The sequence below is a fragment of the Myotis lucifugus genome, unplaced genomic scaffold (genome assembly GCF_000147115.1).
Source record: "Myotis lucifugus unplaced genomic scaffold, Myoluc2.0 scaffold_38, whole genome shotgun sequence".
NCBI lineage: Eukaryota > Metazoa > Chordata > Mammalia > Chiroptera > Vespertilionidae > Myotis > Myotis lucifugus.
Genome location: NW_005871086.1, coordinates 6933294 through 7005382, shown reverse-complemented (window position 1 = coordinate 7005382; position 72089 = coordinate 6933294). Strand labels below are relative to the sequence as shown.

Sequence of the window (72089 nt, the reverse complement as noted above, 5' to 3'; positions counted from 1 at the left end):
ATTTATGATCTTATAGTTTCTGTGTGAGTTGGGTATCCAGGAGCGGCTTAGATGATGATTCTGGCTCATAATCTCTCATGAGGTTGTCATAAAAATATTGGTTGTGGCAGCAGTCATCTGAAGGATTGACTGGGGTTGGAGCATTTGCTTCCAAGCAGGCTCTCGCATATGGTAGCTGGCTGGATTCTTCAGTTCTCCCTGGCTGTAGGCCAGGGACCTTGTTTTCTCACCACAGGGTCCATAGGGTGGTCCACAACAGGGCAGCTAACTTTGTTCAGGGTAAGTGACCCCCAAGAGAGTTAGAGGCAGAGGATGTAATGATTTTTATGATCTAGTCTCAAAAGTGAGATGTCATCACTTTTACTATATGCTATTGGCCACCCAGACTCATATTGATACAACACAGGGCATACTTCACAAGAATGTTAACACCAGGAGGCTGGGATCATTGCAAATGGTAATGAAATAGAGGCTAGGTAGAGTAGGGAGAGTAGGGTGTTTAGATCATACTAGGGTTTTTAGACTTTTTTTTTAAGAACCATGAGAAGACTTGGAAGAACTTTAAGTAGAATCCAGCCACAGGACTGGAGATTTAAGGGCAAGATTACTATCCTGGAGTGTAAGGGAGTGAGCGGCAGGACCTCATTCCCAGGGCCTGGGTGTGCATTAGTTCACTCAGCCAACGTTTATTGTGGAGCACGGATGTGCCAGCCTATGTATCAGATGTGAGAATGCAGAGATGCCAAGACCTATTCATACCCTGACCTCCTGGGGCTTACAATCCAAGAGAAAACAGATTAGTAAGTGGGCAGTTATACTTCAGCACAGGAATTTCTATAATAGGGTAAAGTACAGGTTTCTATGACAACACTGGGAAGGGAATATAACTCATTTTTGGGGAGTCAGGAAAGGACTTCTGGAGGAGGTACCATCTAAACAGGGACCTGAAGGATGAGTAGGCAAAGGGTAAATGTTCCGTGTGTGAACATAGGCCAGGAAATGAGAAAGAGAATGACTTGTTTGGGGGAACTGAAAGTAGTTGAATATGTCTGGATTCTAGATTGGAGGTGAGTGTGGGTGGAGGGGTGAGCAATACAAAGTCAGTGTGGTAACTGGGGTTTTACCAGGATGAGCTCTTTATTCCTGTTAAGGAGTTTTGACTTTATTTAGGGAGCAAGAGGAAGTTATTGCAGAGCTTTAAGTTGAAAATAGACACTCTAGAATAATCACTCTGGTTGCAACATGGAGAATAATGTGAGAGCAGAAAATTTGGAGGCTTGTAGAGGAATTCAGAGGCCAGGATAATAATAATACAGGTATGAATCGATGGTGGCCCACATTGAGGTTAGTGAAAATTGGAGTTAAGAGCTATTTAGGAGGTAAAGTTGCTAGAATCTGATGATTATTCAGTTGGGAGGTGAGGAAGAGGAAGTCTAGAGTAGTGCCCAGCATCATGGCTTAATCTTCTGAGTTCCAGGCAGTGACTAAGACTAGCACAGAAGAAGGCAGGAAAGGATATGGTCATCGGAACTGAGGTACATGTTAACTGATCAGTTACTAGGGGTAGAAGGAGATCATCAGTAAGTATGGCTTTATTTTAAGTCTCCTGAAAGTTATGCCCTATGCCCTGGGAAGAGGGGAGACTGCAAATGTGAAGTAGCTCCTCTTACCCTGGGGCCCAGAGGAGAAAATAAAGCAGTTTCTAAGAGTTTAAGAATTTCTTCAACTTGAGGGCAAAGCAATAAAGAATGTTTATATACCCCAGAAGACAATGGGGTGAATCCCATGAGACTTTACATGGTGCAAAAGAAAGGTTAATTCTTATCTGAGATATTTTTATCAAAAACATAGTTCTAGCTGGTTTTGCTCCATGGATAGAGTATCGGCCCACAGACTGAAGGGTCCCGGGGCCAATTCCAGTCAAGGGCTCGTACCTCAGTTTCAAGTTTGATCACAGGACCTGGTCAGGGAGGCAACCAATCAATCTCTCTCTCTCTCTCTCTCTTTCTCTCTCTCTCTCTCTCCCTTCCACTCTTTCTAAAAACCAATGGAAAAATATCCCCAGGTGAGGGTTAACAAAAAAATTCTATATCAGCAAATTTGCCTACAATAAGAAACTATAACCTTTTTACTGGGATAAAAACCTCTTGCTCATAAATGTATATCAGTTGTTCATACTTTCTCTTTAAGCTTCTCAGTTCTAAGAGAGTTGAATTAGTGATGAAATCCACTTTACAATACCAATATCCCAAATTCCACTTCTTAGAGTAGTGAAATATTAGCAGCAACTACTGTGTGTGTGTGTGTGTGTGTGTGTGTGTGTGTGTGTGTGTGTAGATACTATATACATAATAGCCCCAACTGAGACATATTTGACATTGGGTGTCAAGAGTTAAAATTATGTCAAACACAGAGAGCCAAATAACTTTCCATTTGGCTTTTTCTTCTCTCCACTTTATCCCAGATCATTACTACTCTGACTGGTCCCTTTATACACCCAAGCTAGTCTGATTCATCTGCTTCTCTTTCCTCCTTCCCTCCTACAGAAACTGCTAAAATTATTTTCTACTGAGTTATAACAGCATTTCTCTAGAATCCCAAGCTCCACGTTTAGGTTCCATTGAGAATAGGCTCAAAGATAAGTCTTCACTTGGGATGATTTTTCTGACTTTCTTGGTTGTGTGGTCCATTTTATGACCTCATGGAAGAAGTGTTTGGGGTCCATTGGGACTCACTATGCTGCACCAAGTAAGCTGGAGACCTTTTCTGGCAGCAAAAGCAGCTTTCTTAAGTTGTTTGCTGTTCTGTCCCTCTCACCTTCTCCCAATGCAGCTCTGTAGACTCTCCCATTGATTGTAATGCTGGAAACCCTTTATGCAACCACAATGAACTTGACTTTTTTATTTTTCAAAAAATGACTCTGCAAGCAGAACTTGTGCTGTATTCACTTCCAAATTATTTGCGTTTGAGACATTTCATAGAGAAATCAATCGGAGCAAAAGTGAGTTTGCACCATAGCTGCATTAGCTGAGAAGTACTGAATGGAATGTCAGCACTGGCTGAGCCAGACACTCAAGTCAGAGGTTTGTCCCATGGGGCAGCTGCCATATAATGAAGCATGAGACAGGCTAAATGAATGTGGAGTTAGCAACTCACTCATGAATTCTTGAATTCATTTCCCAGCCTGTTACCTGTGAGACTGGTCGTTTGAGCTATCTGTAACAAGTGCACAGACAAAAACGATTCTATTAAGCTCCACTTGAACATAATCACCACCAACCTCAAATATCTTTTCAGGTCTCTACATATAATTAAGTGTTATTCCCATTGTACAGATGAAGACAGTAAAGACTAGGGGTTAGGTGACTGTATCTAGTTACTATGTTACAGCGAGTAAGGAACTGAGCTAGACAAAGAAGCCAGTTCTCTTAATTTGTGGCTTAATATTAGATCCTCTTAAAACACTCCAAATTTTAATTTTTCTTTTTCTTCAACAACAAGTGTTTAGAAGAGATGCAAGGCACTGTCATATGTTAATGACAAAAGACACAGATCCGACTGGCATGTACCTTGTAGATATGTAGGTCCTGGAGATAATGGTATACTTAGAAATAAAAAAAATCAGTATACATGAAGATCATTCCAATTCACAAATACAATGAAAAACGATGTCAGGGTGGTTTAGGAAAAGCTAGAAAAGGTGGAAATAAGGCATAAGATCCTTTTCATACTTTCTCTTTAAGCTTCTCAATTGAATTAGTGATGAAATCCACTTTATAATACCGATATCACAAATCCCACTTCTTAGAATAGTGAAATATTAGCAGCAACCACTGTGTGTGTGTGTGTGTGTGTGTGTGTGTGTGTGTGTGTGTGTGTAGATACGATATACTAATATCCCCAATTGAGATCTAATTGACATTGGGGGTCAAGAGTTAAAATTATGTCAAACACAAAGAGCCAAATAGCTTTTCCATTTGGCTTCTTCAGGCTGGTAGGTGGGTTCTGGAGACAAGATGACTACTTTGGTTGAAGAAAGGATTTACATAGGGTAGTGCCTTGTAGGCTTTAGTAGGCCTGACTGCAGAGTCTTCAATAATAAACTGAGTGTGAATTTCCCTATGAAAGTTACTAACAAGCTCCTAAAATTTTGGGCGGCAAAATGATAGCTTTCCATAATATATTTATTGACATTTATATGTCAGATACTATCCTAGTGTAGAGATTCAACATTAAGTAAGACAGTGTCTGCATTATTACCAAATTTGCAGTTTAATGGAGACAGACAAGTAGACAGGCATCTATAAAATACTACTACTGTTTATAATCACTCAAAAAATAAAATACTGAAGATATATCTAACAAAACATGTCCAGCACATGTGTACTAAAACTATAACATGCAGAAATCAAAGAAGATTACCTACATGGAGTGACATACTGTCTTTATTGATTGGAAGACTCAAGAGTGTAAAGATGCATTTCTCCCTAAATTGATATGCAGATTTAATGTACTCCATATCAATATACCAGGAAGATGTTTATGTAGATATAGATTAGACTATTCTAAAATTTATGAGGTAAGGCAAAAGGACTAGATCAATAAAACAATTTTAAAAAAAGCAAAAATAGTTGGAAGAACCAGTCTATCTGATTTCAAGACTTATTGAGTTACAGTACTCAAGATTGTGTGGTATTGGTGGAGGGATAGACACATAATCAATGGAATAGAATTGAGAACCTAAAAATAGATACACACAAATATGCCCAACTTATTCTTTTAAATATGTTTTTACTAGAGGCCCGGCGCACAGGAGAACGGGCCTAAGCCGGCAGTTGGACATCTTTAGAGCTGTCATGGAGGCGGGAGAGACTCCTGCCACCACTGCTGCACTCAACAGCTGTGAGCCTGGCTTCTGGCTAAGTGGCGCGCCCCGTCGGAGCGCACTGACCACTAGGGGGAAGCTCCTGCATTGAGCATCTGCCCTCTGGTGGTCAGTGCACATCTTAGTGACCGGTCTACCAGTTGACTGTCTGCCCCCTGGTGGTCAGTGCATGCCATAGCGAGTGGTTGAGCGGCCTTAGCATATCATTAGCATATTACACTTTAATTGGTTGAAAGGCTGACAGGACGACCAGACACTTAACATATTAAGCTTTTATTATATAGGACTGACTTTAGAGAGAGATGAAAGGAGAAGGAGAGAGAGATAGAGACATCGATGAGAGAGCAATATTGATCAGTTGCTTCCTACATGGTCCCTACCAGGGATTGAGCCAGCAACCCTGGGCATGTGCCTTGACTGTGAATTGAACCAGTGACCACTTGGTGCATAGGATGACACTCAATCTACTGAGCCACACTGGACAGGCATGTCCAATTTATTTTTGACAAAAGTGAAAAATAAATCCAGTGGCAAGCTACAGACTGGGAGACAATATTGGCAAACCACATATCTGACAAAGGACCAATAACTAAAAAACATGAAAATCTCTTAAAACTCAACTACTTAAAAAATCCAATGAGAAAAATCCATGAATAGATATTTCACTAAAGAGGATATACAGGTGGCAAGTAAACACATGAGATGTTCAATATTATTAGCCACTAGGAAAATATAAATTATAACCACAATGGGCTATCACTCCACACCTAAAACAACAACAACCACAAAAATAAAAACACCTAGTGCTGGTGAGGATGCAGAGAAACTGGATTGAATTATTCATACATTGCTTGTAGGAATGTGAAAAATCATAGCCATTCTGGAAAATGTTTTGGCAGCTTCCTAAAACAAAACTAAACATGCAGCAACCATATGATCCAGCCATTATATTTTCTCATATTTATCCCAAAGAATAGAAATGTTATTTTCATTCAAAAATCTTTACATGAATATTTATAGTAGCTTTATTCATAAAAAATACCCCCAAAACCAGATGGTTTTAATAAGTAAGTGATTGAAAAAACCATGGTGCATTCATTCCATGGAATATTATCAGCAATAAAAAATTGAATTGTTGATATATGCAACAACATGGGTGATTTACCAGAGAATTATGCTGAATGAAAAAAAGTCAATTTCCAAAGGTTATAAACTTATTACATAATTTAAATAACAATCTTGAAATAAAATTATAGAAAGGGAGAAAATATTAGTGGTTGCTGGAGGTTAAGAAGGATATTGGGGTAGAAAGGAAGTGAATGACTATTATAGGAAAACTAGAGGCTCAGTGCACAAAAATTTGTGCACTCGGGGGGTCCCTCAGCCTGGCCTGTGCCCTTTCGCAGTCTGGGACCCCTTGGGGGATGACCACCTGTTGGTTTAGGCCCGCTTCCTGGGGAATTGGGCCTAAGCTGGCAGTCAGACATCACTCTGGCAGCCCGGGAGCCTCGGGGATGTCCACTTGCGAGCGGGGAGCAGGCCTAAGCTGCAGTCGGACATCCTTAGCACTGCTGAGGAGGCAGGAGAGGCTCCCACCACCACCGCTGTACTGGCAGCTATCAGCCTGGCTTGTGGCTGAGCAGAGCTCCCCCTGTGGGAGCGCACTGACCACCAGGGGGTAGCTCCTGCATTGAGCGTCTTCTCCCTGGTGGTCAGTGTGTGTCATAGTGACCAGTCATTCCCAGTCTTTCTGCTATTAGGGTCAGTTTGCATATTGCCCTTTTATTATATAGGATAGAGGCCTGGTGCACTGGTGGGGGCCGGCTGGTTTACCCTGAAGGGTGTTCCAGGTCAGGGTGGGGTTCCTGCTGGGGTGCCTGGCCAGCCTGGGTGAGGGGCTGATGGGTGTTTGCAGGCTGGTCACACCCCCTTCAGGGTGGGGGTCCCCACGGGGGTGCCTGGACAGCCTGGGTGAGGGGCTGATGGCTGTTTGCAGCTGGTCACACCTCCTTCATGGTGGGGGTCCCCATTGGGGTGCCTAGCCAGCCTGGGTGAGGGGCTGATGGCTGTTTGCAGGCTGGCCACACCCCCTTTAGGGTCGGGGGCGGGGGGTTTCCCCACTGGGGTGCCTGGCCAGTCTGGGTGAGGAGCTTAGGGCTGTTTTCAGGCTGGCCAAGCCCCCCGGCGACGGAAGCTCCCAGCCTCTCCTTTTTTTCTTTTTTTTTTTTTATTCTGGGATTTATTTACCTTCTATAATTGAAACTTTGTTGCCTTCAGTGGAGCTCAGAGCTGGCTCCTGCTCACTCCAGCTTCGTGGTCACGGCCAGCTGAAAGCAGGTATCTGGAGTTTATTTATCTTCTATAATTGAAACTTTGTTGCTTTGAGTGGAGCTCAGAGCCGGCCAGGAAGCTTGGCTTCCTCCATCACTGGAGCAACCAAACCTCCTGCTCGCTTCAGCTCCATGGCTGCCGGCCGCCATCTTGGTTGGGTTAATTTGCATATAGTCGCTCTGATTGGCTGGTGGGCATGGCTTAAGGCGTAGCAAAGGTATGGTCAATTTGCATGTTTGTCTTTTATTAGATTAGATATGAGGAATCCTTGTGATGGAACTCTTTTATATCTTGACTATATCAATATCAATAGGCTCTGGTATTATACTATGGTTTTCTAAGATGATACCATTAGGGAAACTAGGTAAAGGGTACATGGATTATCTCTTATCTCTTTATTATGTCTTACAACTACACGTGAATATGTAATTATCAAAGGTAAAAATTTAATTTAAAAAATTAAACTGTTTTTAAGATTGAGTTAGCCTAGAGGCAATAGGGAAGAAAGGCATTCCAGGTAGGTGGAAAAATGAACTGAAACTATGTCAGCAAAGCTGGAGTGCAGGGTACTTGTTGAGTGGAGATTAAGGTTGGAGGGGTCAATCAAGGCCAAATTATAAAAGCCATATTTTAAGGAATTTGAAAATTTTAAAACTTAACAAGAGCATTTGAGGAATTTTAAGTAGCAGAGTGATACAATCAGATTTTTGTTTAGTGATAATTGGAGGAGGACTAGAAATCCAGTCAATAGACAGGAGCTGACAGACGGGGAAAGGTGAGATGAAATGTTTGGAGGTGTTGATAAGGTATAAGAATAGGGCTAGTGAGAATAAAGAGTAAGAAAAGGTAGAAAGATGCAATTTGGGGGTAGAATAGTTTTAGAAAATAGCAAAGAACTGGATTTGGAATAAGAGTAAATTGATGAAATAGAGTGGAGAGTCAAAAGACTGTGTTCAGCTAGGTAGTGCACTTGAACATCAAATTCATCTGGAACCTAGAATGATGGCCGTTCTAGAGAAGAAAAGAGGGTAATAAACACGAGCCAGGTGCCCAAATATATAATAAATGTGACTAGTAACTGGAAAGTCAATAATAACAATGACAATGGGAAGAGTGGGAGTTACAGATAGGTGCTATAACCCTTACAGCTGGTGTTTTTCTACAAAGCAGGAGGGATAGTAATCTGAAGGGAGCAATTCTGAGCAAGAAAAATAGGATTTATATCCCTCTTATCATATGGCAGTGAGGCAATGAGTAATTTAGGATTGGGAGGTGGAAACAAGCAACTAGAGGGAGTGTTTGGGGGAAAGGTAGAAAATCGAGGATAGCTTACAAAGAATGAGGATCCTAGAGAGTAACATGAGAAGGGCTAAAGGATTTGTCAATAATGGCAGGGATGATAGGTGGATTTGGGGGCAGAGACACAGAACCGAATGGGGTGGAAATAGAAGAAAGGACACATGACCAGAGGGGCTTGCCTTTTGGAAAGTGGTGAAGGATGACAGTCAGGGACAGGCATGGTTGAATTAACTGGCCTCTAATGCTGACTGGATTTCTGCCATCAAATGGCTTTTAGACTGGCAGAGCCATTAGGTCCTGGTGGTGTCTGAGACAGGGTGACATATGTTGTTTGTGTCCTGGCCAGTGATTGCAGCGTAGCCTTTAGAAAGCAGTTGGTTTCTGTTCAGTAAAGTCCAATCCAAAGGATGAGGTTGGAAAGAATTTCCAGCATTGGCAAGACTCGGGTTTTGGGAGAGAAGGTTGATGTGGTTAAGTTCAGGCAGGCCTATCTCTAACATTTGTGGGACCTGGAGCAAAAGGAGAAATGAAGGCCCCCAGCCTGTGGTTCACCCCCTTGTCTTCACAGCCCTGGCTTTGTTCTGTAACAAGAGGAGTCCTGGGGATTCCCCAGCCCACACATCCAAGCTGTGTCCACTAAATCCGGGCAGCTGCCTCTTGGCTGCTATTCAGGTCTAGGGGAGAGGACACTGTTGGCCCAGCCCTTGCTCAGGAGGACTGTTCTGGGAAAAAGTCCAGGTAGGCTTTGAAATGAAGTCCAGGCTATTGGTTGGGCAAGGAATTGTGAGGTTCTGGGCACCTAGACTCTTGTCTAGATAGGGGTGAGTATGGGCATCAGATTGGCATGTTCTCATGAACCCCTTGCCCTGTGGAAAGGGCACAACCGGATGATGGTCAGAAAGGGGCCATCCAAATGACAGGCACAGTTCTGGACACATGGGCCTGAGTCTAAGGGGGGCACTGGGCTCGAGTCAAGGTGAAGTGATGTTCTTGAGGTCTTTTGGCCTGAATAAAGCACAGCATGTGGCAGAAGGCAGTGACACGTTTAGAGCCATTCCTTTACCCTTCTTCCTTCTCTCCAGTTTCATCCTCCAGAGGTAACCAATGTAGATGGATGAAGCATTCTTCCATTTATTGTTCAACAATTTCTTTTTGTTATTCTAAAGATCTCATGGATGTGCGTATCAGCTGTTGTACGTAAAAATACAACATATTTTAAATGGTAACCTATTTTTTTTAGCAATAGAGTTACTGTTATTTATTTAGCTAACATTAAGGTTGTTTATAAGTTTTTTCACTATTATAAACAATGTTGGAATTTACCCATTTATTTAACATATACTTTTTGAGCACCCACTGTCCCAGCAATTATTTTGTCACTGGAAATACAAGCAAGGAACAATGACAGCAAAAATGGGATGTACATGCCACTGGGACAAGTTGGGTCATAAAAATAATTAAATGATATAGAATATCAGATGAGGGTAAGTGCTGTGAAGAAAAATAAAACAGGGAAGGGTGTTGCAATTTTAAATAAGGTGGTCTAGGGAAATTAATATTCCTGAGAAGAACAAGGAGATGAGGGGACAGAGGCAACAAATGCCTGAAAAGAATATGTTTCAAGCAGAGACCAGTAGTGATTCTCTTTATGTCCTTGGGTTAATGTTTACATAAAATAGATTCTTAGATGTGTTATAGCTGGGTCAAAAGCCGGGTGACTTTTAAATGTAACTAATTTATACCTCTATCAGAGACTTGTCAAAACTCTTGAAAGCAACTATTTTGGTGGGAATATATTTGGTAAAACTTTTAAGGTGGGGGATGTACCTCCAAATGAACCTGCTTTAGGTATAATAGTCTCTGAATTGTTTTCTCAGGAGGTTCCATTTAGCTATCTGAAAAACTTTTATTGGTTTGTAATCATATTTTGAATATTTTGGAGACCAACACTTCATTATGTGTGTTGCAAGTATTTCCACGCATATAATATTGTCCCTAGGGGTGGTGGACCACAAGGTGGATGTATCCTGAGTTGCTGTATGACATCATAGAGAGCTACCTGCTGACCAGCAGCACTTCCTCTAAACCCAAATAAACTTCTTGTCCTTCAGGCAACTGAAATATTGTCATTTATTTGTGAGGGCAGCTTAACTGACCCTAACTAATGCTTTGGATTTTCTAGGTAGACAATCATATCATCTAGTAAGAGTATATTTAGTTTTGTAAGAAACTTCCAACTGCCTTCAAAGTGGCTGTACCATTTTGCATTCCTATCGCCAATGACTGAGAGGACCTGTTGCTCCACGTCTTCACTAGCATTTTGTGTTGTCAGCATTTATATTTTAACCATTCTAATAGGTGTGTAGTAGTATCTCACTTGTTTCCTAATCCCACTTTGACATGGTCTAAAAAAGTCTTTGCTTAGAGAATCTTTAAATACCATAGAATTATGTTCCTCTACTGATTATATATATATATTGAGAAGCAGAAAGAGAACTTGGAACAGAGATGAAAATAAAATAAGCAATTTTAGGGTTGTGGGACAGGATTTTGTGTGTGTGGGCATGCACATGTTCTTACACTAAATAGGCCATTTTCCCTTCTGTTTAGTAGTCTAGAAATCTCTCCAACTCTTGAGAGTTCAAGACAATTCAAGAACATACAGAAAGGTTGGTTGATAGAGTAATTTAGTGGTATGTGGGAGGCTCCTGAGTCATTAGGTGTAGTAAATTTATAACCTAAAGTATTATCTATTTTATTGTTTAATAAAAAGGAATTACAAGGAGGAAGTTGGTTAAATAAAAATTTCTTAGGACGATTAAGAATAGTGGACCTGAAGAGAAACTAAAGGTATCTGGTGACCCATTATGGCACTTTGAGAACTAGGTAGGAAAGTTTAGAGACCCTTTTATATGAGAAAATATACCAAGTTACACTTAAAGTTTAGGAAGGACTGTATGATAGACAGAATAATGGCCTCCTGAAGATATACATACATTCATCTCTAAAACCTGTGACTATGTTGCCTTTCATAGCAAAAGATTTTGCAGATATGATTAAATTAACAACCTTCAGGTGGGGAGATTATCCTAGTGGGACCAACGTAATCACAAGAGTCCTTGAAAAAGGGAGGTAAGAGGAATGATCAAGCAGAAACTGTGGGGACAGGAGCAGTGGTCGGAGAAGAGGAAAGAGAGCCGTACACTGCTGGCTTTGAAGATAGAGGAAGGGGCCATGAGCCGAGGAATGCAGCTTGCCTCTGGAATCCTGAAAAGAAAAAGCGTTCTCCCACAGAGCCTCCACAAGGAACCTGAGCTATCTAGGAGCCCACCAAGAGCCCGTGTTAGCACACACTCAGGTATGGCTGAAGTGGGCTTATTATGAGTACCAAGAGATATTTCTTTTACTCCTGTCACTCAGGAAATTTCAAGAGTTTCAGAAATTTTTGTGTCAGGAATTGGGGAAGAAGACTGAAAATATATTTCTTATTATAGTTACAATATCACAAGCAGCTGTAGAAATCAAGTAATTATTTTTCTTAAAGTTTGATATCTGGCAAAATAAAAGAAAAAAATACTATTCGTGTGAGCTCTAGGAATCTTGCTAAGTGTGTTTTGTTTATTTCCAGTCATTACGTGTTAAATTAATAGAATGGGTCATTGGAACTATGAAACTCAAAATGTTCCATAGATTGAATTAAGGAAGACATCATGCATGGAATCATGTGTCTAAGACTTCCCGGGGTGTTAGCAGGTTCAGAGAGCTGAGACTAGAGCTTGTGCCTCTTTATTGGTGATGCAAGTTCACCCGTTATTGATTTATTGCCTCTCAGCTCCGAATCCACCCTGCATTGTCATGCTTGAAGTGGATTTTGTAATCATTTCTTCTTTACCTCCGGGCACCATGTTAAGTTTTGTCAGTAGAGGGCAAAGAGGAAACCCTCCAGGCAGGGCCTTTCCTTCCTGGTTCAGAGGTGCTTTTCTGTTCTTGTCCCTGTGGTGTTTGGCCCTCCTGCTGCAGAACTGCCAGTGGAGGGGCTGGGCCAGCAAGTTTCAGTGGTCCCAACGCAGACAGCTTCCTGAAAAGCTGGCTTCTCTGTGAGGCAAGCAGCATCCCTGTGGGTGGGGCCTGTGGGTGCCTCTGACAGCTTCCCAGTGAATGTCACAGCCGCCTCTGCTGGCGGCTTCCATTGGCACCCAGTGGTGGTTCCCTGCACCCCAGCCTTGGCCCTCTGACTACAGAACAGCTGTGGCCTCAGGCAGTCCAGCAACTTCTCTTGTATGCCATAGGCTACCCCACACCCTCTAACCAGGTCTGATAGCCAGACTTGGTGAGGGGCCCCTTTCTTCTTTGGGTTCTCTCACTCAGACCTAGGGTAATCTTTAGAGTTCGCTTTGATCCCCTTTTGGTAGATTATCCCCTAGAAATAGTTCATAATTCTCCATGTTAAACCTTTCCTATCCAAATAACTATGAGGTTTCTGCATTTTGACTGGCCTTTGATTGATATTAAGACATGAAGCCAAGGAAAGAATTAGGTAGTGTTCCACGTGGGGCTAAGTTCACACATTAACTGCACTTCCTTTCAGAATCCTCATCACAGTGTTGTTTCTTTCGGATATATATTTTTTTGTTCTGGCTTGGGGTTTGATGTTGTTACAAACACTTCCTGAGTACATTTTGTGTACTTGAGAACTAATCAGAGTATCTAAAAGCAGTGCATAATGAACGATGCATACGTGCACATGAACACACACACACACACACACACACACACACACACACTAATTTCATGAGGAATGAGACAATAGGCTCTAGATTCAACTCTGACCCTGACTCTGAGAGTAAGAGAGTGTCAGAGAGAAATCACTCTGAGCTTTGCTCTTTCAGAGTTTGATTAGGCAGAGTTAAGATATTTTCTGCTCAAAGGTTCTATGAAATTTGATCTAAGTGGTATGAACATTCAAACAATAAAATGTTGCTGAAACAATAGGAAAATTTTGAAGCTTAGATCCTGGGGTGGAGAGAGACACATGTGACCCTGAGACATAGAACATAATCATTGAGAATGAGATCAGCCCTGGCTGGTGTGGCCCAGTTGGTTGGGCCTTAGCCTGTGCACTGAAAGTTTGCTAGTCTGGTTCCCGGTCAGGGCACGTGCCAGGGTTGTGGGCTTAATCCCCAGTAGGGGGTGTGCAGGAGGCAGCAAACGGCTGTTTTGCTCTCACATTGGAGTTTCTCTCTCTCCTCGTCTCCCTTCCTCTTTCTCTAAAAATCAATAAAAAATATGTTTTAAAAAAGAAAACGAGAAGAGATGTTGTAAGCTGGAAGTTATTCTCATTGGGCCAAAGGCAGGGAAATCTAGAAAAGTCCTCTCATCACAACAGTGACAGATAGAAGCCATTTCTATGCAGCTGCATAGCCAACATTTTGTTTAGAGTTGGAGTGGTTATACAAAAACACATGGAAACAGATGTAAAAGTATTGTTACTTCTTTATTTTAAAGTCTGAGTTAAGCATTTGCAGATTGAAAGACTGGGATTTTTTTTAACAGTCCTGCATTTTACAATAAACAGATCAATGTGAGTTAGATTAGTTCAATATTTTTTTTAAATCAGCTGATTATGAAGAAGATCCAGGAAAACTATCAAATAAAAAGATTGTGGGCAGTAATTATTCTGGGTAGTTAATGGTCTTGGACCTAGAGAATCACTTCTAACCAAGACAAAGAAGAAAACAGGATGGGCTATCCCTTTGAGAGTAGGTTAAAAAAAGACGCTGGCTTCTATCTTCTCCCTCTCTCTCCATCTCTCTCTTGCTCACGCTGAGGAAGTCAGCAGCTGTGGTGTGGGCTGCCCTATGGAGAAGCACCTGGGACAAGGAACCGAGGGCAGCCTCTGCCCAACACTCAGTGAGAGTCCGAGGCCTAGAGGCTCATGAAAGCCTGAATGCAAGTCCTGCCTGTTTTTCTCATTCAAGTGTAAAGATGAGACCACAGCCCACACCTTGGTCACAGCTTTTTAAGAGCCTGTGAGGCAGGGATGCCTCGCTGAGCTGTGCCAAGATTCCTGACCCACAGAAACTGAGACAAAATAAATGCTTGTAGTTTTAAGCCACTGAGTTTTGTTATGCAGCAATAGAGAATTAATATCAATTTCTAAAAATAGTGTATTAGTTTACTATGGCTGCTCTAACAAATTGCCACAAACTTGGTGGCCTAGAACAACAGAAATTTATTCTCTCACAGTTCTGGAGGCCAGAAGAGCAAAATCTTTATCACTGGGCTGAAATCAAGGTGTGGGCAGGGCTGCACTCCCTCCAGAAGCTCTGGGGACAATCCTTTTCGCTTCCAGTTTCTGGTTGCTGCCAATAATCTTTGTCTTTTCTCTCTTTGCTTCATCTTCAGATTGGCTTTATCTGTGCGCGCGTGCGTGCGTGCGTGTGTGTGTGTGTGTGTGTGTACGCGCGTGTGTGTGTGTGTGAGAAATCTCCCTCTGCCTCCCTTTGATAAGGATACCTGGGTTGCATTTAGGGCCCCCTCAGATAATCCAGATATTCTGCCTGTCTCGAGCTCCTTAATTAATAACATCTCCAACAATGCTTGTTCCAGGTATGGTAACATTTAAAAGTTCTGGGATTTTGGACATGGATATCTTTTGGAGGGCCATTTTCAGCCTACCACACATAGCTAACATTTAAAACTCTTATTATGCTCTAGATTCCATTGTAAATACTTTACATGTATTTACATGTGTTTTATTTACATGGGTTGTCATTCCTCATTTATGTACAAAGAAGCTGAGTCTCAGAGAGTTTCATGACTTCGACTACGTCACACAGCGAATAAGCAGTGAAGCCAGGGGCACCCAAGCAGTCTGACCTCCGAGCTTGTACATCTAACTGCTATGTTGTCTTGCCTCCCTATAGGTTCATGCGCTTAACCTAATTAGAAAAGGGAATGTCTATTTTACTGCATGCAATATGTTCAGTGAGTTCTTTTTAACATTGTGTCTTTGGCTATCTTTTAAATCCTTCAATTAAAAGAACCCTTTCGATTATTCTTAAGGAGAGACACTTGAACTGAGAGGACCTTACTTAACACTTAGAATAAAAATCCTGTTGCCTATTGAAGATAGACCAAGTAACTCCGCTTCCATACAGAATGGATCGTGACTGAGGTCTGTTCCTCTTTGGATGTGCCACAGGAAACAGTCTGTGGTGGAGGATCTAAAGAGCTGGAATAGCCCAAACCTCATTCTTTTGTGCAAGGCTTTCTAGGAAAACTGATTGCTTTGAGCACTTACAAGCACCTCTCCGTCATTCGTTTTTGATGGATTTATTTTTATCTTTCCTGGGAAACGTGGGTCTAGAGATGAAATATGAATGGAAAAAAGAAGAAGAGGTTATGCTTGCATTGATCAATGTTCAAAATGAGAATGTATGTAATGGATTCCAGATTAGGTTCTGCTTAACATTTGCTATGTTATTCCAACAATTTGCTGATTTTCTATGTATGACCTGGTAGTCTAACAATTCCAGATCACACACAAACTCCAGCCCTGTGTAGATTTAAGCTTTGGGTTATGAATCTCCTTTCCAAATGTTTCTTCATGGAAGCAAGTAGATCCCAAATTTAAGGAAGTAATGGTGTTGGAGGCCTTAGAGCAAATCTTGAGCTTTTGCTTTCGATGCCACTGCATTAATGATGGCATGACCATCCCTTCCTCCATGTGACATGCCTGAGCAGGTGTGCACATGGTTAAAGGACTAGGGAGATGGAGCTCAGATGGCAGATGGTGATACCTTGTCACGGTTCCAACCACACTTTGAACATTCTGTTCCCCTTTAGACTTACATCACTTCAGATGGCAACCTCATTTGGAGGTGAATTGTTCTTTGCTGTTGGTTGTTGTTTTTTTCATGTTGGAGTTGACCTCATGCCTGGCACTGTGTGAAACGTATTGGCCTGCTTTCTGCCCCAGGGATGACAGCAGCTTTTTGGTACTTAGTGTGTGCTTTGTCATATTGATTTTAGAAAATAATGCCTGAAGAGATCCTCTAATTGTGTTGAGATTACTCAGTCACTGGCACTATTCTATTTACCTCAGAGCAGGATCTCTCCAAGAACAGGTGCTTCACAGAAGGAATTCTAGAGTCAAGTGAGTTGGGATGCTTCACAGTAGAAAGTGTTTTGAGGGCAAATGAAATAAGAGAATGTTGACATCCCCGTGACCCCTGTAGCCAGCATGTTGACACTCATACTTTCTCTCTTCATCACCTCTTGGAATATAGCCTTGGTAGATGTTTCTGGCATGTTGGTAGCTTCCCACCTTAAGGTCTCTTCTTTACCCAAGGACTTTCTTCAGCACCCTGGGAGCTTCTCTGGGCTCCTGCAGGAGCAACGTAAGTGTGGGATTATTTTTGCCCTCGAGACAACTCTCAACCACTGAGAGGTCACCCTCTGTGGAATAATTTTAAAGCCACATTATAGTTTCTTAGAAAGTTTCCAGTAGAATTGAGCTCCAGTTACTCACACAGTAACCTGTTCATTAACATAAGCTATGTGACTGTTCTCATTTCCCTGTCTCAATTTTCCCAGTCATTTGTGTTCCCTATTTTTGCCTCTGACAAAAACTACCTACACTCAAATTTTTGTCTGAGAGTCGGCTTTTGGAAGACCCCTCCTTTGGATAGTCCTAATACATACGTTTGAGAAGTCCTGGAGTAGAGAAATTCATTTAATCCTGTTTCCTAAATTTATTCCACGGATATTTCTTTTTACCTTAAAATTCTGTGTATCTAATGTTCTTCACAATATAATGCCTGGATTACTTTGGTTCCTGGAGCTCTCTGAGAAATTTGTTTCTTAATAGGGGAGTCCACAGATTCCCTTTCAGAACTTATTTTTGTTTTTGAGTACCCTTGGCAATACCCCAAGGTCAGTGGTCTGCAAGTTTAGTTGACTCATTTTATCAATGGAGAAACTAAGACCTAGAGTGGTGAACTGTCATCTGGTTCAAACATCTGAGATTTCATAGGAAGTATGCAGACATTATTTAGCCCAAGGATAAGTAACTATGGCTTATGGGCAACACTCAGTCTGCTGTCTATTTTTTACAGCATGCAAGGTAAAAAATAGTTTTACATTTGTAAATGGTTGAAAAACATTTTTAAAAAATAGTATTTCATGACAAATAAAAGTCAATGTGAAATTCCAACTTTAGTGTCTATAAATAAAGTTTTATTGGAACACAGACACACCCATTTGTTTATGCATTGTCTATAGCAGCAATGGCAGAGCTGAGTAATTGTAACAGAGACTGTATGATCCACAAGCCTAAGATATTTACTGGCTGATCCTTTACAGAAAAAGTTTGCCAGTCCCCGATTTAGATTCTTAAAAAAATGAAAAGAATTGCATAAGTCCATATGCGTAGCAGCATCAGTCAATAGATGGTAGCAGATAAGTCAGGGAGTTCGGAGTAGTGCTTGGGAATTCTATTCCATGAAGCACTGCTAACAAGCTTCAGTGGATTTTGGACAAATGATACTGCATCTTCAAATATCAGTGTCCTTATTTATAAAATGGAGGGACTGGACTGAGGCTTCTTAAACTCTATTAATGTTTTAACTGTTTTCTTAGATTCTGTATTTGTCTATTTAGCACTCACGAATCAATCACAAGGTCAAACTAATGGCCAGAGTTGTTTATAACTCCCATGCAATCCAGTTTTTGCAGGTGTGCAAAAATTATATTACAAATTTTCCAACTATCCCCAATCAACTCTTTTATCTAACTCTCACCAAAGCAATATTTCCCCTGCCTAATCACCCAGGGCCAGGTACCAGACAACTAGAGATCACCTCTTATAACCCAAAAGCTGCCAACATTATTCAAACTTGCCAATCCTAAGCTACTTTTCCTTCCCTGCCTTTCCTCTCCCATGACTAACAATCCAAGCTGCAGATCATGCTGGCTCCTCTCTCCTGCTTCCGCCTCCTGATCAGCTGTGGTGCTGCTTCCCAGTGGCCCTGCCTAGTGTGCCATGACTCTCATTCCTAGGGGACTATGAGTAACAACACCCTTCTCTTTTAGTGGCGCTGATCTCTTCGTGTCGTCACTTAGTCACCTCTGTAAATTCAGACTCATTTAAGCACAAATGATTTCTAGTTCTGTGCAATTGTCTAAGAATTTGATGTGTATAATCCTAGAACATGAGTTGTTCCTGATGTTCAGCCCATGCCACGCCTCTTTTATTGCAGCTCAGTTCCATCACTCTTCATCCACGAGCTGTGGGAAAGTGAACACATAGGCTGTACCCTTGCCGCACAGGGAGCCATGGACCATTTCATATGACTTGTTAAGTAAGTCTTGTGGTTTGCCTCCTCATAAATTGAAAGCTGAGATTCAGGAAAGCTTTCTCATCACATCATATGGTTTTCCAGTTGTCTCTCTTCCTCTCACTGCTCCGAGTCCCTGTGTGTTCTACTTACACCAATGTGAGCTGTGCTGTATTAACTTTTCTAGGTGTTTTCTTTAGTTTTGTCTAGTATGACCATGTCCTTTTCAGAAAGTTGTCTGTCTTCTGGGACCTCCCCACACTGTTGGCATCATCATCTTCCTTTTAAGGATTCTGTCTCTCTGTGGCCCTTAGGAATCAAGATCAATTAGGACTTACAGGGGAGTGGTGGTGGCACTGATGGCAGACCAAGTAGGACACAGTAAGGTTGACGGGGACGATGGTGAACAAGTGACTATATCCTCTGTTGACTTGCCTGCTATTTCTCAGCTTTGAGTAATTATTGTCACATGAAAATTCTGTCCAGTGGTGACAAAATTTTTCATTTTTTTGAAGTCCAATATCTAGACTGTTAGATAGCATCTCCAGAATTTTAAATATTTGCAACAAATGCAAATTAAAAAACAGAACTGTATGAGCCAAACCAAATGTAACTGAGAATTTGATGGAGCCTGTAAGCCATCACTGTGCTATGTATGATCTGTGATACATGGGAAAATTCTTGCAGACTTATCCTTGCTTGTACCTCAATTTATTTCTTGACTTTAGAACTTAGGACTGCCAAACTTTTTGGCCTTTGTTGGCACTTAATTTTCCCATACACCGTCTTCTCAGAATCCAGCTTCTTGTTATTCTAAAGGTGAATTAACCGATCTAATGAACTCATTTATTCTAGTGGGAATTTTTCCTAGGCTCTTTCCTTCCTTCTCTGTTAAAATGTATGTTTTATGAGTGAAGATATAGAGATAATATTCTTAGCAATTCTTCACTAAAGTTGAGGATTTTAAACATGTAAAAGAATCAAAAGTCTATGGCAAGCCAGAAAGGGCTATTTGGGTATATTGCAAGTGACACTTTGTCCTACCTCCCAAATCAGCAAGCTGCCAGTGTCTGGGGCCAGGTCTGAAAACACTTTGGACCAGTATCATTGTGCTCATGGTTGTATTGTTATCAGTACCAGCATCTGGTAAGGGCTGATTTATAGAGGACGTTAATGAACTTTTGTCAGTTCTCCCTTTCCAAAGTTGAGGGAGCTTTTTGGTGTTGACAGGTACCATGTTTTTTAAAAAATCATTTGTTTATACACCTGGTAATTGGTTCTATTTGGCATATTTTATATCGTCTAAGACTATTTAGCATATTTAACAAGATTCTCCTGAGCTCTAAAAACATTTAAATGGAAGATTTAGATTCCATGAAAAGAAGAGGCAGCTGGTGAGACTTGGTCGTATGACAGGTTGAGAGCATTATTTTGGGTTGAGAAGCTCAAAACAGACTTTCTAGTCTTTTCTGCCTGTTGACTTGGAAGGCACCACATTGAACCCGCCTTCTTTTCTTCAGCACCACCAGTGAAATGTCTGCTGCTTGCATCTTCTACTGCCAGCAGCACTTACCAGAACCCGCTGAGGAGCCTTCGATGGTTAGTGGACCAGCTCCCTGTCAGGCACAGTAAGGTCCTGTGCCAGGACTGCACACATATAACAGCACAGCGGGAGTCATTCTTCTGCCCCAAGGGTTGGTAAAAATCCAATCAGTGAGTTGAAGAGCACGGTGATTGGTTCCTTTTATTTCCACTGCCAAGTTGAGTGAGGATGATTAGCACAAAGTCAAATTTTTTAGGTGCTTATTCGAAGAATTAATGTATAGTCCCCTTGGGGGAGGGATGTCTTGACCACAGTGTTAAATTTTATCTTTAGTGAGAGGAAAGTGAAACTGTTTTCATTTCCTTTTGGGGTAATTTTTTTGAGGCTAGCACCACCATGTGGATAACGTGGATATAGGCTTCTCCTTGGCTTGCATAACAGGCCAACATCGTGTCTCTGGAAATGTGATTTTGGTATCTTCTTGCCTGTGTCTTATATCTCTTCTGAGTCATCGCAGAGCAGCATAGTGATAAAAATACTCTTTTTCAGCAGTGTGATACTGCTCTCAAGAATCTGCTTTTATAAAATGACTGAACTGCATGCAGGAACATGACAGTGGAAGATTCATAGAGCAGCTTTGTACTAGGCAGAGTGGAAATCAGACCCCTTGTTTGGAAGCAGCTGATTTGGACCCTGAGAAATTCCAGGAGCTGTTATTGAGGCAACTTCCTGACCTTTATTGCCCAAGGGATGTGGGCTGTATCAAAGAAAAGGAAGAGAAATAAAATCTGGTTGTAGGGTGTAAAATAAGTTTATCATATCACCTTTTCCCCCCTTTGACTCTTTTGGGTGAATGAAGAGGAAAGAAGAGAACAATTAGAAACACTCTATTGACGATGGCTGTAGTCCTTATAGCATAGTGGGGGAGTGGCTGGCAAAGATAATTTTTTTTTTACCTCCATAGTGGCCTTTCCCGTGCCACTGGCACCAAGATCCCTGGAGATGGGAAGGCCTGTTTCTCAGAGGTTCCTCATTTCCAAATTGGCTGGTAAGCATCTCAGGACAGGGCTCTGATAGTGGAGATAGGGAGAGCTGTTGCTTTTCAAGATCTAGTACCACTCTCAGATGTGCTAACAATTTCCTCTCTTTGATGAGCTACTAAAGTGATAGGAAAATGTATGGAACAGTTTCTTTCCACTCATCACTATTGCCTTAACACATCCCCTCTACTCTTTCCCATAACCAGCCTTGCTCCTACAGCTGTAGACATTAATATATCTGGAGTTCCAGTTTGAAAGAGCTTCTTGTGGTTGAATATGGGCTGATGCCTACCTGGGGAGAGTTTCTAGGGACATATTGAGGCGCTGTCCTCTGTAGAAGGCCATTTATCAAACTTAAGTGTGACAAGAAGCTGAGTGAGCCAGCTGATATGTGTAGATTTAGAGTTAAATTAGGATTAGAACACAGATACACAGAGAACAGCAAGAGAAACCAAAAGTTAGTTTTTGGAAAAGATCAACAAATTGACAAACCTTTAGTTAGATGACTGAAAAAAAAAAGAAGGGTTAAGTAACTAAAGTCAGAAATAAAAGTGGGAACATTATTAAATGCTATGGAATTTAAAAAGTATTAGAAGAGAGTGTTATCAACGTCTGTAAATCAACAAATTATATAACCTGGATGAAATGGACAAATCCTAGAAATACAAAATCTGTCAAGACTGGATCATGAAAAAGGGTAGAAAACCTATTCTATGTAACAGATTTATAACAAGTATGAAGAATGAATTAGTGATCACACATCTCCCAACAAAGAAAAGCCCTGGACCTGATGGCTTCACTGGTGAAATTTAACGTTTAAAGAACTAACACTAATTAGTCTCACTTTTCAAAAAAAATGAAGAGGAGGGAACACTTCCTAACTCACTCTATGAGGCCAGCATTTCCCTGATATCAAAACCAGACAAAGGCACTATAAGAAAACTGGAGACAAATTTCCTTATAATTATTGATGTAAAAATTCTCAACAAAATACTGGAAAATCAAGTTCAGCAGCATTTTAAAAGACTGATGCACCATGACCAAGTGGGATTTATTCTGGGAATGTAAACATGATTGAAATGAAAATTGATCAATGTATTACACCATAATAACAGAATGAGGATAAAACCTCATGATCCTCACAATTGATACAGAAAAAGCATTTCACAAAACCCAACATTCTTTCATGATAAAAATACTCAGCAAACTAGAAATAGAAGGACAGTACCTCAACATAATTAAAAAGTCATATATAAAAAAAAATCTGTGGTGAAAGACTGAAAGCCTTTTCTCAAAAATCAGGAACAAGGGAAGGATGCTGGCTTTCACACTTCCATTCAATACAGTGCTGGATATTTTAGCCAGAGAAATTAGGAAAAAAGTAATAAAAGGCATCCAAATGGGAAAGGAAGAAGTAAAATTATCTCTGTTCATAGATTTTACACACACACACACACACACACACACACCCCTAAAGATGTCACCAAAAAACCTGTTAGAACTAATAAACAAATTCAGCAAAGTAGCAGAATACAAAATCAACATCAAAATTAGTTGCACATGTAGATACTAACAATGAACAGTTTGAAAGAAAATTAGGAAAACAATTCCATTTATAGTAGCGTTAAAAAGAATAAAATGGTTAGGAGTTAACTAAGGAGGTGAAAGACTTTAATAATAAAAGCTACAAAACATTGCTGGACGAAATTAAAGAAGACATAATTAAATGGAAAAATATCTCATGTTCATGAATTGAAAAAGCATAATATTAAGATGCCAATATTACCCATAGCGATCTACAACTTCAATGCAACCCCTACCAAAATTCAAGATCCCAATGACTTTTTATTTTTTGTTTTGCAAAAAAACAAAAATGCATTCAAAAATTTATATGTAATCTCAAAGAACAGTGGATAGTCAAAATAATCTTTAAAAAAAAGAAGAAGAAAAAAGTAGGACTAACATTTTTCCGATGTCAAAACTTACTACAAAGTTATGTAATACGCTATCAAGACAGTGTGGTACTGGGATAAGGACACGCACATAGACAAATGGATCAGAATAGAGAGCCCAGAAATAAATCCTCACATATGTGTTTAAATGATTTTCAACAAGGATGCCAAGACCATTCAATGGAGAAAGGTCATTTTTATTTTCAACAAATGGGGCTGGGAAAACTGATTACCCACATGCAAAAGAATGAATTTGGACCCTTACCTAACACCATCTACAAAAATTAGATAAAATGGGTCAAAGACTTAAACATAAAAGAATTTAAACTATGAAACTTTTAGGAGAAAACATGGTATAAAACAGTCGTGGGCAAACTACGGCCCGCGGGCCGGATCCGGCCCGTTTGAAATGAATAAAACTAAAAAAAAAAAAAAGACCGTACCCTTTTATGTAATGATGTTTACTTTAAATTTATATTAGTTCACACAAACACTCCATCCATGCTTTTGTTCCGGCCCTCCGGGTCCAGTTTAAGAACCCATTGTGGCCCTCGAGTCAAAAAGTTTGCCCACCCCTGGTATAAAACCTTTACACCATTAAATTTGTCAATGATTCCTTGAATGTAATAACAAAGGCATGGCAACAAAAGAAAAAATAGACATATTTGACTTCTTGAAACTAAAAATAATTGTGCATTAAAGACATTAACAGGATAAAAGGCAACTAAGAAAATGGAAATAAATATTTGCAATATATATATGATAAACAATTAATATTCACAATATGTCAAGAATTCCTAAAACTCAAAAACTAAAGAGCAAATAACCTGATTCAAAAATGAGTAAAGGTCTCGAATAAATATTTCTTCAAAGAAGATATGGCCATATAAACAATAAAAATGGCCAATAAGCACATGAAAAGGTGCTCAACATGACTATTTATTAGGGAAATCAAAATCATAAAAAATCACACCACTTTACACCTATTAGTATGGCTACTATATTAAAAATACCAACAGCAAATAACAAGTGTTGACATGGATGTGGACACTTGGTGGGGGTGTACAATGGTACAACCATTGGAAAACAGTATGTCAGTTCCTTAAAATTAACCATAGAAATACCATATGATCCAGCAATTCCAATCTTGGGTATATGTTCAAAAGAATTGAAAGCAGGGTCTTGAAGAGATATTTGTCCACCCATGTTCATAGCAGAATATTTACTTTAGCTAAAATGTAAAAGTAACCCAAATGTCCACTGATGGATGAATGAACAAGCAAAATGTGGTATATCCATACAATGGAACATTATTTACCCTTAAGAAAGGAAGGACATTTATAGAAATACTACAACATGGATAAATTTTAAGAGCATTACGCTAAATGAAATAAGCCAGTCACAAAAGTCAAATATTGTATAATTCCAGTTATATGAGGTACCTAGAGTAGTCAAATTCATAGAGACAGAAGTATAATGGTATTTGCCAGGGACTTGGGGTAGGGGTAATGGGAGTTACTGTTTAATGATTATATAGTTTCAGTTTTGCAAGATGAAAAGGATTCTGGAGATAGATGGTGGTGACGGCTGCACAACATGATTGTAATTAACCACTGAACTATATACTTAAAAGTGGTTAAGACAGTACATTTTATGTTATGTGTACTTTACTACAGTAAAAAATGTTAATGGATGGCCCTGGCTGAGTAGCTCAGTTGGTTGGAACATCATCCTGCACACCAAAAGGTTGCGGGTTTGATCCTCGGTCAGGGCGTGTATGAGAGGCAACTGATGTTACTTTCTCACATCAATCTCTCTCTCTCTGCCCCTTCTTTTCCCTCTAAAACCAATAAAAAGCATATCCTTTGGTGAATATTTTTAAAAAAGTTAATGAACAATCTGAACAGACCAATAACAAGTAAGGAGATTGATCAAAACTCTTCCAACAAAGAAACGTTCAGGACCATGGCTTCACTAATGAATTCTACCAAGCATTTAAAAAAGAATACCAATCCATTTCAGACTCTTCCAAGAAATTAAAGAGGAAGGAACACTTCCAACTGGCTTCATAAGGCTTGCAATACCCTAATAGCAAAGCCAAACAAGGACACTACAAGAAAAGAAAATTACAGGTCAATATCCCTGATAAACATAGATGCAAAAATCCATGATAAAATTCTAGCAAAACAAATTTAACAACACATTAAAAGTATCATACACTATGCTCAAGTGGGATTCCAGGGTGCAAAGATGGTTCAACATATATAAATCAATCCATATATTACATCACATTAACAAAATGAAGGATAAAAATCATATGAACATTTTAGTTGATGCAGTAAAAGCATTTAGCAAAATTCAACATCTTTTCATGATAACTCTCAACAAATTAGCTATGTAAGGAGTGTACCTCAACATAATATATGGCCATATATGACAAGTCCACAGCTGACTTTATACTCAGTTGCAAGCTTTTCCTCTAAGATCAGGAAAAATGTGCCTATTCTCATTACTTCTGTTAAACATAGTACTGGGAGTCCTAGCAGATTAATTAGGCCAATAAAAGAAATAGGTATCCAAATCAGAGAGGTAGAAGTAAAATTGTTTCTGTTTACAGGGTGTCCCAAAAATGCATACATACTTTAACAGCTAATAGCTCAATTTTGAAAATGAGATGTATTTTAATAAAACCTGCCTTTATAATTATTCAAAGTGTGTGTATACATTTTTTGGGACACCCTATATATAGAAACCCATAAAGACTCCACCAAAAAAAAAAAAAAAGCGTTCAAACAAATAAGTGAATGCAGTCAAGTTGCAGGATACAAAATAAACACACAAAAATCAGTTGCATTCCTATACACTAACAATGTCTTATCTAAAAAAGAAATCAAGAAAACAGCTCCATTTATAATATCATAAAAAAGAATAAAATATTTAGGGATAAATTTAACCATGGAGGTAAAAGACCTGTTTACTGAGAACTGTAAAACACTGATGAAAGAAACTGAAGAAGACACAAATAAATGGAACTGTGGAACCTACAAGTTCAATTCAATCTCTATCAAAATTCCAGTGGCATTTTTTGCATAAATAGAAAAAACAATCCTAAAATTTGGATGGAACCACATGAGTCACCGAATGGTTCAAGCAATCACGAGCAGGAAGAACAAACGGGAAGCATCACACTTCCCAATTTCAAACTGCATCGTAATCAAAAGAATATGCTATTGGCATCAAAAGAGACATAGATCAGTGGAACAGAATAGAGTCCATCCTTAAACCCAGGCATACACGGTCAACTAAGTTTTGAGGAAGGCCTCAAGAATACACAATGGGGGAAATAGTCTCTTTGATAAATGGTTTTCGGAAACGAGATATCCAGATGCAAAAGAATGAAATTGATCTTTACACCACAGATAAAAATCAACTCAGAATGGATCAACTCAGACCACTTAAATGTAAGACCTGAAACCATAAAATTCCCAGAAGAAAACATAAGGGAAAAGCTCCTTGACATTGGCCTGACTCTGGAGAAAACCAAGAGGAAAGAAGAGAAGGATGTAGAAGATTCTTCTCTAATCTAGGTGTCACCAGGGGCCCCCACTCTTTGATATTAGCTAAGATTGCTTTTCTTGCCACCCTCCACATTCCAGGTTTTTCTTCTTTTCCTGAGAATTTTTGCAAATCTTTTCTCCTAGTCACTTCTCCATTCTATAACTTACAAGGCTGTTTATCTCTGATTCAGCATTGATTTAAACTTGAGACATAATCCTTTATTTTCTCCCAAAATTTGCTTGTAAGAGTCAAATATCTACAATCATGTGTGGTAGATTTTACTAGCAATTAAAGTAAGTGTGTGGGAGCATAGGTTGCAGCACCACTTGGAAAATAAAATAAAATTGAAAGTAGCTTCTAAAAGTCCCTTTATCATTTCTACCAACTTGGATTTCAGTGTCTCATCCCATCTCAGCTTTCTCTCTTGCTTCCTCTCCCAGATGTGACTAAAATTCCTTTATATCATGATTTAAAGAGCATTTCAGCTCTAGCACTTACTACTCCCCCACAATTTACACTTTGCATAGCTCAAGATTTATTAATGCGCTCTGCTAAAAAAAGGTTGATGTGTTCCAAATGTCACCCTTTCTTCTCTTGCCTTTCCTGTTAGTGTCTATAGGAGCAGGGACAGAAATATGGAAATTTACTTCCCCAGAAGTAAGAATTATACCTTTACTTTAGAAGACAGGAGGGTAAAGTTGATTTTGGTTTTAAATAACAATTGCAACAAAATTGCCATTATGTTGGTGCCTTACCTTAAAGGCTTAAAGAGTCTGGGAATGCTAGTTTACTAAAAGGACCACTGAAAAGGGACTCAAGAGACCAGGTTCTTATCCTGGTTCTGTTACTAACTAGTTGAGTGATCTTGGGGAAAGTACCTCACTGGGTTTGAATGAGCAATCCCCAAATTTCCTGCCAATTCCACGAGCCTATGCTTTGTTTGAGAGTCTCCCGGTTGCCTAATTCTTCTATAAATGCAATCGTGGCTGGGATTTCCCCCTTCACAGGTGGGTGAACATACCAACACTCTGGACTATGAACATACCAACCTCTCCCTGGCCAGCTGTCTGGTCAACATCTGCTGTCAATTATAGGGGTTTTACAGGCCAAGCTTTGGAGCCAGACATAGGCATGGATCTTGGTTACTTCAGCTCCGAACTTCAGTTGCTTGATTTGCTTTCAGAACCAGCTTCCTTATTTGTAAACTGGGCATGATAATATCTACCTTGTAAGATTGTGTTTAATATAAGAATGCAAGAGAAACACTAAAGTGCCTGGCCTATGATAAGAGCTCAATAAATGGAATTTATGATCACTAACATCATGTCTGTTGTAAAGGGGCTGAGTGAGTATCATGGCAAACTCATGCTGTGCTCTTTCTGGATCTGCTGAGGCATTCTACTGTGTGTGGTAGAAAGGACTCAGTTAACTGTATAGGTCACTCCTAGACTGTAGTTTTGTTGAGTGGGAAATATAATCTGAGAGGGAGAGCCGAATGGTTCTAGGCAGCAATATTTTTTTAAGGCTGTGTGGAGTAAGAAGAAAGCAGATTATTGAAAGAGTTGGGAGGAGAGAGGACTTTAAAAAGGAAAACTAAACATTACCAAGAGGAAACTTGGTTCGGTTTCTGCAGAGTGATGAGCACCATGCACCCCTTTTTCCTCTGACTTCATACATTTTAAATATTTATAAAACTTTATTTAGCCCCGAGGAGTACAATCTGTTGTTTGGATTTATCAAAGTGTGGAGTCCTGCTTCAAGGGGGTGTAGGTGTAAGAACAGAGTATGTTAAGGAAATCTTCTCAGAACATATATTTTGAAGATTTTAGGCAGGTTATAATAGCTCTTGCGATAGGGTACTACGTATATCATCTATGCTCTTGAGGTTCAAACCTTTCTGGCCTAGGAACCTGTGGAAAAAAATGGGACAAGTTTGCTTTTATCATGGACTTTCCCCCATCTGGTCTGCATCTAGCAGGCTGGTAATGTAAAGAAATAGCGGCATGGCACAGGCATCGTGAAACAGCGCCCTCTACTGTTCCTGAGGGAACCATGCAGCTGTGGTCAAATCATGAGGTAAGTGCAAGGCTCCAGAGCAAAAAAAATAAAAATAAAAAAAAGCCGCTCTGCTGTCTGCTACCATTAGGACGCTGGGAGGCCAGCTACTGGCACATATAGCCCGTCTCAGCTGTAAATACTCAGCAGAAGCAAGACAGCCCCGCCAGCAGCAGCTTACCTCCCTACTCTAGTTTCTAGGCAGGCGCTGACCCCGTGCTGCCTATGAATGCTGCCCTCCCACTTCTCCCTGCAAACACAGAAGAGCTCCTATTAGTTTTGCTTCTTAGCAGAAATAATTTTAAAAATATTTTAAAAATTGATTTCAGAGAGGAAGGGAGAGGGAGGGAGGGTTAGATAGAAACATCAATGATGAGAGAGAATCATTGATTGGCTCCTTGCTGCACACCCCACACTGGAAATGGAGCCCACAACCCGGGCATATGCCCTGACCGGGAATCAAACCTCGACCTCCTGGTTCATAGGTTGATGCTCAAGCACCGTGCCATGCCAGCCAGACAGCAGAAATAATTTTTATTATTTTTTAATTGTATTTTTATTTTTTACTAGGTTACTGGTTTGTTATAATAGAACTCAGGAACAGACAAATGGAAGAGGTGCGAGGTATGGGGAACGGAAAGGAGCTTCCATGCCCCCCTGAGCACATCACTGCCCCCAAATCTCCACATGTCACCAATCTGGAAGCTCCGACAGAAAGAATTTTTAAAACAGTGATTTTAACCATTGAACTTTGCCTTTAGAAGACCTCCGCTTCTCAGTATTATGGAATTAAAAAATTTAAACCACTTTAAGGAGGCTGTCATAGAAAACAGTTCATTCAAAGTTTATACCAATAAGAGATCAACATATTATTCTTTCCTTTTCTCTCTTTCTTCCCCTCTTGCCTTCCCCTCCCCCCCCTTTTTTTTTTTTAAAAATAAGACGATCTAAAATACCACAGAATCTTTTTTTTTCATCTTTTATTTTCAAAGGCCACAGAATCATTTTCTATAGTAATGATGTTACATGGGGGAAACTGTTTTGCTAACTTTCTCTACCTTCTGGGAACAGGTTAGATTTATTTTTTATTTTTATTGCTGGCTCTCCTTACCTTCTGAGCAGACATCTGCGCTTGAATTCTCACTCTCAACTACTGTATTCTGGGTGTGACCCCAAACCGTAGTCAGCCTTTTCCTTTACTTTAAATAACAAAGAGGAGAACTCTGAGGATTTTAAGCCTGCAGTAGGGATTTGCATTCTCTACAATAACTTTTGAGCTGTTTTCTCAGCATTATTCTACTTAGCTACAGCAAAGAAAATACAGTGATGAGTAATGAAATAAGCATGAAAGGAAACATTTTAAAAAGTTTTCTTAAAAGACTGAAGCTTCAGTGTGTGAAAGTGCATTTTCTTTCATGATTCCAAGTTTCAGTTCATGAGTTATGAGGGCACGCATTTTTTCTCTATCATATGGCAGGACATTGGTAAATGGAAGCTGGCCACACCTTATCTTTCCCTTCCATCAAGAATATAGTCCATTTTAATGCAGCATTGGCCACCTGTGGGAAGGAACTGCCAGATGCCACTGGATCCCAGAATTCCACTGCCATTCATTACAGGAATAAGTGGTGGGGGGAATGTAGGTCTTATTGACATTATGGAGGGTATTTCCATGTAAGGTGCTGGGTAAATAACTCAGAGTTCATTGTAGTGTCAGCCTACAGGTATTTGTGCATTACTCTACGCACACAGACACAGCTTTGGTGTTTTCTGAAGCCGGGAGTTAGGAATTTACTCATTACATGAAATTTACCAGATTAGAAAAGTTGCTCAATTGGTTGGTATTTCTATTTGATTACTTCTATTTAGTTACTTCTATTTGGTTGCTTCTACTTAAAATATTCATCTTGGGTAGAAGATACTTTTAGTCTTTCAGTAAAGAATGGCTTTGCTAACACACGGTCAGCTGACTTAGTGCTTGGTATGTCATTTCCTGTCTCAGACTAGCATAATACATGGATCTGATCTCACCTATTGAACATTGATAGGCATGGGAATCCCTCCTCAATTGTTTCTATTGTGGGACTCATCATGTATGAATGTGACTTATCTGTCCTTCCTTCCTACCTTCCCAAGGACATCTTGTCTCTAAGAGGAGAATGCCCATTCAAAGAGAGAGCAGAGAGATGAAACCCAATAACATTGCTTTGAGGCTTCTGGATCCAACCATGCCTGAAGCCCCAGATTTTTAGTTCCATGAGGCAATAACATTTTTTGATATAAATTTATAAATCAGCTAAGCGAAGGTCACTCGCAACCAAAGAGTGCTAATATAAGTAGTAAGCAATCTTCTGCATTGCAGGGATCCAGTTTCTTAGATTGTGAACATTCACTAGAAAAATTGATAAACTCTAACTTTGCTCAGCCTCCATGATATTATTCTAAAAATGGTCTAGTTCGTTTACTGTCTGGTACTGTTTCGCTTATCCATAGAGCCACAGACATCTATTGACAGAGCTCTTTACTGGGCAAGGTCAATCTTGGAAAGACAGCATGGGGAGGAAAGGTAATCAGGTAGGCAAACCTCAAGGGGAAAATGGAAGAAAACCTTTTCCCTCCTCAAGTTCTGCTGTCTCCTAGACGGACACCACTTGCTTCTTTGGCTCAAGGATATTTCCTGGGGGTCAGTGGGGTAGCATGTCCTCTGTCTCAAGCGTGAGAGATGGAAACAGGAAGCTTCTTAGCTTCCACAAGATGCCCCTGCTCAGTATCTTGGGCAGTACGTTGATAAGTACATCTGGATTTATAAAACTTATATGGAAAAACAAGTAGCCCAGAAGTCTGATGAAAAACAGGGTGATGAAAAAGGAGTATCGGAAAATCCTGAAAAGAGAAAGCCAAGAAACTGTTAACCAGAGGTTAGAAAACCTGGAACAAAATAGTAAGTCATATGTACGCCATGTCTAGCTTCTTCTGGGTGGTCAGATGTCTCCCACTCATTGTTGCTTTTATTCTCAACAATCCCTTATAAAGGCAGCCCCTACCCATAGCTACTCTCTCCTATCACTGGGTCTTACTTTGTTCTAGCATTTCTCACTGTCTGAAATTTTCTTTCTTCCTTTTTCCTTCCTTCCTTCCTTCCTTCCTTCCTTCCTTCCTTCCTTCCTTCCTTCCTTCCTTCCTTCCTCCCTCCCTCCCTCCCTCCCTCCCTCCCTCCCTCCCTCCCTCCCTCCTTTCTTTCTTTCTTTCTTTCTTTCTTTCTTTCTTTCTTTCTTTCTTTCTTTCTTTCTTTCTTTCTTTCTTTCTTTCTTTCTTTCTCTCTCTCTCTCTCTCTCTCTCTCTCTCTCTCTCTCTCTCTCTCTCTCTTTCTTTCTTTCTTTCTTTCGTTTCCAAAAATTGTTTTACAAAGTAGTGGTACCAAATTATACCCCACCAGCAAGATATATTTTTTTGTGAATCTGCATCCTCCCCAACACTTAATATGATCAAATTTTTTTAAAAAAATTGGCCAATCAAATGGATGTAAAGTAATGCCTTAGCATAGTCTTGGTTTTTATTTTTCTGATGAACAATGATGCTGAACATCTGATCATAAGCTTATTGGTCTTATGTGCTTTCTCTTGCCTGTTGACCTAGTAGGTTGTCTGGGCTTTCTTATTAATTATAAGAGTCCTTAATATCTGATATAAATCCTTTTCCATTGTGTGTATTTTAGTATCTTCCCTCTACTTTATAACTTTCACTTGCTCTAACGTATGAAAGAACAAAAATTATTAATTTTAATAAAGTCTAGTTTATCAGCCCTTTCTTTAATTAGAATCAGTGCTTTTTGTGTCTTGTTTAAAAAATAAAATCATTCCATACCTGAAGACCTAACAGACACTATTTTATTAAGAGTTTATGGTAGTTTAAAAATATGCCCACAAATTCTTTGATATTTTTCCCTTCAAGAGATTCCCCTCCATTGGAATGTGGACTGGACTCAATGACTTGTTTCAAAAGAAGAGAATATTGTGGAAGTGACAGTGTGTGACTTCCTAGACGGCACGCTGAAGACAGTGCAACTCCCTCTTTACTCTTAGGAGGGAGCCAGCAGTCATGCTGGGAGGACACACAATCAGCCCTGGGAGAGGTCCATGAGACCAGGAACTAAGATCTCTTGCCAATAACCAACAAAATTTGCCAGGTGTGTGTATAAATTGCCTTAAATGTTGACCCCCTAGTCCCAGCTAAGCCTTCAATGACTTTGGCCAACATCTTAACCATAACCTCCTAAGAGGCCCTGAGCTAGAACCATCAGCTAGGTGGTTCACAAATTCCTGACCCATAGAAACTGTGAAATAACAAATGTTTGTTGTTTGAAGCCACTAAGTTTTGGAGTCATTTTTTTTCTTTTGAAAATATTTATTTTGTTTTGTTTTATTTAATTTATTTTATTTTATTTTATTTATTTTATTTTTGCCATCACCATTTATCCCCTCTATGCCCTCTTCCACTTCCATCCACCCCCACAATCACCACACTGTTGTCCATGTCCATGAGTTCTCTCTCTTTTTTTTCTTTTTTGCGGCAGTAGATAATGCCCATTTTTGTTTGTTTGTTTTTTTGACATTTAAATCCTCAACCCATCTAGACTTGCTTTTTGTATATACTGTACAGTAGTAATCTGATCTTATTTTATAAATCTGGATAACCATTTTCTCCTCACCATATTTATAGAACAATTCTTCCTTTCCCCTCTGACATACAATCGCTGTCACATATCAATGTTTTATAAGTGAACTGTTTCAGAACTTTTTGTTTTATTTCATTGGTCAATTTTCTAAGTCCTGTGACAATACTACACAATCATAATTGCTGTAGCTTCATAGTAATTCCTGGAAGGGCATGTTTCCCACTCCTTGCTCTTCTTTAAAATTGCCCAGGTTTTTTTAAATCCTTACTCTTCCATATACAGTATTTTTTAGAACTTTATTCAAGCACATGAAAAATCTTTTGGGGAGTTTGGAGTTGAATTGACTCTATTAATCACTTGGAGACAATTGATATCTTTATGATGTTAAGGCCTCCTATCCATAACTATGATATTTCTCTTTTTTCACTCATGTTACCTTTAATATTTCCTGATAAATTTTTATAAATTTCACTATGGTATTCTTTATTTCTTCTTTAACTGATGTATTATTTTGCACCTGTGGTTTTAATATGATTTGCAGGAGGAAACTTCCATTGTTCTTGTTTGTTTGTTTTTGTATTACCCTTATCTACCTGTGCTGGGCTTCCTCCTGCCCCAGGACAAATTCACTACCCACTTCCATCCACAGTCAAAAACAGTCCTTCCCCACCAGCTTTTAACGTTTTCCTGTAGAGTTAATCTTGGTGACAGGATCCAGGATCCATTCTAACACAGCATCTTGGTCAGAATTAGAATCAGAAGCCCTTTACAAGCCTCTTCCCACCACTCTCCCTGAAGCTGGATATAACATTCATGAGAAGGTTTTGCGATGACATCTCAGGGATGACATTTCCAGGGAAAATCCTAGGAATAACCTAGCTTTCTTATCTCTTGAGTCAGTGCTCCACAGGATGTCAGAGCAGAACAAGAGGAAAGACATTTATAGTTTGATGTGATGAACTAGACTAGTAGGATGTTGTGAGGTTCTCTTCTGGATACCAACTCTCTGTTGAAAGTATTACATATGTCCCCTTTTTCCCCCACCGACCCCCTCCAGCCCTACCCCCTGCCCCAAGCCCTCACCATCCCACTGACTGTGTCCATGAGTTATGCATATAAGCATACAAGGTCTTTGGTTGATTACCTCTCCCCTACCTGCCCTCCCCCACCTTCTCTCTGAGATTCTACATTCTGTTCCATGCTTCCATGTCTCTGGATCCACTCCATTCATCAGTTTATTTTGTTAATTAGATTCCACATATGAATGAGATCATGTGTTACTTGTATTTCTCTGATTGACTTATTTCACTTAGCATGATACTCTCCAGGTCCCTCCATGCTGTCTCAAAGGGTAAGAGGAGATTCTTTTTTATAGCTGCATAGTATTCCATGGTGTAAATGTACCACAGCTTTTTTTATACACTCATCTACTGATGGGCACTTGGGCTGTTTCCAGATCTTAGCTATTGTAAATTGTGCAGACAATTCCAGGCTGGGTACTGGTATCAAAGTATAGGTGAAGAAATTCTGCTAGTTGTTCAGGAAACTTTATATTTAGAGATATCAAAATAAGTAATGCATCACTTATCTGGTATGAAAATTTCCAGACAATTGAAGCTGACCTTTAAGTACCAATAATTTTATGTTAACTATTTTGATGGAACACTTTTTACATACTATTTCAAACCACTTTGAATATATGTTTCTCTACACTTTCTTAAGCAGATTATATTGAACACAATTTGACCTTTTCTTGGAAATGCAAGGGCTTCATGAATACCAATTTCACTTTGCTATCAGAACTAATAATATCTACTCAGTTGTTTGAATCTTGAGTTCTTATTTAGTTTAACAAGTATTTTTTGAGCAATTTTTATGTGCTGGATAGTTAGGTGCTATCTCTTTTCATAGTCATTTTTCTCTTTTATTTGCTGTTAGGCAGTGGTATACTTGCATTTTGAAGTTCTCTCCCATTTCTATTTTTTCCATGTCAGAGGGGTAATGTACTGACATTGTAACAAGGTTTGAGGGAGGAATATTGTACAAAATAGCATGAAAACCCATTCATCATGCTTATGAACCACAGAAGCATGAAGATCTCCCCATTTTCAATCTACTGATGCTGCTGGGGAACTAGATACATCAAGATAATTCAAATTGTTAAAGGGAAAATGGAGTAAGAGGAGATTTGCTGTATCTGTTTTAGATGATTCTTGTTTCTGATGGCCATTAGGCCATGATTTTCTAATATTGGGAAGTTGAGATTAGTAATTGCCTTTGAACAAAGAAGTCATAACATTAGAACTGAGAAATGTAGTCATCGATGACATTAGTTTGTTGACTTAACTGTTTGTGTATGTGTGTGTCTATACAAGGTTCTCCTTGTCTAGACTTTGCTTTCTGCCAGGATGGCTAAGCATAACTCCCAGTTTTCCAGGAAGTGTACTCAAAGATATTTACTTACCTTTTACAGAACCATATTCCCTTATTTTGGAGAGATTTAACCTGGAAGAAGAAGGAATATTGATAAGCAATTTCTGGAAGCTACCATCACTGTCAAATAATATTTTGTGATGGCAATATATTTGTGAATAATATTCAGTGAACATTAGTTAATGTTACACAGTATTTAGGTAATATCTTATATTTTAATATGCATAAATAGATAGATGGAATATTAAAAATGTTTTTATTGATTTTTAGAGAGAGAGGAAGAGGGGGAGAGAGAAAAGAAGAAGGGGAGAGAAAGAGAGGGAGGGGGAGAGAAAGAGAGGGGGAGAGAGAGAGAGAGAGAGAGAGAGAGAGAGAGAGAGACATTGATCAGTTGCTTCTCACATGCACCTTGACTGGGGAGTGAATCCACAACCTGGGCATATACCCTGACCTAGAATAGAACTGTTGATCTTTAGGTGCATGGGGCAATGCTCAACCACTGAGCCGCACAGGCTAGGGCAACAAATAAAAACTTTAAAGATAAAAACATATGTATAAAATTTTATGTTTGCTTTTTACATACTGATAGGAATAAATGAAGGCATAGAAAGGTAAAGCATGTTGCCGAAGATCAGTGTTCCTAGAGACCAGGTGTTCTGATTCTGGGCTCTTTCAGGTGCACCCTCACCTTCTCCTTAGCCAGTAATCCTTAGAGAAGTTACAGGCTTTGAAAACCATACAAACTTATTCCAAGGGATACATTTTAAAAGCTATAAAAATGTAAAGGTGAGGATAGATCCTGAATTTCTGTGGTATCTCTATTCTAAAATATTTTCTTAGTTATTTCACTTTACTTTTAACTTTTAAAATAAAAATATGTACAGAAATTATAATCGTTCAAAGTGGGGGAAATGAGGCTCACAGAACTGGAATTAGAAACTTTCTGGGTTACAGATTTGGTTACAGCTGGAGTGAGATCAAGTGGCATGCTAGCTGGCCAGTTGCACAGGCAGCCTCTCTATAAAGATTGCTCAAACATCATAGGTCAGCAAGCCATCATGGGATTGATAATCTTGATAAAGACAACTGTTTTCCCTCTGATAGGTGGTCAGAGGGAACACTGCTAGCCACTGGTAATAGATGGTGAGACACATCAGGGAGCATGCCACGCTTGGTTCTAGAGAGGTTAATTTCAGTTTTGTTTGCTGAGGGTACGCAAGCTTGGGGCCAGAGTCACTTGTTCAGGACAAAGGGAACCATGGCCACCGTGAACATTGTCTAACATATATCTAAACATCTGGAGAATCTAAACAAGGGCAATCAATGGTTGATAATTATTATTACTTTAAAATATGTTTTTATTCATTTCAGAGAGAGAAAGGTAGAGTGAGAGAGCAAGAGATAGAAATATTAATGATGAGAATCATTGATTGGTTGCCTTCTGCACGCCCCCTACTGGGGATAGAGCCCACAACCCTGGGCATGTGCCCTGATCAGGAATCGAACTGTGACTTCCTGGTTCATAGGTGGACACTCAAACACTGAACCACACCCACTCGGGCTCAATGGTTAATTATTGATACTTGTTTATAAGGAACAGATTAAGTTCTCTTTTCTTAGATTATAAAGACCGTATGTCTCAACAACATAACATTTCTGGTGAATGCCAACCTTGGCTCTAAAGCCAATATAAATTACAAAAGCAAAGTCCAAAAAGTTTATTTTTTTTGTCCTATGTACTTGCTGCTACAAGATGTCACATGGGCCAAGAGGCCTGGTGCTTTATATCCAATCCTATTTCTTTCAGACATTTGCATGCTAGTATATTCTGGTGACATCATGATGTTAAATATAAATAGACATAAAGAAGCAATGACTTCCTATGTTTTAACTCAGGCCAACTCTGATTAGACGGTGGGAGATGCCTGATACTCTGTGTTGTAAAAGATTCAGGACCATGTTGGGATCATCAGGAAAGAGTATGTGGTTGTGGGAGATGGAAGGAATCAGTGGTGTATGTGTCATGTGCTGGCCTCCTCTCCATAGAGCGTACCCTCAGTTATATGTTCCTTCTTGCTCCCATTCTGCATTCCCTTAGGTCTTAGGCTAGTTTCTTTCAGAACATGTCATTTGTGTGTCTACAAAAAGAAGGAAGACAATTGTTCCTCAGCATCCTCTTTGCTTGCTTAGATTTGGAATGTCTTGGAATGATGTCTGGTACTGTTCTTGGAAAATACACATGGGAAGATTGGTAGATGATTGGTGGCTTGTGGTATTTAGGAAACTCCTTTGAGAGGCAATGGCACTGAGAGAAGCTGAGGGTCAGCGGAGTGCTTACCTTATTATTTCGGCTGTTGTACTTTTTGCTTGCAGAGCTCATGCTCAAGACTTTTGATCTTGGGGAAAAGAACCAAAATAGGGATTGAGTAAAGTACACTCCAATATTCACACTGTGACTACTTAAAAACAATTTTAGATCCTAAAGCTATACTGTCCACTATTGTAGCTACATGTAGATATTTACATGTAAATTAATTTAAAAAACATTTCCTCAGTGACAACTCAGTAGGTGACTAGGTTCTACCTATTGGATAGCACAGAAAGTTCTCTTGGGCAGCCCTGTTCTAGGATCTTAGCTTAGAAGCCAGGCCATAGCTAATGCTCAGGAAGAAGTTGGGCCATCTTGAAGGTGTCCTTTAGAGGCGAGGATCTCCAAGTCCTGGTGCCCTTACCCCCAGGCCGCAGTGTGTATTTGGGCTATTCAGAGGCCGAATGCAGTTTTGGTCTCCTTCTCTTGATTCCCAAGATTCCAAACTATTTAATAAATAGAAATACTTCTTAACTAACTTTAGATTTGACTTATAAAGAGGGTCAAGAAATGGAAGTGAGATTTTCGGTTTGGGTTTCTCACCAGTTAGACCCTTATTTATCATTTCTATTTTTTAAATTTTATTTCCCCCCCATCACCACGTATCCCTCTTATATCCTCTTCCACCTCCACCCATCCCAGCCCCTCATTTCTAATTTTTAATTTTCATAGTTTAATAGAGTTTGAGTTTTATACTATGATAGATTTAATGTGTGTCTAGGGATTAGTTTCATTTTATCCCATTTGGTTTCGTTTCCATATATTTGGAGGAAGTAAGGATGGTACTAAGTTTTAAGGCATTTTCTGTAATATATAAGGAATGTCCTACTTATCAAGGTGACTGACCAATAACCCTTTCTAAAGCATATGTTCTTGACCTTAATATAAACTTGAATAATTAATAATAAGATAAAATTATAAGGGGAGATGTGTTTCTCTAGTCTTTTAAGAAGCATGGGAGAAGGACCTGCACTTTGATGTTGGTGTGGTTTAAATGGAGGTCCACCAGATCACTGACAGGGGAACGCTGTGATGTTGGGGCACCCTCCGTTCCAACTAAGAACTGGTCAGAGAAATGTTTGCTCTGACCCAGGCTGAGATGGAGTTACCACTAAAACCAGGATGTTCCTTTGTTTGCCAAAGCTCACACTTCTCTCTCAAGGAACCGAGTCTCTAATTCTTCTTCTATTTTCTTCAAAGTTTCCTGGTACTTCTTCAAAGGGAAAGAAAAGAAACCACAGTTACTAATGAGAAGCTTTATGCTTTTGCTAATCATAATAAGCATGTATTATTACATTGTAACATGAATGTTTGGTATTCCTATTGCCCCTTTGTCTGCTTTCCTCACCCCCACCCCCACCCCACCACTATTGATCTCTCCCTATACGTCACCATTGGGCAGCACCTTGGGGTAACAGGGATTATAAAGAGGCAGAGTGCTCATTATTAATTTAAGAGCACAGAGGTTGGGAGACCATGACAGTAATAGAACTATATTAGTGGTGGTGATTCGAGGGCCCTGAAGTCTTTTGTAATACCACCCTGAAGAGTTAAAATTGTTCGAGATAGTATACTTTGAAAAGCCTGGTTACATTTCATCCTGTGCCTTAACAAACCCATTGCTAGCCCTTTACTTAGGAGCTGTACCTTTATGCAGAGGGCCTGGTCTTCACAGAGCTGGACCACAAATGCAAAGTCTTCCATTACCTGAGAAGCCAAAATTCAGTTTTAAAATTCTCTCAGTAAATTGCTTTAAGAATAAGAGTATGCTTGTTTTGTTCTACATCAAGACCCCAAATGTGAATTGTTCTAAGTATGTTTTAGCTGTATGTATGTATGTACTCATTTCTTTTCTTTTCTTTCTTTCTTTCTTTCTTTCTTTCTTTCTTCTTCTTCTTCTTCTTCTCTTTCTTCCTTCCTTCCTTCTTCCCTTCCTTCATCCCTCCCTCTCCCTCCTCCTTCCTTCCTTCCTTCCTTCCTTCCTTCCTTCCTTCCTTCCTTCCTTCCTTCCTTTCTCTCTCTCTCTCTCTCTCTCTCTCTCTCTCTCTCTCTCTCTCTCTCTTCTTCTTCTTCTTCTTCTTCTCCTCCTCCTCCTCCTCCTCCTCCTCCTCCTCCTCCTCCTCCTCCTCCTTCTTCTTCTTCTTCTTCTTCTTCTTCTTCTTCTTCTTCTTCTTCTTCTTCTTCTTTTTGGATAAACAAGCAGTAAGTACTTTCCAATCGCAACAGAAAATACTTGGGAACAGTTGGAGAAGAATAGATACTAATGTTGAATTTATGGATTATGGAATGTACCCTGTAGCAATGTTAGAAGGAAGTATTAGAGGACTGTATTAATGTTTCTTCCTCTCCTCCTTGGCCCCCTTATGGTCTGGATCTGGAATCCTATTCGAACTCAGTCATTTGAGGAATGCATTAGATGGTCTGACCAAGGATCAAGTTTCCCTTCCTTTGGGAGAAGTGACGTTGAAATCCCTGCCGTTACCTTGGTCAGCTTCTTCTCTTGGTCAGCACAGGAAGCTTCCAGCTGCTGTAACTTAGCCTGTATAAAGGAAAGGAGATTGGTAATACAGCAAAGTGGAAACGAGAGGGGACCCCATTCTGAAATGCTCTCTCAAAGGTTATCCCACAGGTGGCTGGAGTACACCAGGCACGATTGCAGATGTCTTTTTGATGGAGGAGCCAAACCATCCAGCATCCTTTGCAGCTGTCTGGGGACCTGCTTTTCTAAACTTTTGACCTCTTCCATCCATCAGTGCTGCCTTCACCCCTAAACTTCAATTCTCAGCTTCCTTTTTAGCTTTTTCTCTTAGGGGAAAACATCAATCTTGAAAAATTTCACTATTCCTTTCCCTTTTATAAATGCATTGCTCACTTTCTCCTCCCTCTCTGCATCCCTTCTTCCCTCTTTTCCTTCCTTAAATATTTGTTGAAAGCCAATTCTATATTGGCCACTATGCTGGAGTGACAGGAAGGGGGCAGGGGGAGCACTGAGGATACAGGGGTGGTAGGATTGATAGGCTCTCTGCCTCTCAGAGCTGACATTCTAGTTGGGGGACCTAACAAATAAGTCGACATGATAATGATAAGTGCTATGAAGGAAATGAAAACAGAGAAATGTGGTGAGAGTGAGTGATGGTGTAAGAGCTATTAGAGGTGGTTGGCTGAGGCCTCTCTGATGAGATGCTATTTTAGCTGATGTCCAAGTGATAAATATTACACAAATAGATATCTGGAAGAAATATGTTCCATGCAGAAGTTACAGCAAGGGCCAAGACTGAAGTAGCACAGTTTGGTGTGTATGGAGAAGTTACGTGGCTGGAACATGGGAGAGACTGGTAAGAAGAAAATGAGGTGAGGGATGTTAGATACGGATGAGATTCTGTGGGGTTTTATAATTTCTAAAACTAGTTTGATTCTTTATACTAATTGCAGTGAGAAGCCAGGAAAGATCTTGAAGTAGTAAAGACACAGTCTGATTTGTGTTTTTAAAGAGGACTTTTCTATGCATGGAACATTGCTTAGGAGTAAGAGTAGAAGCAGGAAGACTAGGTAGGAGGCTAGTATAGTGTGAAAGGCTATGGTGCCTTGCAAAAGGGTGGTAGCAGTAGATAGAGAGAAATGGATGCATTTGGGGTATATTCTGTAGCTAGAGCAGTCATGACTGCATATCCCTCCTTTTATTTTCAACTCTATTGTTCTCACTTTCATCTAGGTACCATTATTTCACATCTGTACTCTTCTAACAGTTCCTTTCCCTTCCAATCAATTACATCCAGGGCCAGACAATCAAATGTGCTAAGGGCTATATTTTCAAGACAATGATCTGAGTCACAGGGAGTTGAAGCAAGTATCCTATTAACTGCTGAACTGATCACCCACATGCAAGAGGACCAGAAGCAAAAGAAATGCTGTATATTTCATAGAATTAGAGATATCACCTGATAATTCTAAGTCACAGGTGGGCAAAGGGGAATGATTCAAATAGTTAATAATCCTCTAGAACTCTTTAGGGCTGGGCTGATCATTGCCAGGAAAAAATAGCCATTGTTCTGACAATGCCTGGAACTCTCCTATCTATTGTCTATCAGCTCAGCTCACCTAACATAGCCAGCACAGCAAGACTTAAAGTGTCACTTCTAGATTCTGGCTGGGTTACTGTCAGAAAAACTTGTCCTGGAGAGAAGAAGAAAGAAACTTCTCACTGCTGTAGTTATATAGCAAAGGAAGTCAAGGGGCTTCATGATCCTTTCTAGCCTGAGCTCTAATTTCTTCCCAATGTACACTATACCTGCAGGCTCCAGATTCCTTCCTTTCCAGATAAATTTCTTGGATAAGCATGGCCAAGCAAGTTTACTTGGTAGATTTGAACTTCCTGTGTTTTTTTCGGTCATCAACACTAATTGGCCAACAGAAGATAGGGGAGTCATTCCCTGCTCTTTCATTTTCTGTTTCTATTTTTAGTGTGTTCATATCTTTGGAGATTGCATACATACAGTGTGAGCTTAAGTGTGGGTTTAAGAAACCAAAGAGAAGTTAGATAAGGCAAGGACAAAGACTAATTCTACAGAAAGTATTTAGAATTTTATCTGCTCTCTGAATAAAATAGATAAGTCTTTAATTCTTCTTGTATCTTTGATCAGATGGTTGTGGTTGTGCCCAGATACTTAGCTTTGGAACAAAATTAGAGAAATGCCAAGCCCTGTGTGATGTGCTTAGTAGGTAGAGGTCACTATATACATCATATTGACAATGGGGATACTTTTGCCATGCTCAGAAAATAACAAAGCCTATCACACCAAGTAAATAAAGCAAACTCTGAGATGTGGATGGAAGGGTGGATTTTTTTTCTTTTTATTGTTGTCAGTATTATAGATAGTCCCCACTTTCTCCTTTTTTGCTCCCCTCCACCCAACCCCCGCCCCACCCCAGGCCTTCCCCATACTATTGTCTGTGTCCATGGGTTATGCATATATGTGTATCTTTGGTTATTCACTTCCTGACCCCTCCATCCCCTTCCCCACGGAGATCTGTTAAGTGTGTTCCATGCATCCATGCCTCTGGACCTATTTTGTTTGTCAGTTTATTTTGTTCATTAGATTCCACATATAAGTGAGATCATGTGATATTTGTCTTTTGCTAACTGGCTTATTTTGCTTAGCATAATAGTCTCCAGGTTCATTCAGGCTGTTGCAAAGGGTAAGAGCTCCTCCTTTTTTACAGCTGCATAGTATTCTATTGTAGGTTACTAAATATTTAAGTGAACAATTGAACAAATTCTTTCTGGGTTGGAATTATTAACAAGGTGTGTGAACTGTCTAATGCATAGTAGATTTACAAATCCTAGTTCTGCCTCTGGATTCATACATATATTTCAGTCAGACTTTTAAATAATGACCTTAAAATTATGTGTCTTTTTAAAGTTTTTGCCCTCCATAAAAGGGAAAAATATTTTATCCACACAAATTTTTATATTCACAACCTCATTCAATCTTCAAATTGAAGCTGGCAGTAACTGATTAAATTGCCCAACTTCATACATCAACCACACTAAATGCCGGGGCCAGCATTTAAACTACAGACTTTACCTCCAATGTTATATATGTATTCGTGTTCTACTTTTCCTGATGGAAGTGAGAACAAAATATGTAGATTCAGAGTGAAAATTCTTAATAACGGCAGAGGAGAATTCAGCATTCAGTGGCTCTGTCTTAAGCTTGACAGGGACTAAAACTACAAACAATTCATTCCAACCTTGACAATTGTTTCCACTTGAAGGCTTATTTCCTGGTCACATACCCCAAACCCATTTAAAACAGTTTTTTCGTTTACCTTTGACTCTTCTGGGGTTCCCTCTAGATTGCCCTTTTCAGACCTGGTTGCTTTAGGTGATTTTCTTGTAAGCTATGGTTTCAAATAATAATAATGATAAAAAAGCATTTCAAATAAACAAAAATACATCAAATTAAAAGCTATAGAAGACAAAGGCATTTTCTGATGTGTGGGGGCCAGTAACTTGGTCTTGATAAAAACTGCAAGAGGTCTAGCTGGTTTGGTCAGTGGTTAGAGCAGCAGCCCACAGACTGAAGGGTTGCGGGTTTGATTCTGGTCAAGGGCATGTACTTCAGTTATGGCTCAATCCTGGCTCAGGTCAGGACGTATATGGGAGGCAACAATCGATGTGTCTCTCTCATGTCGATGTTTCTCTCTCTCTCTCTCTCTCTCTCTCTCTCTCTCTCCCTCTCTCTCTTTCTCTCTCTGTCTCTCCCCCACCCTTCCACTATAAAAATCAATGGAAAAAATGTCCTCAGGTGAGGTTTAACAAAACAATAACAACAAACAAACAAACAAACAAACAAACAAACTGCCAGGAGATGGTCCCTTGGTGGATACACAGGAACACCTTAATTCTACTTTCATCTTCTCACTAGTCTTAGCCACCAGAGCTAGAGTCCACTCAAAACACGAGTGCTTCCCTGAACCCAATTTTGGGTCACTCAGGGTTGCAGGCATGGGTCATAAAGTAGGGTAATCATAGGAAATCCACTGAACTCTGAGTAGAAGTTGGGGTAGAGGGAATGCCTGGACAAGGGAAAGGGAATTCTTGGAATTTACTTTTTAAAAGTCTCTATTGAAAGTAAAATTAACTTCACCGCAAAGGCTCCAGTCAATTACTTCAACAGAGTGTCTGTTGGAATCCATCTTCTGTGGTAGGATGAAGAAACCATGGGATCACTGAATACCTTGGATATCCCACCTGCTGTTTTCACCTGGTGCTTCCAGGGAGAATCGATGGCATTTAGGTCATGAAGCTCAGCCTCAGGAGAGTAGAGCAGGAGTAGTACACGCCCCCCCCCCCCCCCCCCCGCGTTCGGGGCTCCCTGACAACTGGGGTCCTCTATAAAGAATTTTCCTCCCTGCCTCTTTGAAGACTGGGAATGGTGTGGGGACACTGGGGAACACAGAACTCCATCCCACCTTTCTTTGCAGGTCGTCTATACTGTGGACCAGAGTCTCATTCTTCCTTTCCCTGTTGAAAAGAGGTAGAGTATAAGTGGGCATCTGTACACCACCATCCTTAATTCAGTGGATTCTTCGCCATTTCACCCCAGTGATATTTTCCTGCAGTAACTCTACCTTGCTTCATAAAGCACCCGTGGTTTGATCTCAATATATACACACCAACTTTCCAGGGACAGAGACGCCCACATGTAGGGCCTATCAATATTAAATGTTATCAAAGAAACTCTGCCTTCCACACATCCCTTTCCACGCATGAGCCCATTCTGCCATGACTTTTTTGTTTTAAATACTTTTAGTTCCTCTTTTTCAAATTTATTGATGACATTATTACAGCTGTCCTGTACCCCCCCCCCCCCGCTTTACCCACCTTCACCCAAGCCCCACACCCCCTTCTTCTGGCCATCACCACAGTTGTCTATGTCCATGGGCTATGCATATACTATGTTCTTTGTCTGCCATGACTTTTCAGCTGACTCTTCTTTGAATATAAAAAGGGAGGACTAGCTTTTCTGACAATTGATGAAGGACAGGACGAGGAATAAAACTTATCAAATAGCTCTCCCCAGCTCCTAGCTTACAAGTCTATCTGTTTCTTCTTCCAGCTCCTGCAAGGCTCTTTCCCTTTCTAGTGTGGTGCAGTTTTCCTTCTCCCACTCCTCATCTTCTGCCGAATCTCTGGTCTGAGTGACCTCACTTTCCAGCCTGAATGGCACAAGCACAAACTGTGAGAAGCTGGCAGTTTCAGAACTGATAAAACACAGATATCAGTTTTAAGGGTACATCAATGACAATAAATACAGATCTCAAGTTTAGAACCCTTCTCTCCTGGATCCTTAGAATCAGATTCACTTTAAAGGTAGGAAAAGTAACACTCCCCTGCTTTCCAAGTCAAACACACAATGTTCTTTCTACTCAGGTAAATGTCACCTAGTCTCTTAGAAATCTGCTAGAAACTTACTATATTTCAGGGAATAAGCCAAAGAGAAATGCCCAAGAATGAAGAAGAAAGTTTTAGCTAAACAAAGTAGAGGTCTCTAGAGCAAGCTGGTAAATTTAGTTGTGTCTCTTCTTCACCCTTCTCCCCTCTTTTTGGATTGGGAGTTTCGCATATGAAACCCTCACACTCACCTCTGAATCTCATCTTCTTTCTCGTGGATTTTGAGGAGAAGTTCCTGATTTGCTTCGTCTATTCTCTGCATATCCTTTTCAAGGTCCATGTTCAAACTGTTAATGTTCCTCTTTGACTGGGCCAGTCTTAAGATTTCCACTTTCTTTGACCTATAGGCTCAGCCCCCAAATAAACAAGGGCCAGTTATCTTAAGATCAATAAACTTTGGGCTAAAGGGGGTATCTAGTAGGCCTGTAATTCATCGATATCACTCTTTCTGGGAGCAAGCCTTTTATTTCTCATTCGTAAGAAATTATATTTCTTAATCATGCTCTACAAACTCAGCCAGCAATGGAGCTCTTCCCCCAAGCTTTTTCGTCCAGAGTGCTCCACTCTGATTGCAGAAGCTTTGCTTCCCTAAATCTCCTAGTGCCATGGTCGGCAAACTGCGGCTCGCGAGCCACATGCGGCTCTTTGGCCCCTTGAGTGTGGCTCTTCCTAAGCCTTAGGAGTACCCTAATTAAGTTAATAACAATGTACTTGCCTATATAGTTTAAGTTTAAAAAATTTTGTTCTCAAAAGAAATTTCAATCACTGTACTGTTGATATTTGGCTCTGTTGACTAATGAGTTTGCCGACCACTGTCCTAGTGCATTGAAGAGAATGGTTTCTCATACACATTTTTCACAAACATCTGCTCATGCAGTACACTTTTATTGAGTACTTTTATCCAGGCAGCTGGCACATCACGTATGGTTGGGCCCAGCTCTGTGCAGAGCCACAAGAGGTTTCCACCAGCAGGTAGGGCTTTAGTCTTTCCCTCCTTCCCGTCTCAAATATTCTCCATTGCCTACTAGAAAGCTTAAGAGCTACCATGGGAAATCACGCCATTGAGCACACAATAGGACCGAAGCATTCATTTTCAAGAGTGCAAACATTGGTGACATCAGAGGAAGGGCAGTGTGAGAGGTTCCCCTATTCTCTCCCCTTAAAGTTACAACAATTTAAACAGCTATAATTCAACAAAGGATTCCCTGCTCAACACACAAACGTGCCTGAGACACAGGCGCACTGAAACTTCTGAAGGTGGGTGAGTGGGAGTGAGCCAGGGAGGAGGGCAGGGAGAAGCGTGGACAGTGCCACTGACTGACACAGCCTGTGGGTCTTGGGAGAGGGGAAGAACCAGGTTGCTGCCTGCACTCCCTGAGCCTAGAGAAGCAAGGTGATACTGTGAGCTCTGCCAGAGTGGTCGGTGCATGGTGCACGCTGTGGCTAAACCCATGGCCCAGGTGGAGACAGAGCACACAGGTTACTGTGATTGCCTGGCAGCTGCCATTGCCAGGCAGAAAAACAATGCCAAGGAGCCTGGCCATCTCCCCTCATCCACCCAGAGTTCGCTCCCCCTCACCCTCTCAGAGCTTGCAGCGGGACCCAGAAGAGGCTGTAGTGGTGAGTGCTGGGCTACAGAGCATATTGTATTCAACCCTGAAACCTGGAACAATGGAGGTATTTTTTCCTCTGAGTGGTAGGCACATGCTGCTGCTGATCCCTGTGACAGAGGGTAAAGACACAGAGGTGATATCTGGCAGTCACCATTACTGGGGGGAGACAAAGCTACAAAGGTACCAGCTGATCTCTCCCAGCTCATCTCACTCCCACTCATTGTGGCTATGCTGTTGGCAGAGGCTGGTTGCAGGGTACAGCTTGGAACCCCAATGCTCAGCACATTCCCCCATGGGGGTGGTGCCCTGAGACCAATGAGACCTGATCACAAAAGAAGATGCCGACCTCCCTAGGAAATAAAGGGCATTTTTCACTACCCTCAGAGATCCCAGAAAAAAGATAAAATGGCTATAGGAAATCCGAGAAGCCAGAGCAGTGCAAGAGAAACTAAAAAACTGTCAGTGCTTCATTGCCCCTAAGTGGAAAACAAAAGAAAGACTTCCCTTATCAAGTAGAGAATGCCACTCTTAATAATATAATTCCCTCAGATGCCTAGACAGAGAAGGAATCCATCAAATACCTAAAATAACCAAAGTAATGAGGTAGCTCAGAAAGAAAATGGAAAATCCCCAGAAAATAAATGTAAAGACAGAAATATGTGGTTTAAATGACAAAGAATTCAAGATTTCAGTTCTGAAAAAAATTCAATGAGACACAAGAAAATGCAGAAAGTTTAATGAATTCAGAAATAAAATAAATGAACAAAATGAATACTTTACCAGAGAGATCGAAACTTTAAAAAAAGAACCAAATAGAAATTCTGGAGATGAAGAACTCAGTAAAAGAGATGAATGATTAACAAGCTTAGGAAACAGAGTTGACAAGATGGAGGAAAGAATTGGTGACATTGATGATAGAAATCTAGAAATGATGCAGATGAAAAAAGAGATTTGAGAGTAAAAAACAAAAAATAAACAAAAAACCCCAAAAGATGAAAAAACTCTACAAGAACTATCTGACTTCATCAGAAAGAGTAATAGGCTTACCAGAAGGAGAAGAGAGGGACAAGGGAATAGAGAGACTATTCAAATATTTGATGAAAACTTTCCAAACCTATAGAAAGAGCTAGATCCTTGAATCCAGGAAACAAACAGAACACTTAATTATCTCAATCCAGAAAGGCCTTCTCCAAGACACATTATATTAAAATTGTCAAAAATTAACGACAAAGAAAGAATTCTCAAGACAGGCAACGGAAAAGAAGACAGTAACATGTAAAGGAAAACCCATTAGATTTATCAACATAAACCCTACAAGCCAGGAGAGAGTAAAATCAAATATTTAAACTATTGAAAGAGAGAATCTACCAGCCAAGAATAATACTAGTATATCCAGCAATCTTATGCTTTATATATGAAAAAGAAATAAAGGCTATTCCAGACATACAGAAGCTGAGAGAATTTACCACCACAAAATGAAATGGGTTAATTATATCTGAAACAAAACTATGAGTAAGATTATTAGACAGACAGAAGCAGTATATTATAACCCTTTTTCAGAAATGGGTATTATACATTTAAAAATAAATTTTAGAGCAAGTAAAAACATTAAAAAAGGAGAGAAGACAAAGACAATATATTGTAATTTGTAAATGAACTCACAGCAAAAATGGAGATAATTTGTGACAATAAAAACATAAAAGGGGAGGAGGTAAGGTCTGAATTTGCAAAGGGGAATGGAGATAAGATGCATTCAGAAGAAAAAGGACTTTCTTTTGCAATACCCAATGGTAACCATATACAAAAAAATCTAAAACTGAGACACATTAGTTAAAAAAAGAGAAAACAGAGAAAAAAATCATAGAATACCACCAAACTAAAACAACAGACAGACACACAAGGGAAAAGAAACAATGGAGACACAGAATTATCAGAAAACAAAAGATAAAATGGCTACCGGAAGTCCTCATACATCAATAATCACCCTAAATATAAATGGACTGAATTTAGCAATAAAAAGGCAGAGGAACAGATTAGATAAAAAAACAAAAACAAACAAACAAAAAAAACCCCAATCATATGTTAGCTTCAGGAGGCACATTTTAACTGTAAGAACAGATATTGACTCAAAGTGAAAAGGTGGAAAATGATTTTTTGAGCAAATGAGCAGAGAAAAGTGGATGCAGCCATACTTACATATGACAAAATAGATTTTAAGATAAAGTAGTAACAAGAGACAACGGTGGACATTTTATAATGATAAAGGGAAAAATACTTCAAAAAATATATACTTTTCAACATACATACACCCAACCAGGGAGCACCAAAGTATATAAAGCAACTACTAACAGAATTAAAGGGAAAAACTGACAAAAACACAGTTATAGTAGGGGGTCTAAATACACCATTGACAGCCATGGATATATCATCCTAACAGAAAATCAATAAGGAAATATTGGCTTTGAATGACACATTAGACCAAATGGACATAATTGACATTTACAGAGCCTTTCATCCCAGAACAACAGTTATACATTCTTTTCCAGTGCACATGGAACATTCTCAAGGACAGACCATATTTTGGGATGCAAAACTAGCCTCAACAAATTCAAGAAGATTGAAATTATACCAAGAAAATTCTCTGATCACAATGCTCTGAATCTGGAAATTAACTGCACAAAGCAAGGGAGGAATACCACAAATATGTAGAGATTAAACAACATGCTACTAAAAAACAACTGGGTTAAAGAAGAAATAAAAGGAGAGCTAAAAAGATCCATAGAGACAAATAAGAATGATAATATGACATGTCAAACTATTGAGATGCATTAAAAGCAGCAATAAGAGGGAAGTTTATATCATTACAGGTTACCAAGAAACAAGAAAAACCCTAAATAAACAACCTAATATTAAATCTTAAAGAACTAGAAAAAGAAGAAATGCAGCCCAAAGTTAGCCAAGCAGGAAAAATAATAAAAATGAAAGCAGAATTAAATAAAACAGAGAATAAAAATACAATACAAAAAAATTAAGGCAATGAAGAGTTGGTTCTTTGAAAAAGTTAATAAAATTGACAAACCTTTGCCTGGAATCACTAAAGAAAATAGAGAAAAGACTTAAACAAAACCAGAAATGAAAGAAAAGTTACCACAGACATCATAGATATATAAAGGTTTATACACAAATACTGTGAAAGCCTATATGCCACCAAACAATAACCTAGAAGATCAGACAAGTTCTTAGAAATATATAACCTTCCTAGACTGAATCACGAAGACTTGGAAAATCTACACAGAATGATCATCAACAGTGAGGAAATTGAAGCAACCATTAAAAATATCTCAAAAAGTAAAAGTCCAGGGCCAGATGGCTTCACTCATGAATTCTACTAAACATTCAAAGAAGATTTAATACCTATCCTTCTCAAACTCTTCCAAAAAGAAGAGGCAATACTTTCTAACACATTTTATGAGGCCAACATTACCCTGATACCAAAACCTGGAGAGAATAACACACCAAAAAGAAAGCTACAAATGCAAAACTCTGAAACAAAATACTAGCAAACTGGATACAACAATACATTAAAAAGATAGTACATCGTGATCAAATGGGGTTCATTCCAGGAGCTCAAGGATAGTTCAACATAAGCAAAGCAATCAATATGATACACCTCATTAACAAAAGAAAGGATAAAAATCATATGATCTTATCAATACATGCATAAAATTATTTTGATAAAATATAACATTCAATTATGATTAAAACACTCAATAAAATGAGTGTATAAGGAAAATATCTCAACATAATAAAGGCCATATATGACAAACTTTCAGCTAATATCATACTCAAGATGAAAAAGTAAAAACTTTTCCTTTAAGCTCAGGAACAAGACAAGGTTGCCCCTTCTCACCACTGCCATTCAACATAGTACTATAAATCCTAGAAGGAGCAATCAGGCAAGAGAAAGAAATAAAAATTATCCAAATTGGTAATGAAGAAGTAAACATGTTACTTTTTGCAGATGGCATCATTCTTTACATAGAAAACCCTAAAGACTCCAGCTAAAAACTATTAGAAACAATAAACAAAATCAATTTGCAGTATACAAAATCAATCTACTAACAATAAAATTTCAGGGTAAGAAAAAAATAATTCCAATTGCAACAAAAAGAATAAAATACCTAGGAATAAACTTAATAAAGAATGTGAAGGACATATACACTGAAAACTATAAGACATTATTAAAAGAAATTGAAGAAGATACAAAGAAATGGTAAGATATTTTGTGTTCATGGATTGGAAGAATTAACATAGTTAAAATGGCCACATTACTCAAAGCAATATACAGATTTAATGCAATCCCCATTAAAACCCCACTGGCATTTTAAAAATAAATAGAATAGCCAGCCAGTGTGGCTCAGTGGTTGAGCATTGACCTATATATGAATCAGGGGGTCACAGTTTGATTCCAGGTCAGGGCACATTCCCCAGTAGGGGGCAGGCAGGAATAGCTGATCAATGATTCTCTCTCATCATTGATGTTTCTCTCTCCCTCCCTCTCCCTTTCTCTCTGAAATTAATAGAAATATATTTTTAAAAATAGAACACAAAGTCATCAGATTTGCATGGACCCACAAAAGACCCTGAATAGCCCTGACTGGTTTGGCTCAGTGGATAGAGCATCGGCCTGCGGACTGAAGGGTCCCAGGTTCGATTCTGGTCAAGGGCATGTACCTTGGTTGGGGGCACATCCCCAGCAGGGGGTGTGCAGGAGGCAGCTTATTGATGTTTCTCTCTCATTGATGTTTCTGACTCTCTATCCCTCTCCCTTCCTCTCTGTAACAAACCAATAAAATATATATATATTTTTAAAAGACCCTGAATAGCTAAAGCAACCATGAGAAAAAAAGACAAAGCCAGAGGTATCACACTCCTTGACATCAAATTATACTACAAAGTGACAATAATCAAAACAGCATGGTATTGGCAGAAAAACAGACACACAGACCAATGGAACAGAATTGAGATTCTAGAAATATGCACAGATATATGGGAAAATAATCTTCAACAAAATAGCAAAAAGCATACAATGGAGAAAATAAATCCTCTTCAATAAATTGTCCTGGGAGAATTGGAAAGCCACATGCAAAAGAATAAAACTAGATTGCTATCTGTCACCATACACAAAAATTAGCTCAAAATGGATCAAAGACCTAAATACAATCCTGAAACAATAAATTACATAGGAGAAAACATAGGTACTAAACTTATGGGCCTTAATCTTAGAGAAGATTTTATGAACTTGACTTCAAAGGCAAGGGGAGCAAGAGCAAAAATAAATGAATGGGACTATATCAAGCTAAGAAGCTTCTGCACAGCAAAAGAGACTTTCAACAAAACAAAAAGGTAACTAACCAAATAGGAAAAGATATTTGCAAACAACACTTCCAAGAAGGGTTTAATGTCCAAAATATATAAAGAACTCATACAACTCAACAACAAAAACAATTCAATTAAAAAATGGTCAGAGGACCTGAACAGATACTTCTCCCAAGAAGACATACAAATGTCCAACAGATATATGAAAGAAAAGATACTCAACATCACTAGCTATTAGGGAAATGCAAATAAAACTACAACGAGATACCACCTCGCATCTGTTAATGGCTATCATCAATAAGACAAGTAACTGAGTGTTGGAGATATTGTGGAGGAAAAGGAACCCTCATTCACTGCTGGTGGGAATGTAAATTGGTACAGCCACTATGGAAAATAGTACGGAAGTGCTTCAAAAATTAATAATAGAGTTACCATATGACCCAGCAATTCCTGCTCTCAGTACCTACCCAAAACATTTGAAAACATTTGTAAAGATAGATATATCCCTATGTTCACTGCAGCATTATTCACAGTAGCCAAGACATGGAAACAACAGAAGTGCTCTTCAATAGATGATTGGATAAAGAAGATGTGGCACAAATATACAATGGAATGCTTTTCAGCCACAGGAAAAGATGAAATATTGTCATGTGCAACAACATGGATGGATCTTGAGAATATCATGTTAAGTGAAATAAATCAGATGGAAAACGTTAAGAACCCTATGATATCACTCATATGTCAGATATAAAACTAAAAACAACCAATGAACAAACAAGACAAACAAATAAAAACTCATAGCCACAGACAACAGTTGGTTGTTACCAGAGGGAAAGGAGGGTGGGGAGGAGGCAGGTAAGGGTAAAGAAGGTCCAATATATGCTGACAAAAGGAGATTTAACTTTGGGTGGTAAACACACTATGCAATATACAGATGATGCATATAGAATTGTACATGGAAACCTATGTTATTTACCAATGTCACCCCAATAAATTTAATAAAAAACGCAAACATCTTTTTTTGAAGTAAATTTGTAAAAAGGAATGCTAACACTAGAGTAGTCTAGAAAGGGTGCTTGGCACATGTGAAGCTCTCAATAAACTTTTCCTTGGTTTGTCTTTGAAATGATTAACCAGAATTAAGGTAGTGAGATAGAAGGACTTTGAGTAGGAATGGGATGATTTTGGAAAAGAAAGTCCTACCCTGGAAAGCTGGCTTGGACAGGGAATTTGCAGATGTTCTCACTTCAGGTAGGCATACAGTCCTTGGGGTGGAGTGCAGTGGGAGATGGATAGGTAAGAGCAGAAGGAGAAAGGGAGATGAGAAGATGAGGGAAAGCACCAATAGCAGACCAGCTTCATACCTTGGTCCTTGGATGTGGCTTTGCATAATCATGATTACTTACTCATAATCTAGCTGATTTTCCTTGTGTTCTTCCATTGTAGATTCCCTAGAATACCAGCAGAGATGTTGCTCATGAATTGGGGGAAATGGGTCTATGTATGAAACACAGAGTAGCTAGCTAAGAGTCCAAAATATAGGAGCAAAATTAAGTTAACTGGTTTTCTCCCTTCAATCCTCACATTTTGGCCATGACAAAACCTAGCCTTTTGGTTCTTCTGCCCGTATCTGATTATGCCTTAGTAAGGATACAGTGAGGAGATAGGGATAATGCTGGAAAGTTAAATATATGTCCTGCTAGTAGCTATATTCAGAGATGGATCACCTATCCCAAACCTTTGGAAGTTTATACACAGAAGTAAGAATAAAGATTATCAATTATTCTTAGGTCCCTTTTTGCTCTAGGCCCTGCTGCTTTCTTTAAGGTCCCAAATGAGAATGGTGTGCATAACCACCCTAAAAAGTAATCTCTCTGCTCTCTAGCCTGGCCTTTGCAAGAATCTTTCTATATTAAGATCTTTGATATTAAATTGGCTAAGGAAAACCAAGCCAAAGTTTTTGGCTCATTCTGCCCCTTAGTTTCCTCTTTTACTTCATTTCTTCAACGAACTCTACCTCCCCTCTGCTGGATATGATCTTTCTGACTCTGCCCTAGTCAATATTCTTCTGAAGAGTCTAATCTTTTCCCACTGGAACTATCCAGTAGAATCTCAGAACCTGCCAAGTGGTCATGGCTCTGCTGTTGACATTAGGTGGGCGGGGCAGCATGTCACAATGGGGAGGATGACAATGGGTTCTCATGACTGGTATGGAGTTCAGAGCCTAGATGGGCGCACGTGTTTCATGGCCGAGTCTTCCCTCTGGCAGCAGTAGGTTTAATGGGCCTGATTTCTGGGGAGCATGAAGGGGTAGCCCCTTTCTTTTTTATTTCTCTGGCAGGTTGAGCTCCTTCCCAAGTGTGACTTCTTTGAGAACTCTGAGTCCCAAGACCAGCAGTCTGATGCCATGCTGTAGCTAACTAACTAACTAACTAACCATTCATTCATTCATTCATTCATTCATTCATCAAGCACTGAAACATTGAGAGAGCACCTGTGTATGCCAGGCAGGCACTGTTCTAAGCACTAGGCAGGCAGAGTGAACAAAACACTTTGCTCTCATGGAATTTACATTCTAGGATGTGTGTTTATAGGGGGAAGGGTAGCACAAGCAACAAAATAAATGAATCTATTTATTTTTATTTGGTGTGATAACAGAGGAGAATGCTAGGAGGAAACAAATGAGTGAAGTGGGTAAGGGGAAATGCATTGTGTATTGTGTGTGGGAGAGAAGGTGTTGCAGTTTTCAATAGGGCAGAGGAGAGAAAGCAGCTGAGCATTTTCAGAGCCAGTGGTGTAGATGTGTTAGGAGGCTTAGTAAATGGGCCACCTTATGTCCTGCTGAGATAGATGCACAATCCACAGACATCACAGTCACGGGTAATAGCAAGTCTGCGGTTGGTAGTAGCATGGGCCAGCATGTTGCTGGAAAGGCCAGTGGGTCCAGGAGCACCGAGGGGAGGCATGAAGACCCGAAGCTCCTCCTTCAATGCTTTAAGGATACAGAGCTTTTCCCTATCCCTCCCACTTCCTGAGAAAGAAGAGAGCTCTGGAGAGAGAGAGAATCTTCTTAAAACACTGGGAAATTACCCAAAAGAGATTTTTTAACTGGGAAAAGTTCATGATATCTTGAATTGGTCCCACTGAGTTTCCCTTCTCTCCCCCCCCCCCACCCAACTATAGGCATAGGAGCTAGAAGAGGAAGATAAAATCAGTTGGAGAATACATACAATGAATATGTTTCTGTATACTGGAGTATGTACATTTTGGTCCCATTCTGCACCATTGGTAACTTTTTGTGTGTGTGAACCATGTAAACCTGGGAAGTTTGGATCTTGGCTTGGTAAGGACCGCATTGAGTTGATTTGTGGTCCAGAGTGACTTCTTAACACACTGTAGTTTCCAACAAACTATTTGTAAAATTAATGGCCTCTGATGACCCCATTACCATCTCCCTTCTTCCTGAAAGAAGGCATTTCATTGCTTTATGAAGCTGTACACAGAAGAGTAATTAAGTAACAATTCAGGCCAATGGCCTCTCCCAGGAATTAATGGTAGGGAGAGTTCATTAACCCCAGCAGGTTATAGCGTCTCCAGGAAATGCCCTGGACCAAGGTTATCGTAGCTATTAATGCATTGGACAGGGACTTTAACCGGGATAAAAATAAAGCTCTCTCTCCTTCCAGGGGAGCTTTTCTCCTTGAGGAGCCACCAAAGACAAGCCCATAGGAGCAGCAGAACCCCAAGGTTGGGGCCTCGTGTGGGATGAGGACAACAGATTGCTGTTAGTGAGAATTGCTAAATCAAGGTAAAAACAGGGCCTTGGGGGCAAATTAAGGTCCTTGATATAAGCCTTCCTGCTATTCAGGAGGTGGCATGATTAACACCCAGTGCAGCTTTAGAGCAGCTGTTTTCACCTTGCTAACTTTTCCATCTCAGGCCCTGCCCTGTGCAGAAGAGTCGCTGAGAGGGGTCAGATTTTGCTGCGCTGCTGCCAGGAACGCAGTGGCCTTTGTGTGGAAATCTGTTGTGAAAACATTCTCCCTTTTTTCAAACAGGGCATTCAGGCTGTTTGCTGGGCCTTTACCCTTCTGCAGGGAGGGGACTGGCTGGGGACATGAGCCATAAATGGAGGTCCTGGGCCTTGGCCTTCCTGCTGCCCCACAGGGTGAACTATTTCTTCTGCTCACCTTGCTTGCCTGCATGTCACTCTGGCAAATTTTTCTTAGATAATTTATAAATGAGCCCAATTTTGAAGCTCATATCCAGGCAAGGTTCTAGAACCTCATTTTAAGTCACTGTTTTAGAATACAGAATCAATTTTGCTATTTTCCTTATGTCCCTACTTCTTTTTATTTTTACTTTTTTAAAAAAAATATCCTCACCTGAGGACATGCTTATTGATTTTTGTTGAGAGAGAGAGAGAGAGAGAGAGAGAGAGAGAGAGAGAGAGGAAGCATGAGACTTTGTTGGAAAGTTTGTAAGGAGGACATTCTGAGAAAAGGAAGTGTGTGGAAGGCCGCCTGCCCTGTTTATCGGAATTCTGACTTAGGGGAGACTTAGGGGAGTGTCGAAACAGCGCCCCTAATTATTCCTTGACCTTTCCAAATAAGGCTGTGCATATGCAGATCCCTGGGTATTTACTGGAATCCTTATGCTTAATCTTTGGGTGACCTTGCTAAGAGGACAATGCAAACACATGTGTCCTCCCAAGATTAGTCACCCTACTGATTGTATCTGAAGATAAAAATTCCAATAAAAGTCTAACGAGGCAGGCAATCGAGGCTGCTTGGCTGCTATCAGCCAGGTTGTCCCTAGCCCTCTCTTTCACAGTGCAACTGTGTCGGAGTAATCTGTTCATCTGTCATTCAGTGGCTGCTGGTCAACCCCGGCAAGAGAGAAACATCTATCAGTTTTCTCTTGTACTCGTTCCAATTGGGTATCAAGCCTGCAACCCAGGTATGTGTCCTGACCAGGGATTGAACCTCCAACCAAGCAAGACACATCAGCCAGAGCTATTTTTAATTTTTGGTCCCTACTTATTTTTAGTGACTATTTCTGTACAATATTTAGGTTCATAAACTTTGCTTGAATTTCCTTTCAGAATCTTCTCAGAGTAGCTTTCTCAAAAGTAAAAACTTCAATTAAAATGTGAAGGAGCAAGAGAGAGAGAGAGAGAGAGAGAGAGAGAGAGAGAGAGAGAGCCATAAGCAATAAATTATGGTAGTTTGAACCAGTAAAAAATTATGTATTTTCTTTTAAAATTAAATGTTTTTAAGTTTATTGCACCATTGCAATTAGGACAGCAATAAAAAAATAAAAAAGAAAGTTTATCAAGGATCTCGCCTTAGCAAAAACACTGTATTTTTCCAAGTTTCTTCTATTACCAAACCATCTTTTATTGTTATCATAGAATAGAAATATTGTTGTGTTTTGCCTTTTCACTTAATATTTTTATAAACATTTTTCAGGTTGCTACATATTCTCTATAATTATTATTTCATTCGCTGCTTAAAATTCTGCTAGTTGATCAGATTCATAAGTTGCTTCACCATTTCTTTCTAACCATACAGTTTCTCTGTTTGCATATCTGTCTCCTCTTGAGGGCCAGGAGGATGCCTAGATTCATTTTCTAGGGCTGCCATAGCTGAGTACTACAGACGGGGGGTGAGGGGGGGCGGTTTGAACAACAGACATTTATTTTCTCACATTTCTGGAAGCTGTGAGTCCTGATTTAAGGTGTTGGTAGGGTTGTTTCTCCTGAGGCTGTTTTCTTTGGCTTGCAGATGGCTATGTTCTCTCAGTGTTCTTTCATGGTCTTCCCTCTGTGTGTGTGTCTGTCCTAATTTCTTCTTCTTATAAAGATACCAGTCATTTGGGATTAGGGTTCACCCCAATGACCTCATTTAAAATTAATTACCTCTTTAAAGACCCTATTTCCAAATAAAGTCACATTCTGAGAGATTAAGATTTCAATCTATGAATTTTGGGGACACAACTCAATCTACATGAACTATTCAACAAGTGTTTAACTGTGACCAAGTTTATAAACATTCAGATGGTTTTCCCATTTCCCAAATAAAAGCACTTCAAAAATATATTTAGCTTGGCTGGCATGGCTCAGTGGTTGAGCGTCAATCTATGAACCAGGAGGTCATGATTCACTTCCCAGCCAGGGCACATGCTCAGGTTATGGGCTTGATTCCCAGTGGGGGGCATGCAGAAAGCAGTCAATCAATAATTCTCTCTCATCATTGATGTTTCTATCTCTCACTCCCTCTCCCTTCCTCCCTGAAATAAATAAAAATATATTTTAGAAAAAATATATATATATTTATACTAGAGGCCTTGGTGCATGAAATTCATGCATGGGTTGGGTTCCGTAGGCCTGGCCGGCAATCAGGGCCTTCTGGCTGCTGGCTGGTGCTTTCCTTCCCCAGCTGCTGGCTGCCGGCTTGGGTCTTTCTTTGTTCTGCACTGCCAACTTGTGGTCAGTGCACATCATAGTGAACAATTGAACTCCTGGTCTCCCGGTCCAACTCCTGAGGGGACACTTTGCATATTAGCCTTATATATAGACTAGAGGCCCAATGCATGAAGATTTGTGCAAGAATGGGCCTTCCTTCCCCTGGCTGCCGGCACCACCTTCGCTCTGGCTAGAGCCTCCTTTCTGCCTTTGCTCCGGCCTGGAGCCGCCTTTTCACCTTCCCACGCTGCTCAGAGGCCCGGAGCAGCTGGGGTGGTGCGGAACGCCTGCGTCCCGGCTGCTAGGTGCCTGCATATGCAAATTAACCCACCATCTTTGTTAGGTTATTTTGCATACTCACTCCTGATTGGCTGGTGGGCGTCTTGAAGGTACGGTCAATTTGCATCTTTCTCTTTTATTAGTGTAGATTGTCATTAAATTTAAAATTTTTTTTTAGGTATAACCAAATCATGCACTTAGATTTTTTTCCATTTTAAATTTTTATACATTCACACATCAGTCAACTGCTTTTTATTTTACAGATGAGGAAATAAGGACAAGAGAGTTTAAATGTCTTGTTGGAATTAAAAAGGAAGATTAAAATATCTCCTATACTGCCCTGGCTGGTTTGGCTCAGTGAATGGAGTGTCAGCCTGTAGACTGAAGGGTCCCGGGTTCCATTCTGGTCGAGAGCACATGCCCGGATTATGGGCTCAGTCCCCTGTGTGGCATGCAGGAGGCATCCAATCAGTGATTCTCATAATTGATGTTTCTATCTCTCCCTCCCTCTCCCTTCTCTGAAATCAATAAAAAAAAACAAAAAAACTCCTATGCCTGAGACCATACCTCTCAACATTTTTCTGATTTATTCTTCTGAAAGCTTGAGAAAGTACAATAGGAAGGGGAATTTCCTTAATTATAACATGGAGCTAGTATTACAGGGCAGTTATTCAGTGTACCCTACATATTAGTGACATTATTTTTGTTTTCAATGAGGTCATTTCTTTTGAAGTTAATTGATGCTTGATCTCTGCTTTAAGCACCCTTAGCTTTATTTTAAATTTGCTTCTTTGGCTTTACTTTTTAAAATTTGCAATTAGAAAGTGAGCAATAAATAGAGGATTCCTTAAAAGGATAACTAGAGTTTCTGCAAGCAAATGTTTACAAAAAAATTATACTGATATTTGGTGTAATTTTATACTACCTTCTCAATTGTCCTGAGTTCTTTTGTGCTACACTAGAAACACAACCCTTTACATTTTTTTGTTAGTCCCATTTGATAATCATAGAGAAGTCTTTTATACATTGAAATTTTGGGATGTATTTTGTTTGACAGAAATAATATAATGTTAGAATATTCATAGCATAAATGACTTATGATTGGCTTAGCTTTGGCTATACACAACCATGCACTGCTTTATGACAGGGTATGTTCTGAGAAATTAATCCATAGGCAATTTTGTCATTGTGCAAAGATCATAGAGTATACTCACACAAACCTAGATAGTGTAGCTCACTACTATAATTGTATGTGCTGTACTTTTAGATGACAGGCAGCACAATAGGTTTGTTTACACCAGCACCACCACAAACATGTGAGTAATGTGTTACACTACGGTATTATGATGTGAGGATAGCTATAATGTCATTAGGTGATGTGAAATTTTCAGCTCCATGATAATTTTATGGGACTACTATTGTATATACGCACTATCATTGACAAAATGATATGTGGTGCATGCCTGTATTCCATCATTCTTCATTTATTTAGCAAACATTCTTTTTTTTTTAAATTTTCATCAACTGATTTAATAGATAAATCAACAGTAGTTTATATAATAAGTTAATTATACTTCAATACAGCTGTTTAGAAAAGATTTTGTTTTTCCCATTAGAACGTCAGCTGACTTCTCAACAGAAATACTTCAGGCCAGAAGGGAACCACATGAGGTACTCAAAGTAATGGAAAGCAAGACTACTGTATCCAAGACTACTGTATCCAGTGAGGCTATCATTTAAAATTGAAGGTGAAATAAACAGCTTTCCAGACCAATAAAAGAAAGGTTAAAGACTTCAAAACAAAGACCATAACAAGAAACAAAGAAGGCCTCTACATAATACTAAAGGGAATGATTTAACAAGAAAATATAACCCTTGTAAACATGTGTGCACCCAATATAGGAGCACCCAAATATATTTTTAAAAACCCTTGATGGACTTTAAGGGAGAGATTAACAGTAACACAATCATATTAGGGGACTTTCACACCCCAGTGACATAACTGGATAGATCTTCCAGACAAAAAAAAATCAACAAGGAAACAGAGGCCTTAAATGATACACTAGATCAGATGGATCTAACTGATATTTACAGAACATTTCACCCCAAAAGGACAGAATATACATTCTTCTCAAGTGCACATGGAACAATGTCAAAGATAGACCACATGTTAGGACACAAAACAAGTCTATACAAATTCAGGAAGATTGAAATCATATCAGACACCTTCTCTGATCATAATGGTATGACACTAGAAATCATAAGAAAAAACTGAAAAACACAGAAATACATAGAAGCTAAACAATGAATGGGTTAACAATGACATCAATGATGAAATCAGAAAATATCTTGAAATTAATGCAAATGAGAGCACAACAACCCCAAATCTATGGGATGCAATGAAAGCAGTCCAAAGAGGGAAATTCATAGCACTACAAGCCTACCTGAAGAAACATGAAAAAAAAACTAACTTTACACTTAAAGGTACTAGAAAAAGAATGATAAAGAAAGCCCAGCCCAGCCAGTGTGGCTCCATGGTTGAGTGTTGACCTATGAACCAAGAGATAATGGTTCAATTCCCAGTAGGGGCACATGCCTGGGTTGTGGCTCGATCCCCAGTGTGGGGCATGCAAGAGGCAGCAATCAATGATTCTCTCTCATAATTCATGTATCTATCTCTCAATCCCTCTCTCTTCCTCTCTGAAATCAATAAAAATATATTTAAAAAAAAGAAAAGATTTTGTTTTAATTTTATAAGCAATGGGAAACCACTTAAGATTTATAAATGAAGAAAAACTATTGAAAAAATTGCCAGTAAAGAATTATTCAGATTAAAATATAAAACTAGAGTGAATGTCCTTGAGCATCTCCAGGAAGGCCTGCGGGGATGGCGCCTCCACATTCTGGAAGGTGTCCTGGACTCTGCTGTACCAGAAGAAGTATTTCTCCTCCAGCCAGATGAACCCGAAGTGGTCCTCATCGAACAGGATGAAGACTCCAGGGCAGCAGTGCCTGGGGTAGGCGAAGGGATCCATGTCCATGCCATAGAAACACATCCTGCAGGTTCGGGGGTAGTTCTGGTCTACTGAGCGCACGCCCACGGGCAGAACAAACGGAACAGGCTGCTCCTCCGAAGCTGCAGCCCCGGACTCCCCGTCGCTGGGCTGGGCAGGGCTCTGCCAGCCATGGCCCTCGCTTTCCTCAGACCCGTCTTCTTCTTGCTGCTGCTGCTCCCAGGTCACCTCCTCGTCAATCTCCAGGACCACGTGGGAGAGCTCGTTGATGTTGTGGAAGATCTCGCCACCTCGCAGCTGGATGCGGTGCATGAGGTGGATCTCTAACGCCTTCGTGCCTATCCCCATGAGCCTCGTGACCCTGGCATACTCCCCGTGGAAGCTGAGCATGACGGTCGTTGGGCCGAAGGCACTGTATTTGCCTTGGAAGAGGCCTGGCCTGATGAGGTCGTCCGGGTGGCGTGGCGGGAGGTAGAGGCGGCGGTAGGTCAGGCAGTCATACTGCTGTCCGTCCTCCTGCACCCGCCCCCGCCCCCGCCCCCGCCCCCGTTCTCCCCGAGCCGCGTTGGTGAATCCGTTCGGTGGTCTGTCCTCTTGCACTGGATGGTGAGCCTGTCCTCCTGAATCTGCATGTGGCCGTTGTGGGGCCTGCCGAGGAGGCCTGCCATGCACTCCACCGCGGCTGGTTTCCTCTCCGTCAGGCGAATTCTGAACGAGGGCTTGAAATCTATTGGGTCATCCCCATGCGTGTGAAGGGAAGGCCTGTACGGCCGGCCAGTAATGCATAAGCCGTCCACCGCGACATTCAGCAGCGTTCTGTAGCTATAATTTAGCTGCCACAAGCCCAAAATGTGTCTGTATGGGAACAGCTTCGCATAGACTTCTCGGTAAGACATACCCCTCATCTCCGGGTTCCGCAAGTTTTCACGAACGCCGAACTCCTCGCGGCAGCGCCGTCTCCAGATGCTGTCGATGTGCAGGATGTGGTGGAATTGGGTGCAGGCCTGGGCCAGGCGGGGCAGGTCGCTGCCGGGGAGCGAGGCGAAGATCTTCACCAGCATCTCCACCGGCAGGTCCTGCAGGGAGCAGTGCGGGCGCGGCGGGGGCGGCACGGGGCTCGCCATTCCTCCACTCCCCTCACAGCACCGCGCTGAGGCGGCCGCCTCGACGTGCTTTTCTGCCGGGGACGGCTTGCTGTGGGCCGCTGCCGTCTCAGCCGGGCGCTGGCGCTTCTGAGGACACCGATGTCCCCGCGAAGAGCCCAGGCCGCCGATGGAAGCGCACTCCTCCATGCCTCCACTTGTAACCGATGTCCCCGCGAAGAGCCCAGGCCGCCGATGGAAGCGCAGTCCTCCATGCCTCCACTTGTAACCGCCACCACAGCGTGGGCCTCTGCTCCTCAGCCGCTTTAAACTGGCTCGAACCGCCCTAGAGTCCAGCCACGCCCCCATGGCCTAGCCACGCCCCCTCAGAGAGGAGCCAATTGTATGCCCTAGAGTCCAGCCACGCCCCCATGGCCTAGCCACGCCCCCTCAGAGAGGAGCCAATAGTAGGACCTTAGCAACACTTCTAAAGAAACCCATACCGCCCTGACTGGTTTGGCTCGGTGGATAGAGCGTCCGCCTGCGGACTGAAGGGTCCCAGGTTGGAATCCGGTCAAAGGCACGTACCTTGGTTCCGGGCAAATCCCCAGTAGGGGGTGTTCCAGTAGGGGGGAGGCAGCTGATTGATGTTTCTGACTTTCTATCCCTCTCCCTTCCTCTCAATAAAATATCAGTATCAGCAAACATTCTTATGTTGATCTAGATAATGAAATGACCCAAAGATGACTCGAGTACTAAGTTTCATAAGGCACTACAACTTGGTAAATGTTACAGTGTTGGCAGGTAGAAAGAGTTTAGAGATACAGAGGGGAACATGTAACTACGATTTAGGGACCCTTCAAAGGGGAGGTGTCTTATGGGTTGAGCTGAATCCTAAAGGAAGAGAGTAAGTTTACAGATAACAGGAAAGGATATACTAAGAGGAGGGAACAACAGGTTCAAAGGCACATTATACTCATTGGTAAAAAACTCACTGTTGTTCCTGTCTAGAGTAGCATATCCCAGTGTTTGTTGCATGAACAATTAATTGGTGGTGAAATGGTGAAACGGATGGTTTTAGGTGGGACACAGAGGTAACATTTTAATTTTAAGAATGAATTTTAATAGCAATAGATAATTAGTAACACTATAAGTAGTACATTAAAATTTGATTTAAAGACATAGCTTTGAAAGAGACTAAATTATCTGAGCAAAAACAGTACTAAGTTAATAGAAATATATTTAGTAGAGAATTCTAATAGGGAATGTGAATATAGCAAACCCTGTGAAGGTGGTATGTAAGTAACTGAAGATGCTCTACGAGCATTTGTGGCAAGGTGGGGGAGAGACAGCTAGGTCAGGTGGGGAGCACTGCATACTGTGCTCAAGACTTTGGGTTCATCTTGAAACACCCCAAGAGGCTCAGATAGTTTTTAGGCAGAAGAGTGGCATGGCCATTGTATTTAAGAAAGATGATTCTGGGGCAGTGAAGGGTGCATGGGAGGAAGCAGCCCCAGTGCTGAATCACACTGTGCATTACAACCAGACCTCTTAGGGGAGTAGATTACCTTATGTTTCCATTTGGAATGGGGTTTACATTTTTGTTACCATTTTTTCCTTTTAGAAATTGTATATTGAAGTTTTTTTCCCCCCTTTGTATTATATATCCTCTGGTTTACAAAGGCAGCGTTGAATCTTCGTGGTTGAACCACGTCCACCAAACTTGCAGTGAAAGAGCTCTTATCCCTAACTCCTCTACCTAGACTTAGGTGAGCATTGTGTTGAACAACTGTAGCACGTAGATTATTTGGTCCCCATTGTTCTTTTAAATTGTTTTTATTAGGGATAATTCTTCCCCCGATGAAAACTTGGCATTCTCATGACATTTTCTGGTTGCTTTCAGTCACAAAACAATGTTCCAGTTCAGTAATCAAAGGATCCAGTAGCATGTCATAATCAAAACTCTACATTTGGTGTAGTGTCAAGGGCTCTTTCCTCTGGCAGCTGAGGCCTACTGGTAGGTGGGAAGGCAGCACCTGGGAATGGGTTTATTTGACTTATCTCTTTCCACACGGAGTATCTCTCCTTCTCCGTCTCACTGAGCTGGCCACACTTTCAGACATCCACTAGGTCAAAGAGGAAGGAAGGACTTTAAAGTCTTTACTTGATTGATACAGTTGTGCCCTGGCACCCTGTGCCCTGAGGCCTGGTTGGTGACTAAACCTGATTCTTTCTCTTAGGGGTGCTCTTACAAAGTTTGTGGAGGTCGCCCAAACACTGTCACGATGGACCTAGAATCTCTAGCTCTGTTTTGGGTGCTTGTATGTCTAATACAGCTATTCACTTGCTTTTCCCTCAGTCACTAAATCTTTTTTTTTTTTTTTAAATATTTTATTGATTTTTCACAGAGAGGAAGGGAGAAGGATAGAGAGTCAGAAACATCGATGAGAGAGAAACATCGATCAGCCACCTCCTGCACATCTCCCACTGGGGATGTGCCCGCAACCCAGGTACATGCCCTTGACCGGAATCGAACCCGGGACCTTTCAGTCTGCAGGTCGACGCTCTATCCACTGAGCCAAACTGGTTTCGGCAGTCACTAAATCTTTTGTCATTCTGCCAGCTTCTCTCTGCTAGTCTTTGGCCCTTCCATGTGGCCAGCACTGGTTACAGAATTTGCTGAACTCAGTGCAAAATCAAAATGTAGAACCTCTTGCTCAAAAAGAATTATGAATTTCAAGTCAGTGGCAGAAGAACATTAAACCAAGTACAGATTTCTTTTTTTAAAAAATATATTTTATTGATTTTTTACAGAGAGGAAGGGAGAGGGATAGTTAGAAACATCGATGAGAGAGAAACATCGACCAGCTGCCTCCTGCACACCCCCCACTGGGGATGTGCCCGCAACCAAGGCACATGCCCTTGACTGGAATTGAACCTGGGACCTTTCAGTCCGCAGGCTGACGCTCTATCCACTGAGCCAAACCGGTTTTGGCCAGATTTCTTTTGAAAGCAGGTCCCTGTATGTCCATGAAGCTGGCCCTGCAAATAGCTTTCACGAATCAGATCTAAGATAATCCTATGTAGGCAGCACACACTCATGTATCCTTTGTCTAAACAGGCTCCGGAACATAGACCAATTCCCACTTGTTTGCTCTGCTGTCAAAGCAGTTAGCTAACCTGTGTCATATCCTTAGATCCCCCAGATGAGAGTCGGACAGCCGTTCCCAGTACTTCCTATGCTTTAGAGGTCACATAGTAAGATCTCCCAAGGAGCTCCCCAAAGCCTTCTCTTGTTGTATTAGTTTCCTATTGCTGCTGTAATACATTACCACAAATTTGGGGCTTAACACAACACAAATGTGTTATCATACGGTTCTGGAGCTCAGAAGTTTGACATGGTTCTCACTGGGTAACATCAAGGTGTCAGCAGAACTGCGTCCCTTCTGACGGCTCCAGGAAAGAATCCATTTCCTTGCCTTTTCCAGCTTCCTGAAGCCACCTGCGTCCTGAGGCTCATGGCCCATCCTTCGTTTCCAATGCCAGCAGTACACAATCTTCAAATCTCGGACTCTCTGACCTTTGCTCCTATCATTACATTGCCTTCTCTCACTCTCACCCTCCTGCCTCCCTGTTGGAAAGACCCTATGATTACCTCTGGCTCATCTCAATAACCCAGGATAACCTCCTTATTTCCAGATCCTTAATCACATCTGCAAAGGCCCTTTGTGTGAAGTAACGTATTCACGGAGCATTAGGACAGACAGGTTTGGGGCCGACCTCACTTATCTGAGGAAAGGGAGAAGCAGCGCCCATCCTTCCCTTCGGCACTCACATCTCACTGGGCTCGGAGGGTAGCACTCTCAGCTCCCCATTGTGGGCATCAACTCACACAGGGCACAGCCCTCTGAAGAAGTCTTCATTCCAATCCTGGCTCAGGTTTAATTCTAAAAGTAGGTGGGGGTTTAAGAATCATCTAAGAAGTTTTCCAAGTAAACTATTTACACTGAAGTCCTTATCTCATGGTCTGCTTCAAGTTCATCTTTTGTCTTATGCTTTCCTATTTTAACTGTTAAAATAGCAATTTATATGTCAACTTTGATATTTTAAAAAATGTTATAATCATGGTTAAGTAGGAAAAAAATAACATAGTGCTTCAGTTTTTATGAGTTAACTGATTTATTTCCCTCCAATAAACAGTTAATGTGAAAATTGTGGGAGGTTACAGTTTTCTTTTACTTCCAGCTTTGTCCTAATGCCTTGCAGTTTTCACATTTATGTGACCCAGAGTAAAATCTTCAAGTGGCATTTCCAATAAAAGGTTTTCTCCCCTCCTTGAAAATGTAATATTGGAGTAGATAGCTGTGTGTCGCCGACAGATTCAGCTCCGAGTCAGGCTCCAGAATCACTCCCTCGCTGACCATGGGATTCTGAACTCGGGTAGAATCCAGTTAGCCTTTCTTCCTATCTTCCCGGACTGTGCTCCTGGTATGGCACCTCAGCTTGTGCCTAGTCCTGTGACCAGGGACCTAGTTTGTTCCTCCGTTTCAGGGTCTGAAACTCTGCTACAGTCTACTTGAGAATGCAATTCTGCCTAATGCTGTGGTTAGACTCAGTTCTTGCCAGAACCGCTATGCATGGATCTCTGACCCAAAGCTGGGGCCAATCCAGTGCTTCCCCATCTCTCCAAGGGCCTGCCTGCCCCACTCCCCACATTTCTACGGTCTGCCTGTTTGCTGGGGCATACCCCGGTTACTGTTTATTGGTTTTCCTTGGTTCTAAACAACTGCCCTGCTCTTCTCCTTTGTTTATACCAGCTCTCTAGATTTCAAACGCTTCTTGGGCAAGCATCTTCCGTTTTGCTGCTGATCAGAACACTGAAGGCTGTTCCCTTCTAGAAGTTGTATTTCACCCATGTTTCAGCAGCTGTGGGCAGAATGCTTGTTGTACTAATGTTAATGTATAAAGTGGGGTACTTCTTATGGAAGTGAAAAATGAGACTTTAGAATTAGGATGTAGTTTGAAAATTCTATGCATGGAGTGTAGTCTGGTCACACTTGAACACATAAATCATTTTAGGGAGCTATTTTCACAAATCACATATTATTCTCAAAGGTTGAGTTATGCTACTGTCCAGGAGAGAGCATGCTTCCTTTTAAAGCTGACCTTTGTCTTCCAGTAATCACTGATTTTTATTTGGGTCCTTGTAATATTTAATAGTCCTTTTTCCTGAGGAGATGTCAACAGATAAAATTGAATGTTTTCTTAAGGCAACTTTAGTTTTGAACAAAACATATCTGAAAGGTGAGACTCAAGATAATTTCAGAATTCTAAACAGGTTTTATAACCTTTATTGGCAAGAGATCTGTATTTGCAGAATCCATAAAGCTTTTAAGGTATAGTTGATATTGAAACAATAATGACCCTGGAACAGGATATTTCCTGGAGATTAATGACGGGCTGGGAGGGGTTGATGGCCTGAGGTGTAGTTGAGGGCCATTAACCTCAGACAGTCATTAAAGCCCAGGAAATGTCCTATGTCTAGGTCGTTATTGTTATTATAAATTGAAAATGGAAAAAAGAAACAGGCACACAGATGATCTGAAGGGCGACTCCATTTCCAATGGTTTGAACAGGGAGCGTTCTGGGAGAATTTATTCCCCGTCCATTAGCCAACCAATCTCTCTCAGTCCTCTGTCAGATCGCCCTTCAACTGATGGGTCTTTGTGCTGGAAATCCCTGGAGTGGAGAGTATGGTTCCCTCCCTGTGGCTACCTTTGCTCAGAGAGACTGGAGACTGGATTAAACAAATAGTAATGGTGAATGACTTTGCCACTGCTCTTAATTGCATCCTACTTGCCATCTACTTGCTTCCCGCCCACCCCCCCATCAGCTGTTTCCTTCTCTATTTCACTGCAGTAAACTTCCCACACCTATATTTTAAGCCCTTGGATATTTCATCTGTGCTTGTTTCCCAGGTCTTTGGGGTGAAAGTGCATGTTATTCGCTTTGCAGTTACACTGTCTCTAGTCAGGCTAGATATGGCACACCTGTCCAATTCCTTATTCACTTTTCAAAAGGAACTATAGTTTAGAGGTGTTTTGAATTCCCAACTAGTAAGTATTGCTTAGATTGGAATGTATGAAATTTCAGTTTTTCTCTAAGTCCTGTAACAACAGATTCACCTTCCTCTTTTTTTTTTTTTTAAGCAACCCAAAAATTTAAAAGGCAAGGCCATCCCATCACTAAGTGTTTATTTATAGTATCTTTGGATGTTTTTTTTAAATTATAAATAGTTGGATATGATCTATTCAGCTGGAATATTCTGAAACAGAAGTTGCCAAACTTGTTTTATTCATGGGCTGTAGGAAATTTTGTCAGACTTAAAAAAACCAGAACACTATGACCTGAGCATCATGTAGCTATGGCTCCACTGTTTCATTTATTCAGTTGTCACAGAAAGTTGGATCAGCTCAAATTCATCACCAGTGAATGTAAAACAAAAGAAACCCCTCAAAACATTGGCCTTATAACATTGGTCAGAAACAGTGGCTTTGTGGAAGAATAAGCATATTAATGTACAATTTTAGGCTGCCAATACTGTCATGAATTTTATTAATATACAGTTCATCCTTAAAAGACTTCTCCCTATAGTGGTACCTAAAATTCCTTTTACTTATGATTTTGAGCTAAGATATTGAAAGGCCCAGTTAAATTACAAATGCTAATTTTTTCACCCATTTTCACTTACCTTCATTAAAATTTATTATAGCTTCCAGACCACAATTAGCCTATGCATTCAATATAACCAAAACTATAATATTAATAAATAATAAAGGGAAATTTCATGAAATTATTCTTTTTTAAAATCCCTATTAATGTAATCTTTGAAATTCTTTTTCCTGACAGGGTCTTTAGAGTAGTTCATATTTTCTATTCCACCCCTAAAAGTATTCCTATTCCACTATTCATGCTCATTTTAACAACTGCTTATTCAACATGTGTTTTGTTCTAATATTTTCTATTCCACTATTCATGCTCATTATAACAACTGCTTATTGAACATGTGTTTTGTTCTAGTCTGTGCTCAGTTGCCCTCTGAATCCCTTCTTTAGGCTGACTTTCCTTGGTGAGGTGGGTGGGGTTTGTAGTGGGGGAAGAATTCTCTTTTCACCAGTACAACTCTTTCCGCCCCCCACAATAATCTGATCTTGAGTTTTAATTTTCTTAGTGTGCCTATTGATTTCCTAATTTATTTTAATAACTTGCCTCCCCACCCCTTTGATTTCCTATATCACCCATTCTTGTGGATTTTGGTGTGAGTTACTATTGGGAGGGGTTGGGAGATTTTAATTGATTTTGCCTGTAGGAAAATCCATCCTTGGCCCTCTGCTGTAACAGGCATTTTGAATCTCCCATCAGGGTGAATTCCCTTCATAGTTCACATTGCCAAGGAGTCCTAAGGCCCTCTGTTATCATATCTCTACCCCATCTAGTCATTGCTGCTTGATGAAGGCCCTGCAATCTTCCAGTCTCAGGTAATCCACACAGAAGCCCTCTGGCATGTTGGAATTCTTGCATTGCAAAGGTGGAATTGGGGCCCTTTGAGGACTCTGACCAGATTATTCCTTCAAGTCATTTTTTTGTGCTGCTGTAGGTGGTACCAGGAGGCATAAATATCCTGAGTGCACAGTTACAATATAACTCAGACAAGGGAGAAAAGGGGAGAGAACATCAAATAATGATAATCTGGCTGTTACCATTCTAAAAGAAGACAAAAGCATGGGAAGGTACAACTAAATATGGTGCGGGGCAAAAGT

The 72089-nt window shown here is 40.4% G+C and overlaps 1 protein-coding gene, 1 non-coding gene and 1 pseudogene across 2 annotated transcripts; all 3 read right to left on the bottom strand.

The window, feature by feature from the left end:
- Nucleotides 1–31687: 31687 nt before the first annotated feature.
- TMCO5A (transmembrane and coiled-coil domains 5A) lies at nucleotides 31688–54869 on the bottom strand. Its single transcript, XM_006087504.1, is given in 10 exon segments — nucleotides 31688–31886; nucleotides 38397–38507; nucleotides 39628–39692; nucleotides 40127–40186; nucleotides 40962–41018; nucleotides 44309–44380; nucleotides 45455–45506; nucleotides 46067–46201; nucleotides 46628–46777; nucleotides 54835–54869. Coding segments are annotated over 10 exon segments (936 nt in total).
- On the bottom strand, nucleotides 35667–35770 carry LOC111825755. The gene has a single exon (XR_002828946.1). It is a non-coding gene; the product is annotated as a small nucleolar RNA U13 (small nucleolar RNA).
- Nucleotides 54870–63004: 8135 nt separating the features above from the next.
- LOC111825737 lies at nucleotides 63005–64638 on the bottom strand (annotated as a pseudogene).
- Between the last annotated feature and the right edge of the window lie 7451 nt (nucleotides 64639–72089).